Source organism: Chelonia mydas, chromosome 9 (assembly GCF_015237465.2).
Source record: "Chelonia mydas isolate rCheMyd1 chromosome 9, rCheMyd1.pri.v2, whole genome shotgun sequence".
NCBI lineage: Eukaryota > Metazoa > Chordata > Testudines > Cheloniidae > Chelonia > Chelonia mydas.
Window position 1 is genome coordinate 50,519,060 of NC_057855.1, and position 72,089 is coordinate 50,591,148.

At 46.4% G+C, this 72,089-nt stretch overlaps 2 long non-coding RNA genes across 3 annotated transcripts; one reads left to right on the top strand and one right to left on the bottom strand.

The window, feature by feature from the left end:
- The first annotated feature begins 12,545 nt into the window (after positions 1–12,545).
- Positions 12,546–38,132, top strand: LOC122461828. Of its 2 annotated transcripts, XR_006284029.1 has the most exons (4): positions 12,546–12,818; positions 35,342–35,422; positions 35,973–36,119; positions 37,618–38,132. It is a non-coding gene; the product is annotated as an uncharacterized LOC122461828 (long non-coding RNA). The 2 variants fall into 2 exon arrangements; XR_006284028.1 differs by lacking the exon at positions 35,973–36,119.
- Positions 38,133–46,022: 7,890 nt separating this feature from the next.
- Positions 46,023–48,489, bottom strand: LOC122461651. Its single transcript, XR_006283731.1, has 2 exons — positions 48,187–48,489; positions 46,023–46,347 (listed from the first exon to the last, which is right to left on the bottom strand). It is a non-coding gene; the product is annotated as an uncharacterized LOC122461651 (long non-coding RNA).
- Between the last annotated feature and the right edge of the window lie 23,600 nt (positions 48,490–72,089).

Here is a 72,089-nt window from a genome sequence, read left to right on the forward strand (position 1 = left end):
CTAAATCTGATGCGAAAAGACACAGTTTGTAAATCAAAATGCAGCTCTTCGGTTCCCTGAAAGGATTTGTGAATCCGAACGGAGATATCTAAATCTGGTCTCTTAAAGGGCTGATTTCGAAATAACCCTCCCCAAGAATAGCTTTGGCGTGTGGCACACTGAGTCAGGATGTGCAAAATGGCCTTGACATGGAGGTCCAGTGCTGTCTATCAAACAGACCTGAGACTAGTGGCAACAATATGTATGCTGCAGCAGATTTATCCGTCGTTAACAAGGAAAAGCCATAGGACCCTGTGTCTCAGTGTGGCATTATGATGGGGATGTTTTGGGAAGGATTACTAGGAAGGGAGACTACACAGCTTTTTCTAGCAGACAATTACTGTCCCCACCTATTTAGGGACACAAGTCTCACCTAGTTAGGGTCATGCACTCCATCCCATCACTCCTACAAATGCAGAGATGCCCTAATAGTGTTTCTTAAATGCGGCCACCATGGGCACATGTGGCCACCAGGGGCTTTTCTGGCAGCCACAGCCTCTTGGGTGGTGATGTGGGGGGAAAGGAGTGGGGAAAAGCAGCAGCCCCTTCCCTGGGGCCATCAGTGGTTGTTTTTGGTCCCTAGCCACCTCTGGAAACAGAAAAGCTGGAGGAGCAGACAGCTGGTGTGTGTTCCCACCCTCCCAGGCATGGTGGGGTTGGGCTTCAGCCCTGGGGTGGTGGGTGGCAGGCTTCACCCATGGGGCTTTGGGTTCCATCCCCAGGCTCCATCTCTGGACATGGGGCTTTGGGCTCCATTCCCTGATCGTGAGATGATGGACGCTGCCCCGAGTTCACCCCCACAATCACCCCTGGCCCTGCTGCCTGCCCCATTGCCCCACTGCCTCCATAACCACTTCCCCGTTCGGGGGTTAATTTGTCCCCGAGCTTGCCAGGACTGAGTAAGTCTGCTGTGAAAAAGTGACATTTGTATATTTGTTAACATCACTTTTCACAGCACATTTACTAGCTAGCAAGTCTTAAAAAAAGCAATAAAAAAAAGCAAAAGAAACAATAAGAAAAAAGACAAGAATGTACAAAGTACCTTGTGTTTCTGTTCTGTTTAGGTCCAATAAAGAGTAGTGACAACTGTACATTATTTTTATTACTGAGTCTGCAGAAAAACCCTACATAAATAAAATTACAATGATTTGGATGTCTATATTTATTTGTTTTTCCTAAAGTTAATTAAGTATTTTAGGAAAAATTGTCAGAGCGGCCATCATCAAGCGTAGGTGGCCACACTCTGAGGCCACCAAAAAATTTGGCATGAGAACCCCTGTGACTCCATAAGGACTTCTTCCCTTCGCAATTTCCACTGGCAAAGTGTTCTCAAATCACATGCTGCCTCAAAAGTTTAACATTATAAAAGTATCTTATGTTAAAAAAAAATCTACAGTTCTAAAACTTTTTTTTTAAATGCATTTAAATTTTAAGCTGGGGATTTATAAATGGGCTATTAAACTTTAAGAGTTTCATTATAGTTTTTTTTTAAAACCATAATTACTTTAGGTAGGGGAGGAGGGTTAGTTCTATTTTATTCCTGGTGGAAACTATACATATATATGAAGTATCCATATAAAAGCTGGAACTGAGCTTATATTAATACAGTTTAACTGATATTCAATAACTTCACCCTCCCTTTTTCCTATTGTCCATATTTAAATACTTCAAAAAGAATTCTAATCAAGTGGAAATTAATAGGGAAGGAAAGACTAGGGCTAGCAGGAGAGGGCTCTAATCCCACTATCTCTTAATATTTCAAAGTCTCTTTTATTTTCCTAATAAAAAAAGAGAGAGAGAGAGAGAAAGTGGAATTAATCCAGTGCTCTGAACTGTCCTCTCGTCTTACTGCTTTAAATAAATTCCAAGAGCATATTACACATGAGAAGGCCATCCCTGGCCAGTTGCCAACCTGTGCTGTCACTTCCCAACTTTTCCTTCCTGCCTTCCCAACGGATGGGATTAGTGCGGGAGGACAGCGCTAGTAGCTTTGCCACACTCAGGCATTAAATAACAAACAAACAAACCCATGAGTCATGCCACAAAAAATCCTGAGCTTGGCTGAAAAATCGTAAGACTTTAACAAATAAAAAAGATCCAGCATTGGGTTCTTTTTGTCTGCCTTCTAGTTTCTGAGGTCTTTGAGTGCATTCAGGTCTCATTTTGGGGGGTATTTTCTTGCAAGCCCCAGGACTAGAAACTTACTTTAAAAAGACCCCGATACTCTCAGATTTAAAGTCACATGACTCTAGAACTGGGGCTTTAGGAAAGACACTAAATCTTGTATGATTCATGATAATGTCATGAAAGTTGACAGCACTGCAATGGAAGTCTGGAAAGTTTACACTGTGCATCCGTGCCTGTGAAAATCTTTCAGTTATATCCCCAGAGGTCTAGCCCATACCAGCATGCTCAGATATTTTTCTATTTACGTTTAAAGAAAAAATCTTGGACCACCAAAGTTTCTGCTGCCCAGAAATGAATCCTGAGCTGGAACCAAAGGAGATAAAAACACTGTACAGATAGTTCTTCAAAAACAAAGCAAAACAAAAACCCCAAACAAACCCTGGAATATTATGAGATGAGTTACCTGTAGCTCAGATTCTTGTCCTCTGAAGATATAGGGCCAGGTCCTTTGATTTCAAAGGAACTGCACCAGCTGAGGATCTGGCCCATAGAAATGGCCACACTTGGGCTCATGTCCCATATTAGGTGGGAACTTCTCTAGCTCAATATTCACAAGTACTGACCACATGGCACACATACTGAGGATATCAGGGTGTCTCCAGGGGTCAGTTCCTTTCACAGAAGGAGATGAAATACTGTCAGATAGGTAGCCAATTAAAAGGAATTTGTAAGATACAAGATTTACAGCCTGAAGGAGAGGGGTAATACATTAACTTAGACATCTGCAAAGGACAGTTACAGTTGGTGAATTACCCTTTCTCCTGAGATGCCTGTTAAATCTGGAATTTAAGCAAACTCTTAGTTATCTAGAATACAACAGCAGCTGCAGGTCAGCAACGAACTCCAAGAGGAGCAGCCGGGGCAAAAAACCTAACTGGCATCAAGACTGAGCTTGAGTGGAGGGGATGGTATGATGGGACTGACTATGATGGCATGTAGCCGATCTGCAACTGCTAGCAGCAACTATCTCCAACGGCTGGTGATGGGGAACTAGGTGGGGAGGGCTCTGAGTTACTACAGAGAATTCTTTCTCAGGTGTCTAGCTGGTGGGTCTTGCCCACATGCTCCAGGTCTAAATGATCGCTACATTTGGAGTTGGGAAGGAATTTCCCCCCATGTCAAACTGGCTGAGACCCTGGGGCTTTTCGCCTTCCCCTGCAGCATGGGGAACGGGTCACTTGCAGCTTTAAACTAGTGTAAATGGTGAACTCTCTGTAACTTGAAGTCTTTCAATCCTGATTTGAGGACTTCAGTAACTCAGCTAGCGATTATGGGTCCATTACATGAGTGGTTGGGCAAGATTCTATGGCCTGCAATGTGCAGGAGGTCAGACTAGAGCAGTGATTCTCAAAGCCAGTCAGGCACTTGTTCAGAGAAAGCCCCTGGTGGGCTGGACAGGTTTGTTTACCTGCCGCGTCCGCAGGTTCGGCTGATGGCAGCTCCCACTGGCCGCGGTTCGCCGCTCCAGGCCAATGGGGGCTGCGGGAAGGGTGGCCAGTATGTCCCTTGACCCGCACCACTTCCCGCAGTCCCCATTGGCCTGGAGCGGCGAACCGTGGCCAGTGGGAGCTGCCATCGGCCGACCCTGTGGACGTGGCAGGTAAACAAACCGGTCCGGCCCGCCAGGGGCTTTCCCTGAACAAGCAGCAGACCGGCTTTGAGAACCACTGGACTTAGAGGATCATGATCGTCCCTTCTGACTTTAGAGTCTATAAATCTAAACTCCTTCTTTATTGTGTTTGAACCAACAAACCAACTTATGTCTGTTGTCATCCCATAATTTTAAAGGTAGGCTGCTAAGGTGCAGTATTCAGTATTGCAAAGCCACACAGAATGCCAATATACAGCAGTATCCATCTTAACTGCCACTTCTGGAGGCCAGAAACCTGCAGGGATGTCTAAGAAACAATGTGAAAAAGACAGCAACCGTCTTGCTCTGAATATATCAGGGGAGCATGCCTTTAACAACTCACCCTCCCAGCTTCAGGTAGGGACTGAATACAGCAAAGGGCTACATGATCTCTCACTCTCAGGGCCAGGTGCTCTGTTAGCCTGCCGCTCCGCTGCAAAGTGCTATCATCCTGATATAGTCATGTTTTTACAACCACTTTGTCCTCGTGTGAGTGGCTGTCCCTTAGTTGGCCTGCCATGGGCACTCTCCACTCACTGCTGGATTGCCCCCTTGTGGCTCATCTGGAAATGAGGTCTCAACCAGCCAGATGGTTGCTCGCCCCGTGATATATCTCTCTCTCTCTGTGACTCTGCTCCCTCTTCATCGCTTGGCCCTCTGGCCAGGTCACTATAGTTTTCCCCTTCTGGGGTAACAAAGGCCCTCTGGACAAACTGTCTCAGGCAGTCTCCTGATCCTCTGCCCAGACTGTGCCACTTCTCCAGTGACTAGTAGGGGAACAAGGGCCCGCCTACTGCTCCCAGTTCCAGCCCAGGGACCCTGTGACTAGCATCTACAGTCTATGTAACCCCAGACTCTGTTGCTGTTTCCCAGGGCTCCTTCCTTCCTCTGTCTTCTGGCTCACCCTTGGAGCCTTCTCTGCTCCCTGTGGCTACTTCACCCTCTCTCAGGCTCTTGCCAGAATCTGTATTCCCAAGCAGGATCTCAGGATTTTCTTGCCGCTAGGGCTTCTTCTTGTCTCTGACCAACTCCCCTCCTCTTTAGAGAGTGACTGCAGCCTCCCCATCCCTGCAGTCCTGTTCCTTGCTCTCCAGTTCCTGGTTTTATACCAGCTCAGCCTGCCCCTACCATCTTATCAGCCCTGACTCTCTTCCAGGTGCAGTCTGTCACGGGTTTAATTGGCCCTTTTTTAACCTGTTTAGGCCTCATGTTGGGCAGACATCCCATCACATGGCCCTTCTCCAGTTCCCTCCTCCTTTGCACCACTTTCTTATCTCCCTCTCAAGGGTCAATCCACCATCTTTTGAAGCAGCTCACTGAACAGGGGCTAAGATGTCTGAGATGCTTCTGAGGCTCCAAGGCCAGGCCACCTGGGGCTGTTCGTAGCAACCTCTGGCTGCATTGCACATATTGTGAAAGGGCCACACTCCAAGGACGTTAGGGACCTGCACCACATGATGATCCACAAGTGGGGTAGGGGCTTTTCGGCAGTCTTGGAGGCCCATTGTTGGGCCCATGAAGACTAAAAGGGATACTCAGCTGGGTCCCTCTCATTGTCGAATGCTTCTGCTTCTAGCAGACTCTTGCTCCATTTTCTTGCCTCCTGGAGCAAGTACACACACAAGCAAAATTTTCAAAAATACAGAAGCGGCAAACAAACAAACCATAACCTAATAAATGTTTGGTGAGTAGAAGAGTTGGAGCACCCTGAGCCTGGAAATTGGATGTAAAACTCCAAAAGGCCCAATCTGGATTTCTCACCTATGGCTGAATCTCAGCAAGAGGGCTGACTGTAGCTGTGCACACAAGATGACTATGGGTATGTCTACGCTGCATGCTAATCCCAGGTGCTGATCCAAGTTTGAGCCCAAGTCCCCCTTCCTTCCATACACAAATCGGCCTGATTCAGGTCAGCCAATACCTAGGTCCTACGACCCTGCTAAGGGGTGGGTCAGAGCCTGAGTCCCACTGTGACTTGGGTCCCAGCCCTGTCATTTTGCAGTGTGGACACAGTTCAAGCCACAGAGCTGAGTCAGAAGGTCTGAATAGTGCAGTAGGGACATGTTAATATGGCTGTGAGACATGAGTCCAGAAATTGTAAACCCATACTTACAGTGCAGCGGGGACTTTCAAGTGGGGCTTGGAAACACCAAGTGCACAAGTGTGGGTCCTACAGACCTGCCTTGAAAATCCTAGAATTGTAGGACTGGAAGGGACCTCAAGAGGTCATCTAGTCCAGTCCCCAGCACTGAGAAAGGACTACGTATTATCTAGATCATACATGACCGGTCTAACCTGCTCTTAAACACCTTCAATGATGGAGATTCCACAACCTCCCTAGGCAATTTATTCCAGTGCTTAACAACCCTGACAGTTAGGAATTTTTTCCTAATGTCCAACCTAAAGTTTCCTGGCTTCAATTTAAGCCTTTTGCTTCTTGTCCCATCCTCAGAGGTTAAAGAGAACAATTTTTCTCCCTCCACCTTGTAACAACTTTTTATGTACCTGAAAACTGTTAGCATATCCCCTCTTAGTCTTTACTTCTCCAGACTAAACAAACCCATTTTTTTCCATCTTCCCTCATAGGTCATGTTTTCTAGACCTTTAATCATTTTTGTTGCTTTTCTCTGTACTTTCTCCAATTTCTCCACATCTTTCCTGAAATGTGATGCCCAGACTGGACACAATACTCCAGTTGAAGCCTAATCAGCATGGAGTAGAGCAGAAGAATTACTTCTCATGTCTTGCTTACAACACTCCTGCTAATACATCTTAGAATGATGTTCACTTTGTTTTTTGTGGTGTTACACTGTTGACTCATATTTAGCTTCTGATCCACTATGACCCCCCAGATCACTTTCTGCAGTATTCCTTCCTAGGCAGTCATTTCCCATTTTGACAGGTTTCAGAGTAGCAGCCGTGTTAGTCTGTATCCACAAAAAGAAAAGTAGTACTTGTGGCACCTTAGAGACTAACAAATTTATTTGAGCATAACCTTTCGTGAGCTCCAGCTCACATCATCAGATGCATGTAGTGGAAAATACAGTGGGGAGATTTTATATACACAGAGAACATGAAACAATGGGTGTTACCATACAGACTGTAACAAGAGTGATCAGGTAAGGTGAGCTATTACCAGCAGGAGAGCGGGAGGGCGTAGGGGGGAAACACAATGGATCGTGTGGTGTGGTCTGGATGAAAGCTGGAGGCATGTAGGTAAGCATAGCGGTCAGTAGGTTTCCAGTATAGGGTGGTGTTTATGTGACCATCGCTTATTAGCACCGCAGTGTCCAGGAACAGTATCCCCGATAATGTCATGGCAAACCTGGTGGCTGAATTTTGTGACTTTGTCCTCACCCATAACCATTTCACATTTGGGGACAATGTATACCTTCAAATCAGCGGCACTGCTATGGGTACCCACATGGCCCCACAGTATGCCAACGTTTTTATGGCTGACTTAGAACAACGCTTCCTCAGCTCTCGTCCCCTAATGCCCCTACTCTACTTGCGCTACATTAATGACATCTTCATCATCTGGACCCATGGAAAAGAAGCCCTTGAGGAATTCCACCATGATTTCAACAATTTCCATCCCACCATCAACCTCAGCCTGGACCAGTCCACACAAGAGATCCACTTCCTGGACACTACAGTGCTAATAAGCGACGGTCACATAAACACCACCCTATACCGGAAACGTACTGACCGCTATGCCTACCTACATGCCTCCAGCTTTCATCCAGACCACACCACACGATCCATTGTCTACAGCAAAGCTCTACGATACAACCGCATTTGCTCCAACCCCTCAGACAGAGACAAACACCTACAAGATCTCTATCAAGCATTCTTACAACTACAATACCCACCTGCTGAAGTGAAGAAACAGATTGACAGAGCCAGAAGAGTACCCAGAAGTTACCTACTACAGGACAGGCCCAACAAAGAAAATAACGAAACACCACTAGCCATCAACTTCAGCCCCCAACTAAAACCTCTCCAACGCATCATCAAGGATCTACAACCTATCCTGAAGGACGACCCATCACTCTCACAGATCTTGGGAGACAGGCCAGTCCTTGCTTACAGATAGCCCCCCAACATGAAGCAATACTCACCAGCAACCACACACCACACAACAGAACCACTAACCCAGGAACCTATCCTTGCAACAAACCCCGTTGCCAAATGTGTCCAGATATCTATTCAGGGGACACCATCATAGGGCCTAATCACATCAGCCACACCATCAGAGGCTCATTCACCTGCACATCTACCAATGTGATATATGCCATCATATGCCAGCAATGCCCCTCTGCCATGTACATTGGCCAAACTGGACAGTCTGTACGTAAAAGAATAAATGGACACAAATCAGACGTCAAGAATTATAACATTCAAAAACCAGTCGGAGAACATTTCAATCTCTTCGATCACTCAATTACAGACCTAAAAGTGGCAATTCTTCAACAAAAAAAGGTCAAAAACAGACTCCAACAAAAGACAGCTGTATTGGAATTAATTTGCAAACTGGATACAATTAACTCAGGCTTGAATAAAGACTGGGAGTGGATTTGTCATTACACAAAGTAAAACTATTTCACCATGTTTATTCTCCACCCCCCGAGACTGTTCCTCACACGTTCTTGTCAACTGCTGGAAATGGCCCACCTTGATTATCACTACAAAAGGTTTCCCCCACCACCCACCGCTCTCCTGCTGGTAACAGCTCACCTTGCCTGATCACTCTTGTTACAGTCTGTATGGTAACACCCATTGTTTCATGTTCTCTGTGTATATTAAATCTCCCCACTGTATTTTCCATTACATGCATCTGATGAAGTGAGCTGTAGCTCACGAAAGCTTATGCTCAAATAAATTTCCCATTTTGTAATACAGTCGGTGGAAGACATACTCTAAGAACCTCATTATCCTATCAGGGCACCATTCCCATTGAAGTCAACATGCAATTGACAGGATAATTAGGCTCCTCTAGGCTGAATGTAAACATAACGGACACATGGTGCCCTGGCAGAACAGCTTAGGAGTTACAAGCCTGCCCAGTTCCAGCAGTGAGGGATGCAAACAGATTGCAAACAAAGGCTTGGTTCTCCTGGAGTCAGCAGAACATACTGAATTGATGTCAGGTGAAACCAAACTCTAGGTGGATTTTCCAAGGTCCGCTCCTGATGGAAGCCTAGGAAGGGACGTGCTCCGGGGCTGAGCATCAACAATGCCCAGGCTTGGCAGTTTAGCCACGGTGCAAGGGGATGTTGTGTCTAGGATGCATGGGGACCAGGTGGGGGGAACTTAAAGGGGAAGACACCCCCAAAATCTGTCCTTGTTTGGCTGGGCCAGAGCTGTACCACTGTGCTGCTTTCCATCCTGGCCACTGCTTGTGGTGCAGGGGACACCCTTAAAGATGTAGCGCCCCCAGACAACTAAAAGGTGGGGTAGCTGAGCCAGAATGGGCCAATGCTGTAGCAGATTCTGGCTTCTGATGCTGCTCATGGCTGGTGTGAGGTAGGTGCAGCCAGGTCACCTCCCCAGCTGTGGTAGAACCCCATCCTGATCTCCACACTGGAGCTACAGTGAGTGTATAGACTTATAGGCCTGTCCAATAGCTTGGGCACAAACCAGCCATACCCACCTCCGTTTTAGCCTTCTACACCACCTCATTTGTTCTTCGACCACATGGACACAAGAAACGTAACAGAAGTGATAGTCCTGACTTGGAATGTTGTTGCAGGGTTCTCTACTCCCCCACAGCTCAAGGTTCATGGCCATCTAGGGGCTTTAGCCTCAGGGAGCCTACAGGGCCTACCTGCCCTGTTGTAGCCTTCTGCTGCTGCTCAGGGAAGCATTTGTCTCTTTCTTACAGAGCTGGGCCCTCACTGTAATACGGAAGGTCTGCTCTAGGGATTATTTGGGGGGCAGTTTCCTGGCCTGTGTTGGGCAGGAGGTCAGACTAGATGGTCATAGTGGTCCCTTCTGGCCTTGGAACTAAGAAACTGCCAGCCGGGAATCAGGGCTAATCATTAGCTGCTGCTTAGCTGGATCAACTGATCCCAACATCTGCCTGCTAGGCTTCTCCTTAAGCCAGGACTCCCTGGCTCTGCAAGCACTGAAAGGGGCAGGTTGCCCTGCAATGGAGGATCAGAGCTGGTTCGTGCTGCCAAAGGCTGAGTTGAGAGGAAGAGTGAAGAGAGGAGAGGATGTAGATAAGTGCTCTGTTTCTGCCTGTTCATGTATGGCCAGTCTCTCAGCTAGGGGGAATTAGCCACAGCCAGCGCTAACAGCATTGAGAACGAGGACCTGAATCCTCAGTTCCAGCGTGATGCAGCTGTGGGGCCCAGCATGCAAAAAAGATTCCCAGGAGCAGTTAGAGCAGCCTCAAAATGCTATTTTAAAATTAAATCTGCAGAAACAGAAAGGCAGACTAGTTAAACCATGCAGTTCATGTGTGTCTGAACTAGAAATTAACCTTATAACAATTAAACCACCATTTTATTAATATGACACACTGGGGGACAGGTCAGTCATTCACCTATTGTTATGATTACTTTGTACTTAGATTGTGGTAGGCTCCTAAATATGTCTGGCCTACTCCAAAAACATAGGAAGACAAAATCCCTGGCCCAAGGAACCAGCTTTCTGGACAGCTGTGTGCATGATTGACAAACACACACCTCAAGTTAAATTCAGCTATCTTGTAAGTGGCCAGAGATCCCCAGATTTAAAGGAGCTTGAAAGCTTTCACCTGGGCTGAATTTTGTCCCCTTCTTATTAGTGCTAATATTAATCAAATTGCTTTTTTTTGAAAAGTCAGCACTCTGTGTTTTAGCTGGGTTCTCTTAGGCTAAAGTGGTGTCTCTGCTAGGAGACAATGGCTCTCCCTACCAACCAACAGGACTTGGCAGCATGCTTACACCTGCACCTCTCCATTCTTAACCATATTGTGGGATCTCTGATAGTGGCTCAACAGTTCTGCTTGCAGCAGGAGTTTCCTATTAAAGAGATATTTGCCATTTGCCATTCTGTTCTGACTCAGTTGTTTTTAAATGACTTGCAATGATCAATCTGAGCGTGTGTGAATGTTCTAAGGTTGAAAAGTTATGCCATTTTTGAGGTGCAGTGTTTCTAACAATTATTTCTTCTAGATATTTATACTGAATGTCTCATTTTATTTGGAAGCCACTACGTTAAAAACTATGGCACGTAGACTCCCAAATACCCATAGCCGGCAAGAAAGTCACATGATTTATTACATTAGATTCTGCAGCCTAAGGCAACAATGACAACATAGATTTTATTTTGGAAATTGACAAAAATAGTTAACATTAATGAGTGATGTCAAGGCTGCAAGAGCATACAAGTTGTTTTGACTTTCAATAGTTATTATGGCAGAGGACTTACTATGGGAGAGGGTTTAGAGCATGCAAGTTCAAATGACCAAAGAAAAGGAGGAAGAAGTGATTACTTATGATTGAAACAGACTGAAAACAAGGAAGGAATGATGTATGACAACTAGTAACCACCAAACAAAGCAAAAATGAATTATGACGACTCACAACTACTGTAGAGGAAAAAGAAGTCTGTGTCTTCTTTACAATGTTTTCAGGTTTAAAATGGAACAAACAAACAAACAAATCACCCACCAACAAACCAAAAAAATCTCACCAAGGAAATTCAAAAAATTCAAAGAAATTTGGTAAAAATAGTTCAGGTTGCTAAAGACAAATAATGCCCAACTCAAAACACATGATGACCAAGAAATACAGAGTAATGACATGTCACTATGTATGTCACCATCTTACACATATGTATCCACACTTTCCCACAACACACACCATCCCCATGTAGAGCAAATCAGTCGCTTATAGTCATCAAGGTGAGTACAATCAGGTCAGAGAAATCAGACAAAAAGACCTTGGGGATTATATAAAATAATAAAGTGACATTCAACTTGAGAAAATATCAGCTAATACAGTACAGCTGGAAGAAAATAATCCAAATCTCCATACACTTAATGGGAGACAGAAATGTTGGAAGCTATAATGCTGGAAGACACCCAGTGAGGGAGAATGGAGTTTACAATATGATATGGTTGCAAAACAAGGCCAGTGCAATTTTGGCTGCATAACCAAAACTATCCCATCATGGAGCAGGCTGGTGGGTGACACAGTGTCTGTAACACCATGTGGTTTGAATGTAGGCTGGCTGGGATGCACTGCATGCAGGATGGAAATTATGGTAGCAAGCTGGGGCAAAGCAGGGCTTATCTCTGTAAGCCTGACTGAGCACGTTCAGTTACCATTGGTGCCTGGCAAGTAGGAGTCTTGCTTGATCCTGGGCTACTACTGAATTCCTAGAAAGCAGCTGTAAGAAAGAACACTTTCCAGTTGTGTTTGCCAAAGTGGATGAGACCTTCTGTTGGATGAGGACTTACAGTTATCCATCCTTTTTTGAATATTCTAATATATTCTACGTGAGGATATGTCTTGAAAGCTCCAGAAAATGCAGAAAGTGGCTGCCTGCATGATAAGTGCAGTTTCACATTGAGAGCATCTGTAACCTTTTTGCCAAGTGTTGTCAGCTGCGAACAGGGCTGGGTTCAATTATCTAGAGGTTCCTACTGAAAACTTAAGCAACATCAGCTCAAGACTCCACCCAGAAATCTTGGAAACTATAACTAGGTACCCTTGATAGGCAATATTTCCCCACCCTTAAGCACTAAGGCCAGGGGTTTAAACAAACAGAACTCATGGGAGTGGAGGGAGAACAGAATAAACTTGGGAAAGCCAGGAATTAATCAATCAATGTCTAACCGCAGTCCTCCTCATGCAGCTGTGAGTAGCTGATGTGTTCTAGCTACTTTCCTACCACCACATCTTCCCACTGACTTGTTGTCCTGGGTTGGAGTTCAAGGATCCTGGCAGGTCAGTCTCTAGTCCCTAAGGTAAGTGCTGCCTGGGCTACTCAGTGACTTTACCACCTGACCCAGCAGAAAGCAGTTCAGCTTTCATTGCTGGGTAGAGAGGCCCACACTAGAGTCCATCAGGTAACTGGCTGCGGCTTCAGTCCAAACCACTTCAGTGCTACCGCTGTCTATCGCTTTGGTGTTATCTCAGCTCATACGCCCTTCTTGACAACATATCTGTCTTGAACCTGCCTCTGTGCTAGATCTTCAGGTAGTGATCAGTGACCAGTAGGAACCTCCAGAGAGAATACTTGTTAAAGGAGAGATTCCCAGCAAAAGATAAGGACTCACTATCCTATTGCAAATCCCTGACCCTACTGTGCTTCACTGTGGTCAGATGCGGGTGACACTTCGTCCCAGACACATTCAGTGTAGTTCTCTTGTCCTTTCATTCCCAAACAGGGACAATAGCATGTTATTGCCCCAGACTCAAAACTTAGCTGTCATGTAACCAAAATGCCCCAAGCTGCCATATCACAGAAATGCAAACGGAGCCTGGTCCATTCACCAACAGATGGTGGCAGAAAGCTCCCTCCCCCAGTGGCCTTCTTAAGCAGCTCTGGGCCGCTCTTCTCTCTATTCACCAACAGGTGTCAATAGTAAGCTCCTTACTCTCTAGGGCTTCAGACCACATGCCAAAACACAAGTAGTCTGTGAATTGCACTGGTTGCCTCTTGGCATCAGGACAGAGTTCTAGATGCTGGTATTGATTTACTGAATGAACTCCTAAACAGTGTGTGGGTCCTTGGTATCTGAGAGCCCAGACGTTTTAGCTTTGCAGACATGCTGCCAAGCTCATCTTCTGTTCTTAGTATTTGGGGAGGGGGCCACGTGATGGCCCTGCCTTGGTATGTAAATATGGAATGAAAAGTCTGGCTTGAATTTAGTTGTGGTCGCCAAGCCTATACCAAGACACTGAAAGAGAAATTGGGCTGTGTGACTTCTGGAGCAAGGTTCTGGGGTGGCTCAGACAGAAATGTGTTAACTGCAGTTTCAGTCAGTCCTATCAAATTCTGCAAGTATCTTTACCATGACTTTTGAGGGATGGAGGGAGGGGGCAGCAATTTTCTCTTTGCTTATAAGCTCCTGAGCAAGCTGGACTGGTCACATGCTGGGTGCAATGCTGGCTGACAGGGTCCATCTGTAATAACACAAGACAGAAAAATATCCTGTTCTGGTAGACTCTCTTTAGGAGGAGCAACTGACAACTGCTCTTCTTGACAAGCTTCTTCGGCCAAAACTGAATTGCAGACCTCCCATAAAGACTAAATTTATCATCTGAAACTTAACAAGAGAGGTGAAGGGACCTTTAAGGCCTGTGCTGATATTGAGTACTGCATCTTTAAGGCCAGGAACATTCAGAGTGGCTGAGTTTAAAAGATTTGTCAGAAGCTAGTTGCAGCTGGAGTGAGCCTGCACTCCCTTTGTCCTTGCAGGATGGCATGATGTGGCCCAGTGCTATGTACAAGTCTGTGGAATAGCTGCTCCTTCCAAAGGGAAGTCTGAGAGCAGTATTGTTTGTGGCTTTTAACACTATACTCAATTAAAACAGCCCCACATTGGCATGGAAATGGACTGCATGATCTAATAGATAATGGACGCTAGAGATCAACATTATTATTATTATTATTAGGGTTCATTAACCAGTGGAACTCCTTGCTAGAGGGTGTTATTGACACAAATAACTTAGGATTCACAAAAGATTAGATATTTCTGAATATAATAATAGACTCTCCAATGTTTTAGGCACAGTTTATCAGATGAATTGTAATTCTTTAGAGCTCGGTACCAACAATGTGTTTGTGTTTTCTTTTCATCAGTTGTTAACAATCCGATCATAATACTTACAAAAGTGGTCATTATTCCACATTGTTTGACAACAAGATTTAGCTACAGATTCTTCATGAAATGGATATTATTTTATAGGAGGGTAACACTTAGAGGACTCCACAAAGACAGAGCACCAGTGTGCTAGGGGTTGTACATATTTGTTAGAGCTTGTTGGGAATTTTCCATCCAAGTGTTTTTTGATCAAAAATATGGTTTCCACAAAATTCTCTATGGGAAAATGTTGATTTAGATAATAGCATACAGAGTACACTTATAAAGTTTGTGAACGATACCAAGCTGGGAGGGGTTGCAAGTGCTCTGGAGGATAGGATTAAAATTCAAAATGATCTGGACAAACTGGAGAAATGGTCCGAAGTAAATACGATGAAATTCAATTAGGACAAATGCAAAGTACTCCACTTAGGAAGGAACAATCAGTTGCACGCATACAAAATGGGGAATGACTGCCTAGGAAGGAGTACTGCAGAAAGGGATCTGGGGGTCATAGTGGACCTCAAGCTAAATATGAGTCAACAGTGTAACACTGTTGCCAAAAAAGCAAACATCATTCTGGGATGTATTAGCAGGAGTGTTGTAAGCAAGACACAAGAAGTAATTCTTCTGCTCTACTCTGTGCTGATTAGGCCTCAACTGGAGTATTGTGTCCAGACCTGGGCACCACATTTCAGGAAGGATGTGGACAAACTGGAGAGAGACCAGAGAAGAGCAACAAAAATGATTAAAGGTCTAGAAAACATGACCTATGAGAGAAGATGGAAAAAATTGGGTTTGTTTAGTTTGGAAAAGAGAAGACTGAGGGGGGACATGATAACAGTTTTCATATACATAAAAGGTTGCGACAAGGAGGAGGAAGAAAAATTGTTTTTTCTTAACCTCTGAGGATAGGACAAGAAGCAATGGGCTTAAATTGCAGCAAGGGAGGTTTAGGTTGGACATTAGGAAAAAATTTCTAATTGTCAGGGTGGTCAATCACTGGAATAAATTGCATAGGGAAGTTCTGGAATTTCCATCATTGGAGATTTTTAAGAGCAGATTAGACAAACACCTGTCAGGGATGATCTAGATAATCAGTCCTGCCACGAGTGCAGGGGACTGGACTAGATGACCTCTCAAGGTCCCTTCCAGTTCCATGATTCTATCATTTTTGCCAAAATCTGTAGATTTTGCCACTAGCAAATGTAAATGTTTTATTTCAGATTGACATGAATCTGCGTATGTCTGCGCTGCCACCATACCTCACAGGAGCTGTAATTTGCATGGTTCATACCCCCATTCCATTTTGTGGGTCAGGTTCTTGACCAGATTACATCTCCCATAATGAATTGTCTCCTCTCTATCTCAACCATTATAGCGCATCATGGGAACCCCTTGGTCATGGTCATAGGCGCCAACTTCTCCTCTTTCTCTGGGTGCTCGACCGCCCCTCTGCCCCTGACCCCACCCCCACTCCACCCCTTCCATGAGGCCCCGCCCCTATTCCAACCCCTTCCCTAAATCCCCGCCCCGGCCCCGCCTCTTCCCTGCCTCCTTCCCTATGCGTGCCACGTTCCCACTTCCCCCCGCCCCCCTGGAGCATGCTAATGCTGCCGAACAGCTGTTTGGCAGCAGCTGGGTGGGAAGTGCTGGGAGGTAGGCAGAGGAGCAGGGATGCGGCGTGCTCAGGGAGGGGGAGGAGGAGGAGGTGGGGCGGGGAGGGGTGAGTGAGGGGAGCTTGGCTGCTAGTGGATGCAGAGCACCCACTAATTTTTCCCCATGGGTGCTCCAGCCCTGGAGCACCCATGGAGTTGACGCCTATGGTCATGGTGCATTGTGGGAGATGTAGCCTGGCCAGGAATCTGGTCCACAGGAGAGAATAGGCATGAGGCACCAGAAGTACAACTCCCATGAGGCACTGTAGCAGCTTAGGTAGATGCAGGTTTATCAGTGGGAACTGGGGTTGCTTAACAGTTCTGAAAATCAGGCCCTAAGTGACTTGCCGTCCCATTCTAGTGCCCCAATCACAAAGCTGTCCTTCCCCTTAGTGGATATTTGCTGTTCATGATTTGTGCCATGTGATTTGTCACCCAAGTACCTACTATTGTTTTGGTTCCCTGACTGGATGACCCAAACTTTGGGAAAAAAGAGGAGTCCCTTCTCTGTTTGTGAATTATCCACTAACGTTTGTCACTGCTCAACAAAACTGTTGTATGAATAATAAAGCGGGCTTTCCAAAAAGACCGGGAAAGCACTTTTCAGTGAAAATATTCTCCCAACAACATATACTAGTGATGTTCTTGCTTTTTGCAAACATTCTTGAAAATAAAGTCTCTCCCAAACAATTATCCACAAATAAATGAATCAAAGGGTTTGTGAATACCTGCAAAGTGACCTGGCATGTTTTATTTGCAAGACTCTTCAATATATATTTGGGCTACAGTTGCATAATTCTACCTATCTTCCGTTTCTAGCACAGATATTTCTAATGTAAATATTAGCTTAGTATCCAAACACTGCTTCTTTTCTATGGTGGCTAGGTAGGTTTCTCTTTCTCTGAGTTATACGGTATGGACAGCTATGGGATGTCTATAGCATATATAGATGCAGTATAAAAATAGAATACTGGTTGATATGGCATTGGTCATCTCATTTCTGGCAAAGAAATCACTGTTCCACATTCAAATGTACATGCATGTACTCTCAATCATGCATACACAAATATGTTCAGACAACACATGCACATGCACTCACAAATCTTAATTCACTAACAGACTCATCTCCACACAAACCAATACAAAAGCCAGAGAAGAGGCTGGTGACATGACTGTAGGAGAGAAAGATAAAGTAGTGTGAATACAATAACCCATAAAACTCAGCGAATCCTCCAATTAGAATATAATTTTACTAGACAGAGGGGGGGAAGTAGCTTTTCTCCCAAAGAAAAGGTGGTTTAAAATTAAAATTCATTAAAGAAGGCTAGCTGACACATTTTTGTATTCTTTGAGGGGGTATATCTGTTTAATTTAATGCACTGTCCAATTAGAGAGAAGTGGTCCCTTATTACAGATATGATTTATTCTCTGATAAACCACTGATTTATGGCTCACTGGGGTATATATTTAATACTGTCAAAAAAAAAAAAAAATGAAAGGACACCCAAAACTATCTGCAGTGCCACAGCAACTCAGTCTGAAAAGGATCTGAGGAAGCAAAGGCCCCTGGGAGTCAAATGTAATCTTTGCCTGGGATAAAAGCACAGAGAACTGCTGATCTTTACAATAGGATCCTTTACCAACCCCACCCCTCTAGATACACCCACCTCCCTTCCCAGCACAGCACAGGCTGCCCTAGGAAAAGCACACATTTTAAATGGCATGAAAAAAAATAAGAAAAAGAATGATGATTGTTAGTCACTATTTGGGGTGTGTGTGTGTGCAGGGAACAAACAAACACACCAAACAGAGATAAAAGGCCTTGCACCCCTTTTCTAGCTGGGGTTAGCAGTAAAGAAAAATACTGACTCTTGGTACCTACCCATCATCATTAATTAATTCATTATTCAGTTAATTATTATCACCATTCATTATAATATCACAACATTGCAACGCACCCAGACCTATTGACACTACACACAGTTCTGGATCACAATGGCCTAAGTTGTAGGAGGCAGGCAGTGCTGTCCTATGAACAGAACTCCCAGCCACAAATGTTCAAAAAGCATGAGTTGGGCCTCAAAATAAAATAGAATAAAGAGATTGCCTTTAAAAAGCCATGACATTTTTTTTATAGTTAATAAATATTGGGTTCTTTTTCTTCTGGATTTTGAATCTTTAGGGTGCACTTGGGTCACACTCATAGGGTTTGGTTTTTTTGCCCCCATAAGCATGAAGCATAGAAACTTACTTGTTTAAAAAAATAGAAGATGAGATTCTCATGTAAACACAGGACACCGGGAGCTGGGGCTTTAAGAAAACACCAACTATCATGGAACTGTGAGAGTTAGCAACACTGCGAGTAAGAGCCAGTGTGACACAGTGCCCCAGGGAGAGCTCAGGGAAGGCTTTCCCTTAGGCCACAGACCCCAAGTGCAAAGACTGTGATTGCTCTAGATTCTTACAGTGGGACAAAGGGTGGGGGAGTATTCATTCCACCCCCAGCTGCCCATGAAAAGCTATGGGACTGTCCAGTGCAGGTAAAGCTGGTGTGGATGGATCTACCTGAGCTACAGTCACACCTTGGATTGCAGTGTAGACATACCTGAGAGCAGATCCTGACCCATAAGAATGGAACATGGAAACAAGTATGGACCTCATTCTCTTCTCCCTGACACTGATGTAAACCAGGAGTAACTGTGTTGAGCTCAGTGGAGTCACACTTTGGTAAAACTGGGGTGAGTGAGTGAAGAATTGGGCCCAAGGACTAGACAGTTTAACTGACTTCCTAGCCTCTCTTTGGCCCTACTTCAGTAAACCATCTACCTATCTTAGAACTTATATGGTTCCCATCACCATAGTGTCTGAGCACCTTACAATCGGAATGTATTTATCCTCCTACACCTCTACGAGGCAGGGCAGTGCTGTTATCCCCACTGTACAAATGGGGAATGCAGGCACAGAGAGGCTAGGTGACTTGTCCAAGGCCACAAAGCAGGTCATTAGCAGGACTTCCTGTGAGACCTTGGGCAAGTCACTTTCCATTTCTGTTGTTCCTCCCCACTCTTCATCTATCTTAGGTATTTGTTCTGTAAGCTCCTTGCAGCAAGGACTGTCTCTTCCGATGTGTATATACAGCATCTAGCAAACCAAAGCCCTGCTCTCAGTAAAAAAGCTCTTATTTCATTAGCCTCACATTCCATTGTTTATCACTAACTGAAAATCACAGCAAGTATTCAGATTTGAAATTCAAAGATTATGTTATAAAAACAAAATCCAACCCTCCACACACCTTAGTCACTTCATATACACAGTAACAAACAAATGTTGCAGGAAATAAAAGTATTCTAATTTTTATTTTGTGCAACTATCAATTTTCTGTTCTGGCTTTTTGATATCAAATATGTATTACTGTTAAATACCTGCAATCTACACTACAATGGACGCACTAATATGTCTTTCCAGAATACATTCTGATAAAGTTTACAGATAACACAATGACTGGGGGAGTGGTAAATAATGAGGAGGACAGGTTGCTGATACAGAGCCATCTGGATCGCTTGGTAAGCTGGGTGCAATCAAACAATATGTGTTTTAATAATGCCAAATGTAAAGGAACAAAGAACGTAGGCCATAGTTTTAGGATGGGGGACTCTCTCCTGGGAAGCAGTGACTCTGAAAAAGATTTGGAGGTCATGGCAGATAGTCAGCTGAACATGAGCTCCTTGTGTGATGCTGTGACTGAAAGGGCTAATGCACAAACTGGGGATGCACAAACAGGGGAATCTCGATAGGCGTAGAGAAGTTATTTTACCTCTGTATTTGGCAATAATGTGACCGCGGCTGGAATACTGTGTCCGGTTCTGATGCCCACAATTCAAGAAGAACACTGACAAATTGGAGAGGGGTTCAGAGAAGACCCAAGAGAATGATTAAAGGATTAGAAAACCTGCCTTAAAGTTATAGAGTCAGGGAGCTCAATCTATTTAGCTTCACAAAGAGAAGTTTAAAGCGTGACGTAATCACAGTCTATAAATACCTACATGGGGAACAAATATTTAATAATGGGCTCTTCAGTCTAGCAGAGAAAGGTTTAACATGACCCAATGGCTGGAAGTTGAAGCTAGACAAATTCAGGCTGGAAATAAGGTGTACATTTTTAACAGTGAGAGTAATTAACCACTGGAACAATTTACCATGTGTCGTGGCGGATTCTCCATCACTGACCATTTTTAAATCAAGGTTGGATGTTTTTCTAAAAGATCTGCTCTAGGAATTATTTTGGGGCAGTTCTCTGGCCTGTCCCACACAGGAGGCCCAGGAGATGACCTCAGTCGTCCCTTCTGGCCTTAAGTCTATGAATCTGTTAACTTAATATTCTGTGGTTCTCAAGCCCCTGTTTGTCTCTTTCCAACCTCCCAGGCATCACTGCCATAGCTGTGTGTCAGTGGTGGTGGGGAAACTGGGACGGGAAGAGGAAGTGCCTCATCCCCTGAAGGACCTGCTCACCGGGACGAGGGGACGCCCATCTCTGGACCCTCGGAGGCAAAACAACGTCTTCTGAGAACAGGGCAAAGATTAAGAACATGGTCATGGGACTGCCTCTGTGCCCTCACAGTGCCCCCTTGTGGTTAGTGGGGTCCTGCACAGGATTGACTAAAAATATAAAGTCAGATTTCAGAGTAGCAGCCATGTTAGTCTGTATTTGCAAAAAGAACAGGAGTACTAGTGGCACCTTAGAGACTAACCAATTTATTTGAGCATAAGCTTTCGTGAGCTACAGCTCACTTCATCGGATATCCGATGAAGTGAGCGATGAAGTGAGCTGTAGCTCACGAAAGCTTATGCTCAAATAAATTGGTTAGTCTCTAAGGTGCCACAAGTACTCCTTTTCTTTTTTAAAAAATAAACCTGATCAACCAAAAAAAAAAAAGTGGTGGTGAGTTTCCTTAGCTCATCTACCACACCCGCCCCCAGAGCTACAGGATAGGTGGGGGAGAATCCTGTCAAATCTGCGCCATGCTGTGTGGAGCACCATGTACTGTAGGTGTCCCACTGCACTGCACCCTGGGCGGGGGAGAAATTGCTAATACTGCTGGGATCATGGTGGCTTAGAAGCACCAAACCATGCATGTGGCTAGTTTTGATGGCCAGGGTCCTGCTTCCTCCCCAACTCTTTCTGCCTACTTTGGGGAGCCTGGAGAAATCTAGGGGGTGCATGCAGGGAGGAACCCTGGAGTTCTGGGGAAAGCAGGGGCAGCGATTTGGCTCTGATACTGCACAGGACCACAAAGACCTAGTCTGTAATGTCCCCCGAGTCTCTTAAAGGTACATTCCACTGTAGGCCCTGTCTGCCTTCCTCCGCCTGGACAGCCATGGACCAAGAAGGCTCAATCTGACCCCTTAATCAGCATTATCTTAGATCACAAACCAGGCTCCATTGCTGGGTTACTGTGCATGTGCGGTTATAGTTGAATGTGCTTCCTCCGAGGGGCGTGGAGGCTATGCCGTCGAATATGGAATTGGGAAAGGGGCTTCTGTGTCCATTTCAGCAGCGGAGGATGGAAGGGGAGTTGGATAAAACTGCACCAGTTTAAAAATGGGGCTAGGAAGTGTGATCCCTTGGAACCGTTGCGGGTGCAAATGTCTCTGGTAATGGTTAGCTGCAATGCCTGACCGTGAAGCAGTACAGACTGGTAGTGCGGTCAGACCTCCAGAGCTTGTTTTCTTTGGCTTCCACTCAGCTGGAGAATTCTCCTGGGAGCCCCAGGGGTTTGGGTGATAAACCCACCAACGACGCTGTTTGAACCTTCAAATGTCAGACTGGAGGCGTACCCAGCCCGTCTGACATGTCCAGGCACATCAGGTCAGGAAAGGGGGATGGTGCAAAAAGGTTGGGTTTGTAGTTAGGCCCTAAAAACTCAGGAGCTCTGGGTTAGTGCAGACTCTCTGGGTGACCTTGAGTGAGTCACTTCATCTCTCTGTGCCCCAACCCTCATCTGGGAAATGAGGATAAGCCCCCCTTTGTTATGTTTTGCCTATGTGGACTGTAAGCTCTTTGGGGAAGGAGCTATCTCTCCCTTTGTGTTTGTACAGCACCTACCGCAATGGGGCTGCAAGGTCAGTGGGAGCCATTAGATGTGCCCATAATTCAAATAACACTAACAAAATCTCACGAAAAATGGTTCCAGTTGTGGGGGCCATCAAGCAGGCGCACCCTTTCTGTGGCTCATTGCAGCGCTCCTTGCCCCTGCTGGCATGAAGAATGAGCCACATGTTCCCATGTCTAAAGAAAAGGGCTGGCTCCCTATGCACATGGCTAGCAGGCAGGTTTGTGTATTGACAATGAGATGTGATGGCCCTACGCTGAAGGGAGATTGGACATAAAAATGTGCCACGTTGAGCTGAGAAACGTTAACTGGTTTTCCGGATACCATCAAAGATATTTAAACAAGCCTGATGCTTGAATACTCTTTGCGGCTGGTGTGTTACACATAAAATATGTTGAGTCAGTGATAGCGTCCTTATCTAAAGACAGAAGCCAGCAAAATTTCATCCAATGCGCTTTGTCAGATTGTTCCCTGACATAGACAGCAGGTGACTCACTGTGACAAATGGGTGATCCCATCCTGCTCTCAGGAGATTTCTAGGTCTCACTCCTCCTGGCCCAGTATATCTGCTTGCGCGCTTTCTCCACCCAGGGCTGGTAAACAAACAGGAGAACAAACAGCACAGACAGCAAAGCTGTTTGTCTCAGCCCACCTGGCAAAGAGTCTTCCTAGAGCCTCAGGTGAAAAGCATTATGTGACAGACTGAGGCACTGCATCTTGCCCTGAGTAAGGGACACCACCCAAGAAGCATCCCAAGGGCACAGTCTTTTCCCTGGTCCCCCCTTTGCTTGTGGAGGGAGGTAATCCTCGCCAGGTACAGAGTACTACTTGTAGTCCACAGAGCTAGCTTTAGCATTTATTATATTCAACTGTAATGCAGGAACCTACAGGGCTGTATCCTGTAAGACATTAGCTTCAGCCATTAGCATAAGGCTTGAGGCCTATGAACTTTGGCACAGATAAATGGCCCAACAGTCACCCCTAAGTTTTAGGAAACTGGGAACAGAGTGTTTAAGGGGGAATTTTGTCCATAACGACACCAGCCAACCACAGGAACATGAGCTAGCACCAGCTTTGGGATATTTTAGGATGGGAACATCAGCAGATGTCTTACCACGAGAGTGCCATGGCAACAAACTGATGTAGTTGAGATCATTAATATGCTAACCTGTAGGAGAAGGGGCACCCCAACATTAGTAGGGTGAGGACATGAAATGAGTAGGAGGGGAGAAACCCCTACTGGATATGCATTAGGCATCATGGCATCAGTGAAACATATTATAAAAGTAGTATCTCAGCCTGTGGGCAGGGGGAGAGAGAGACGTAGCCCTTGGGAGGAGAGAGAATGATGGACACTGGTGGTGATGAGGAAGATAATGGCTAACCTTTCATGTTGTTCTGTGATGGATGGTGTAAGTATGGATGTGCAGATGGACATTCTGTATTATCTTTATCTACCGTGCTGGGTTAAATGTATTAATAAACCATTACAAAAACAGAAGGGTTCCTAAAGTGTGAGTGTTGCAACTGTGCACATCAAGGTTCCCAACTGAATGGTAATTTTAATACTGGGCCTCATCTTGGGACAAGAACCTGTCAAACCTCAGAGTGACAACTGGGAATTCTGAAGTAATCAATATAATTAATACATAATCTATAGATCGGGCTACGTACTCCTCTCTAGTTGTGTCAGCCAAAGCTCTGCTTACTCCTTGGTGGGGCACGGAGGGGTGAAACAGTAGCTCTCCCCCGCCCCCGAGTCTTCTCCCTCCAGTGCCCACTCTTTCACTGCCCTGTATGGCGATTTAAGGGCAAGTGACACTTTCACTCTATAGAAGTGCAAAGAATCAGAATGAATGATCTGGTGGGATTAGTGTTCATGGCTACTTTTGTCCCTGGTCCCTTCGTGCAAGTTTTCCCTCAGAAGCAGCAAGCTCTGTGACATAGTAAAAGCTAGCAAAATTCACAAAGTCTGCCCCAACTAGCAAGTCTTCCTCATTTGATGTAAATGCTGCATGAGAGATTGTGCCCTGGAAATAGTGAAATTTTGTGAAAATCGTCAACATTTTGCAAAATACTGAAATTTAAAAAACAAAAAGCAGTGGGACTCCAGAGTTCTCTTCTGTTTGTAACTTTGACCTCTAAGGCGCCAGTCTTTCAAAATGATATGTGGAGAAGACCCCTGATCTCCCACAGAGCCCCGCTGAAGCTAGTGCTGCTCTCTGCGGGTACAGGTACAGGTACATCTCCACAACAATAGCCATCAAGAATACAGCAGGACTGATTCTGCCATTGCCTTTATTCACACTGAGTTACTGCATCAAGATCTCAAATGACTTTAGTGGGAATGCTTACATGTGTAAGTGCTAGTCCATGTGAGTAAGGGCTGCAGAAATGGGCTCAAAATTACAATGCCTTTTACCACAAGTTAGCATCCCTCAAACCTAGTGCTCATAAGTCACATGCCTCATTAGTCTGATATTGACAACCTCTTGGAGTGCAGGGGTAGGTAGGGATGGGATGCTCACAGTGGCATGTCCCGCAATAGATCCCCAACAGAAGCCCACTACTGACAACACAATAGGAAAGGTGCCCATACCAACTACCTCTGGCTCCATGGACAACCCAGCCACTTGCACTGCCAGCTGCATTTGCCTACTGTATAAATATTTGTCATATGCAGCTAGGGTTTGCTTTTCCTTTTCCTTTTCTTCTCCCAATAGTCCTAGAAGACTATTGAGACAAAGCACGGTCTAGTAGTTAAAGCACCAGCCTAGCACTTGGGAGACCTAGATTTAAGTCTCTATTCTGCCACAGATTTCCTATATGACCTTGGGCAAGTCACTTAGTCACTATTTGCCTTACTTCCCCATCTGCAAAATGGGGACAGTATCACTGACCTACCTCCCAAAGGTGTTGTGAGGACAAATCCATTAAAGATGGTGAGGTGCTCAGATATGGAAATACTCTTTATTACTATAGCCAGAATCCAAAATGAGCAAATGAACCTAAAACTAGGATCTATCACCAATACTGCTAAGTAATGGTACTATGATCTCCTGGAAGCCAAACCAGTGTTCTGATTTTCTGGCATGGCTCATCTCAGAGAGCTGCACTTGGAGTGGGCCTAGCTTGCATTTTCTTTGACTTCGTGAGTCTAAGTTCCTAGCAGAGCAATCAACCAGTCTCTTCTTTGGGAGAATTTATTTCCTTAGCTATAAATAATGCCCAACATCTCAGTTTCTGGGTGCCTCACACCAGTTATAAAGCACATACAGTTGAATTGACTAGAACTATGTGGATTTATACCAGCTGAGGATCTGGGCCAATAAGTACATATGTGAAAGTATATATGCATTTCCCAGGCCAGAGCAACTGATTTTGAGAGCACTAGTATGGAGAGGTCTTTTGGGACCTCTAGATGTGTATGAAGGAACTATGATGTGGAACATCTTTTCCCAATTGGGCCAACAGTCCAATGTTAGCAAAGAAAGAAATCAAGATTGCAACTGGACCTGCACCAGCTGGTACTTGCACAGCTTGCAAAAGTTGATCAGCTGAGATGCGGATAATGAAGGCATGGCCTTCTGGCTGGTCCATAGCGCTGTGTCCCCAAGGGTTGCTGTTTGCCCCTAGTCAGCATCACTGGAGAGAGGGCAGGAAAGGATATAAGGAGAGCAAAAGAAATAATCAAACTTTCTCACTGGATCCCTTGAGTCCCAAGAAGGACTCTGTAAGAGAGCCAAAGAAATCTCGCCTAGGATGTGCCATAAAGGACTGAGAACTTCCTCTTCATCTCCCTCTCTTGCCTTCTCCCACCTCAGAAAGTAATCTCATCCTTTCGTCACATATTATTGAAATCCCAGCTCTGAAAAAACCTCTCATTTTTGCCTAGGCGGAGAGCATGTCATTTGGAAGTGATGTGCAAGGCAGGAGATAACCAGGTAGAACTCACCGATTCGCCACAGAAAATGGCTCCATGTAGGGCTGTAATGCTATCAGAGTCCGTCCCTCCATAGCTCTTTACTGCTCCTGAGCTCAGAATCTGCTGATTCAAGAACTTTGCCTGTATGGGTGGAGGAGGAGGGAAAGTGGGGTGGAGGGAGTTGTGGAGATGTGTGTGTGTGTGTGTATGTATGTATGTATGTATGTGTATATATAGAGCATTTGTGGTCCTAACTGAACACACAATAATGCAGAAGCTTTTTATTTTTTTAGGGGGGGAGGGAGAGTAACAGTGTTCTCTCTCCCGCTCGCTCTCATTCTGTGTCCTCATTTCATGCTTTAGTTGTGCTGATTGGGAGGGCCGAATCCCCTCAGCTAACTGCTTAGTCCAAAACAGTTGCACTTCAGTTTAAAATGGATAGAGGTTAGAGGCTAACCAAAGGCAGGCAGCGGATTTAACAAAGGCAAATGGAAATCTCTGGGTGATGCAGAAGCATGAGTCATGGGAATGGAAGATCTCCCTCCACAGAAGAGCTTGTGAAGAAAAGATCCAGATTTCCCAGACACTTCTCATTTAATTAATTGTAAATATGTACGTGTGTGAAAGAAAAACAGAAGGGAATGTTCTCTATAAAAGGAGATCTACTTCAGGACTCACAGGGCTGAGAGGGGTGGGGTGTACAATGGATATTTCATGCTCACACTACTGCCACCACTGGTTGGAAAAAAAGAAAAAAAAAGTTTTAAAGTGAGCAGGTAGGAGGAAGAGCAGCTGACAATCTGCACAGGAGCATTCCCCATTTGATCACTGCTGTATCTTTTTGGGATATGGCCTCAGTTGTTATTTTAATGTTTAATGGGAATTGGGCATCCAAATCCTTTAAGTGGCTTTCTAAATCCCAGCCTGAAGATTTCACACCATGCTTCTTGTGGGAAGGAAATTACTTGAGTGGTGAGAAATTTGGGATAACCCCATAGCATACATTTTGTACAAGTAGGATGGAAACATCATCCCTCGCTGCACAACTCTTACAAGTTTGGCAGGGGGAATTGTCCAAATACGAGTTTCCATCGCAGAATCCGACACAAGATACATGCTCTATCCCCCTCGCTCCTGTACGTGCCTAACTTGGTGGTAATGTGTCGGCAAAACAAACCGGCCATCTCGACAGCTCAGAACACAATCAGTAACCACCCAATTCCAGTCCATACAATGCATTCAGATATCGGTTACAAGTCTGTCAATCACCCACCATAACACCAATAGCAAAAACTAGCTCACGCACCTACCAGTGAAAGATGCTGGAAGGAGCTCCACCAAACTGTCTTGATGACCCTTCCAACCGCAGTCCCTTGGTCCCAGATTTAGGCATCTCCTCCCCTTTGGGCAGCAGCTGATTCATATGTGCAGGGCAGACTCATAGAGACCATGCACTTGGGCCTCTCCTCAGCTCACGCGCCCTTTGGGCTGGCTGCATCCGAGCAGCAGCATGTGCCCCAGGGCATTGTGTCTCTCCCTAAATGGCCTTCCCCTCCCACAGTGGGAGGAGAGCTGGCAGCAGGCCATAGGGATGGGATTTCCTGCCAGTTCTCCAGTGACCCAGGGTTCTGGTGGGTGGAGAGGCCAGTTCCCCTCCCTTCTCAACCCCTAATCCATCAGGGTTCCCCAGCATGACTCTTGACATGCAGAGTGTGTGCACGAGGGGGCTCCACCCCAGGAGAAAGGGGAAACTTCCTCTACCACCCACTGGACTTTGCCCCAGCTTGACCTCTGGCAGATCACGGGGCTCTACTCTTCTTGGGAAAGATCTGTTCCTCCTGCCTACACTGACAGCAGCCTCAGCTGCTTATTCCCCAGTGAACCATCTGAGGAGCTTTCTTCCTCTTCTCCCCTTTCTCATCTCTCCTGTCTGTGTTTGTCTGTGTCTAGTTCAGACAAATTAATTCAACAACACAGAAGGCTGGTGAGTAAGCCCAGGGTGTGTTTAATAGCCCTGTTAATACTTGACATCATAGAGCCAGGGTTAAAGAACTGGCCTTGGGAATGGCAACTTTCCCTCATGCACCAGTTAATACAACACAAGATTTTAACACAGAGGGCCAGATCCCCAGCTGGTGTCAATTGGCCACAGCTCCATCTGAGTCAATGGGACAGATCCCCAGCTGGTGTAGCTCTGTAGCAGGGTGGTCACCCTGCTCTGGCCCTAAACAGGTTAAACAGCCCTGGGAGAGGGCTGCCCCGGGGAGCCAATAGTAAGAGCAGCCCTGGAGAGGGCTTCAGCTGGGAAAAGGAGTGAAAGCACTTGAGTGAGTAGCTGACCACAGGTGTGGCCAGCTCAGTTAGGATTCAGCTGGCCCTGATAAGAGGGCTGGGGGCCAGGAGCTGGAGGAGTCTCACTCTAGCCCTGGAGAGGGTGAGGGCCTAGGCAGCTTCTGGGGAAAATACAGTACCTGAAACTGGAGTAGTGCTGAATAGAGCAAGGGAGCTGGAGAGCTCCAGCCTGGTAAACCCCCAGGCTGCAGGCCTTGGTGAAGGCCTACACAGGTACTGGGGTTGCAGAGATGCAGCCTGGGGTTCGGCAGAGGCAGTTGGTCCAAACTCCTTGCCAATGATGAGTGGCCATGACAGACTGCAGTTTGCCCCCAGTGAGCGGGGGCTAGATGACAACTGGCAGTAGCCACTGAGGCAAGGTGGGTGAGAGGGTTGGGGGCTCCCCTACTAGGGGAAACCCAGACTGTGGATTATTGCTGGGGCAGTACCCCGAGGTAAAGGGTCACTTGAGTCCGGGAGGGACACAGGGCCAGCGGCAGGTGAGCACTGGCCAGCAGAGGGCACTCTGAGCTGGAATTGAGCTAATTCCCAAGACGACCAGCAGGAGGCGCTGAACCGGCGAGGCTTCGCTTCACTACAAGCTCCACTGAAGCAACATAGACAGTCCCCATTACAGCCAATGGAGCTGCTCTGCTTTACACCCACTTAGGGTCTGGTCACTTGTGTTGTTGTTAAAAATTAAACTTAAAGCCATTGCACACACCCCTCCCCCTACCTAGTACTGGCCACAGAATCACAGAAATGTAGGGCTGGACGGGACCGCGAGATCTCATCCAATCCAGCATGTGATGCATTCAAAAGCATCTAATGCAGCTACAACCTGCAACAGCTCCTGTGTTAGGGGCATGGGTCAGAGAGAGGAAGGGGCTTCCCTGGGGGCATATGGTTGGTGGAACCGCTCTGCCCCATCCCCTCTTGCTGCCCCACGCTGTAGGATGCATACTGCGGGTGGAAGAGAGAAGTCCAGAGGAAGGAGAGGGGGTGGCTGGAGTCCATTTTGCTCCCATTAACTTAGGTTGACCACTCATACATGACTGTGGGAAGTTGCTGTAATTTAGAGCAGCCCCTGGGGCCCCTCTGCTTCTTGCCTTTCTCCTGCAGCTGATGGACTGTTTATCTTCTGGCTAGCTCTCAGCTGGGATGCTCCCTCCCAGACTCGGCCTCCCCAGCCTCTCAGACCCAGCAGCCCTATTCGATCGCCACTTGCACACGCAACCCTCTCCTTTGGGCCCTGTCAGCTCCACACACCAGCTGCTCCACTTGGCTCAGAGCTACCCATGACCCCTGTGGCCACCTTCTCTGCCAGAACCCAGCCTGCTAGGCCACACCTGTGATGCCAGGTGGGGAAAGCAAAGGACTGGACCTACATGATCTCTGTCTTTGCCCCCAGGTTGTCATGCCTCTTAGGGTATGTCTACACTGCAAAAACAAAAAGAGCAGCAGCATTTCTCAGAGCCTGGATCAACTGACTTGGGCTCACAGGCTTGTACTATAGGCTAAAAACAGCAGTGTAGACTATTTTTAGCCCCATAGCACAAGCCCCGCCAGCCTGACTCAGTTGACACAGGCTCTGAGACTCACTGCCACAGGTCTTTTTTTGCAGCGTAGGATACCCGTAAGGGCTCCAAAGTTGCCGTTCCATTTGGAGCCCTATTGCTATCTGAATACAGCTCTTCAAAGCTGCCTGCTTGGACTTAGCATGAGGGCCTTGGGATAAATGGCACTGCAGCAATGGATACATACAGGAAGTTTCTCTGTTCAGTAGTTACTGGTCATGTTTATTGTTGTCTTTTGGGAGGTTTTTCTGGTTAGCAGCTGGACATTCTGGTACCTCTGGGCTCACCCCGTTCACAGCACACAGGGTGCCATTTTGAAGAGCGCATTGCCCTGTCCCTGCTGGAGTGACAGCCTGTGTGAGGTCATGCTGGCGGGGGAGAGTGGCAAGCTCTTCAAAATGGAGCCCTTTGTGTGTGAAACTGGACAAAATCATGTCCAGTTTCACCTCAGTGCTGAATCGGGGGGACACCATAGAAAAACAGGACTGTTCAGCTTAAAACTGGATGAATGGCCACCTAGTATCAGCAGAGTAAGGAGAGAGAAAGTTCTTTGGCCTGTGTTATACAGGAGGCCACACTAGTGGTTCCTTCTGGCCTTGGAATCTGTGGAAAACAAGGCAGGGCACGTGGGGTTGCATTTGTTAGGGTTTGTCAACAGGGCATGTGATGATGGTGAGAGATCTACAGGCCACTGCATAGTGGTGAAGACTGGGGCTACCATGAAGCCCCTGTGATCAGAGCTTTGGTCACAATAACATACTGTGTCAACAAACTAACACCTCCTCCCCGTATGTGTAGCATTAGCAGTAGATTTATTGAACCAGTCAGTCAGTTTGCACTCAGGCAAAATTCCCACTGAGTTCAATATATATTTTTCCTGAGTAAGAACTAAGCAAGGAGGGAACTTTGGGAGAGATATTCAGAGGTGTGAAGCCACCTAACAATGCAGCTGAGCTCTATGTGGGATTTTCAGAAGCACCTAGGCAGAGATCCACAGAGGGACTTTGGCACCTAAATCTGGGTGCCCTGAGGCAGACACCTGGCCTGGAAAATTTCAGCTCAAACAATTAAAAGTTGGCAAAGTTATTAGCAACTGAAAACATGGTCTTTCAATGGGAAGTGTCCAGCAACCTTAATAACAGGCTTGCCACCAGCCCCACCTATAATAAAGGCACCTGACCCACTTCTGCACAGGCATGGCAGACCCACCACATGCAGATCTGGAAGAACAATCAGGCCCCATGTTTTTAATTATCATTAAGCTGTTTTGTTTATGCCCTGAGGGCCATATTTTCTAAAGCGCTTAGCATTCAAGTTCTCTCCTTTAGGCCCCTAAAGGAGGAGGCCACATATTCTCAATGAGAACGATGGTTCCGCTAGATCCAGAGCACTTCTAGTGGGTGCTGAGTCTTATCAGAGATCTGGCCTAAAAGCCACAGCAGCTTCTCAGCTGTGATGCAGGGAAGGATTCATGATTAGCTGGTCCAAAGAAAACTCCTGTACCCAGTGGTGAGAGTAACCCAGGCATTGGGATAATGGTAAATCAATCATTTATCCTATACCACAGCCATGCCACTGCTTTAAGTACAAGTACTGTCAGGACTGATCGGCTATCTTATATCCCGCACTGATCATACATTCCGTTGTACACCTTGGGAGTTCCTGGGGCATAATGTATAACATTATGGTTCGATATCTGCTGAGGTTGAATCTGAAGCTCAAAACACGGGCTCCAATGGTTCCTCTTCAATTGATATTTTTGAATCCAGTTTCAGTGACTTTGGCAAGTCACCTTTTTAAGCAAAGAAAAAGTCCTGCCAAGAAGAAAGTCTGCCAGGGCCTACTAACATTCCAGTAACACCTAGCCCCTCCAAGTCCTTTTCACAACCCACAATATGGCATTATGATTAGATATAACTGGAAAGTGGATTTCCTGCCCTTCAGTAATTACACTGGCTTATGGGAGCTTTATTCGGCACGAAGCCTTATTATTCCACAGAATGAAATTCTGTATAATTTTCTTCTCCTCCACTGCACAAATGAAAAATCATATTTTGGTCTGAGTTGGGAAGAAAGGCTATGTTATCACTGGAGACCGTGGTGTTATTTTCCCCTGCAATGAAAAAATCCATCTGAGTTTACGACCCCTTTCACCCCGCTGCCTCTCCATTCAGCCTTTTGTATGCTTATGAACCTTATCAATTTCCACCGCTGCAGAAAGGTGCACCTCATGGGGTACCTCCCCCTGGTTCTTCACACGCTAATGGAAATGCACATGCTTAAGTGATAAATGCATGCAAAGAAACCTGCACCCTCCTGGGGAGGGGAGGACGGAGAGATGAAAAGAGGGATTGGAATGAAAGTCTAAGGCCTTGTCTAGAACTGGTGCCCAGCAGCTGGGGTAGCAGCAGTAGTGTGAAACAGTGCTGTGGTCAGAATAAACTATCAAGTAGCTTACACTGGTTTCAAGCCGGTCTGAGCTCTAGTGGTGTAAACAGCAGCCTTGCCTGTCTACACTGGCACTGGTTGCTGATGGCTGAAATCCCCAGTGTAGTGAAGATCCCAGGCCCTTCATTCCTGGCTCTAGCTGGCGGTTAGTTAGTCATGCAGGAGAGGTTTCTTTCTGCTAAATTACAAGCCAAAAGGAAATAAAAAATCTGTAAATTCCAGTTTTCACATGAAAGTTGTTCACCAGCCATGGGCTCCATTGCCAGCCTGCTGAGGTACTAACAGCTCGTGTTACCTACAAGTTTGCAACAGTGTATGAGCTAAGTGGACTAATGGAGCCCCCTAAGCCTCTGCCTACACTTATACCTCTGCAGCTGCACCGCTTCAGCGTAGACACTCACTACTGGGATGGAAAGGGCTCTCCCATCACTGTAGACTATATGTCTATGTATATATAGTCTACAGTGTTATACCATATAGTCTACCATATAGTTAGGTTGACACAAGGCAGCTTATGTTGACCTAACTATGGAGGTGTCTACACTTAAGTTTCTCTCCCGCCGACGTAACTGTCCCACTATGCCAACTTAACTCCTCCTCCATGAGCGGTGTAGAGTCAAGATCGATGTCGTTAGATGGACACATTGTCAGTGCAGACACTGCATTTCCTATGTTGATTGTTACTGGCTTTCAGGACCTGTCCCACAATGCCCCACACTGACAGTATAATCGATACAAGTGCTCCTGGTGAGGATGTGCACTGCTGACACAAGGACCAAACTGTAGGCACGTACAAGTGATGTAATTACTATAGCAGCTGTATGCTGACATAAATTAAGTTGACATAATTTTGTAGTGTACACATGGCCGTAGTTAATCCACCTTGCTGAGAGGCGGTAAGGTCGATGGAAGAATTTTTCACCGGGGTTAGGTGGACTTTACGTTGTCCAGGGTGTGGATTTTTCACTCCCCTGACCAACATAGCTGGGGCAACCTATCTTAGCCACCTATTCAGTATCATCTTCCGTGAACTACCAATTACCCATTATGCCCCGCAGCTACATTTTGAAATATATTATTAATTACGTTTATTATGGCCATGCCTAGGGGCCAACCAAGAATGGACCCTCCTTGTGCTAGGCACTGGACAAATACAGAGTAGTAAACAGTCCCTGCCTGAAGAGCTCACATTCTAGATCTTTTAATGAAATATCCAACTACAGTTAGAAGCATGGTTCAAAGCTCTCAATCCACTATATCCCATTATAGCCAGACTCCCTGATCTCCTCCATAAATGTGCACAGGACAGGGGCCTTAAGTCCCTCTTGAAGACTCCCTTCTGTTGTACTGCCCCCAAGAAATCAAGCCAGTTTTGAGACCTATTTGTTGTTCTCCTCTGTGGGTCTTGGCTCGTACACTCTGAGTGTTTCAGGGTGAGGGGAGGGTTGCTCTAGCAGTGGTTAGGGTGTGAACCTAGGTGTTCAGTGAGAGGGGTGTTCACAGTAGCTTAGTTTGTCTGGGCCCCAGTTCCTCATCTGTACAATGGGGATGATAGCACTTCATTTCCTGGCAGGAGTGTGGTGAGGTAAACATGTTACAGCTCACGAAAGCTTATGCTCAAATAAATTGGTTAGTCTCTAAGGTGCCACAAGTACTCCTTTTCTTTTTGCGAATACAGACTAACACGGCTGTTACTCTGAAAAATGTTACAGATTGTGAGGTGATCAGATAGTGTGGTAAAGGGGGGCCAGAAGAGTACCTGAGTTACATAGATCTCTCTTTTGAATGACTGCAGTGTGCAGCACCTCATAGGTGCTACCTTAAATAACAAAATGTCCTTTACTATGTATTTTACAAGTATTAGGCTAACAATACCCACTGGTTATTCTGTGCGTTATAACAGCTTTTTACGGCAATGGTTACTCCTGCATTAATGATGCATTTTTAAAATTGCCTTCTGGCTTTTTGCAATGAAACCAGTGCCTCTTGCCCAGTTGAATTTCACACACTCTTAGAATAATGGAAAGCCAGCACCGAATGGGAGAATCACCAGGGGAAGTGAATTTCTCTGGGGGCTTCACATACACTCTTGGAAAGAGTACTTCTGTCGTCCAGCACGCTTACTGAAAGAGAAGGAAAGAACCTGGGCTGGTACCTCACCAATGAGATTGTTGGCATTGGATTCAGGAGGAGCAAGACCTTACAGAGAAGAATAATTAGTGTTAACGTTCACATGTCAGTCACAGGGCTGTCAGTGAGGATGCATCATCTGAGCAGCTAGGGAGGGGGTGTGTGCAGAGGGGCATTTGCCTTTGCTTTTTGTCCACTGCCCCATAAAATGAAGCGGGAGAAAGGAGGGGCCAGTCCATTTAGCAGGTCAGCCACAGCGGCACTATCAGATGCCATGCTGAACTAATTCCTAATTGGGGCAGTGTTTGTCAACACGGACAGAGCCCTAATACACTGTAATCGCTGGAGCCACAAGCTCTGATAGAGATCTTAATCTCTCTGCTCTGTCCCTTTCACTTGGCCACATGCTCCTCTCCCTTCCCCCGGCCCCCGCCACACAGGCACACATCCAGCCCAGCGACTGAACAGCTGGGAGGTTTATTACAGTCTCTCTTTTTCCTAGGTACCGAAGCCAGACAAGACGGTGAGGGCAGGTGCACGGGAAAGCAAGGGAAATCTTTCAGAGGTTGCACACCTAGAACAGGTTTAATTCATCACAATTGTCCTATTTACTGTCCTGCACCTGCCCCCTCTGAAAAATTGGGCACCCAAAATCACTAGCTCCTTTTGAGAATCCTGGCCTGTATTTATAGCTGCACACCCCTTTCTGCCTAGGAGAGTATAGGGCCCCCATCATCACAGCGTAGGAGCACCTCACAGATCTTATCCCCCCATGAGGCAGTGAACTGAGACACAGAATAGATGAAGTCACTTGCCCCAAGTCACAGTGGAGGCCTAGGAAGGGAACCAAGACCAGTTCCCAGTCCAGAAAAACTATCTTTCCTACCAGAGCCTTTTTGCTTTACTGGGAAAACTTGTAGACTGGCTTCCTAATTCAGTTCCCCACCGCCCTCTTCTTCTCCCTATCCCTGTGGTGACGTTAGTGGTCTCTTCTCATACATGAAATATGTTCTAGCCAGACTTATGATGGAAGCTCAATTCACATCAGCAAATTCAAGGGTGTGTGTATGGGCATGGAGGAAGTTTCACAGATTTTTGTAGGTTTTAAGAACAGAACCATTCTGATCTTCTAGGCTGACCTCCTGCATTGCACAGGCCAGAGATCCTCACTTAGTAATTCCTGCATCAAGCCCATAACTTCTCGTGGAGTTAAAGCAGATCTTTTAGAAAGGCAACTAATAGATATCCTGAAGCAATGGGGAGCCTCAGGATTCCATCTGGTAAGGAGAAATTCTATAGATTTCCGTGTATACAACCTGCTGTTTCAACGTACCCAGAAAGGTTTGCTGCAGACATGAAGTTACAATTACTAGGGCCAAGACTGTCAACAAATGGGTGTCCCCAAGCTATCAGTTGGGGGGCAAGTACACAGTCTCCTGGGGAGGCAGGAGCCAGCTGCTGTCCCATTTTGCCCAAATTTAGTACCTTTTCCGCCAAGATGATTGCCTCTCCTCTTGTTCCTTTCTGAAGCCCTTCCCTTAGCACTCCTTCAGTCTTCTCAGGTGCTACCTCTTCTCTTCTCCTCCTGGGATGAGCTGGGTCTAGTTTATAAATGCCCTGACCCTGTCCAGTCCCAGCAAAATCTGAGAGGATTGGTTAATTGGAGTCGGCTGTTTGGGGGATTTTTTTATTCTGTTTTCCCCTCCCCCATGTGACAGTTCACTCTGTCACAGGGGCCTAGATCCTCAAAGATATTTCAGTGTCTAACTCCTATTGAAATCAATGGGACTTAGGTGCCTAAATGTTTTTGAGGATCTGTGTCAGGGTGCCGAAATTTGGGTTCCTAATTTAAAGAACATACAATGTTCCTGGGACAGTCCTTTTTTTAAGTTGATGTCTTGGTGTCCCCTTAATTTCTTTGGGGATACCTAAAATGTTCTGGTTTTTCACGTCATCGTCAAACAGCTTTTTTTTTTATCATTATAGAATGTTTCTTCAAGGTTTATTGCTATGCCAAGGAGAATTTATTCTGTGTTCGCTGGGAGCAAACAGCTCAATGGAATAATTGCCCTGAATGGTGCACAGTGTTTGGAGTGAAGAGAAAGTTCAAAGCTGTTCTTTTGCTCAAAGTGAATGTTAACGACCCTGGGTTGGTATTTCATCATAAACTCATCAGACGCTAAGAAACTGGAAAAAATTCTTCATTCTGAGAAATAACCCTATGGCGCTGCTTGCTGGCAGTAAAGACTCCAACACACCCTTAAAAAAAGAGTCCTTTTGTCTTTTGCACGAGTATTTCGCTCTCCGAGCCAATGGCACCACAAAAAATGTCCTGGGTTTTGATTCTGAAAATATGGCAACTCTCTCCTTAGTCCACGGAGAGGTGGCCTGATTTTCAAAGATGCCAAGTACCCAGCAGCTCCCGTGGAAGTCAATAGACTCAGCCTAACTCAATTTCTGAAAAACTTGGCCTAGTTTCCTGATTCTGAGACAGAGAGAGAATATTGAGGCTCCTTTCAGGCTGTGCATTTCAGATGTTGGACAAACAAACAAACACACACACACGCACACTGCAAGGAAAGAAACAAAGACTTTGGCTGTGTCCTTTCATTAGAAGTCACTTACATTTGTGTCTGTTACTATGATCCTGCTCATGGTGTGCAAAAGGCACAGAGCTGAATAGTGGGCATGTGCTGCTGGAACTCGATCAAACCTGCTTTAAAGCTACTGAAGTTTCACTAACGTAACCCTTTATTTTCTCTTTATTCTTTCTAGTAGGCTTCCTCCTTTGATGTCGGCTGTTTCTGTTCCAGGGAATAGAACAGGTTCTTCCAGACATTATGGAGAAACAAAGGAAGCCATCCAGATACTCAAGACTCCATGGAATTATCAGGATGTATTTCCAACCTCTGTGAATTCATATAATGATCATGTGAATCCATGGCTGTCTTTGTGTATAACAACGCACTGCAGTGAGTTATCAAAAGCTAGAGAAATGCCACAGCTTCACGCCATTGCGTGCTATTGCCTTTCTTTTCACGTCAGCAAAAAGAACCATTCTCAGCCAACCCTTGCCCTGGCATGCGATGCGCTTACCTGTGATTTATTGATGATAATCTTGGGGAAAGCCATTTGTAATCGAACATACAACAAAGACATTCTCGTGCTGAGTGGGACTGATAACGCACCGTTTAGTAATTTTTGTGCAGTCAGTAATTTGGAGAATGAATGATAATTTCTAGGCCTGAAAATCTGCAATGACAACTCTTAGTGTTATTCACCTCATGAATAAAGACACCTCACTCTCTATGTCTTGTGATAAATTCCTTTTATTAGGGCCACTTATGCAGGACTTTATCTTAATTGTCTTATGTATGGGGCAGTCTTGGTGGTGAGGCTGGCTCGTTTTTCATTACAGCCTTGAACCTACAATGTGGAGTAAATAAATATTATTCAGGGATACGAAAACGGTCATTTGACTGAAACAGGCCTTGCTAATGCAACGATTTCACTCGCTAGCATGCAGCACGTTTACCCCGTACGTCATGTCAGAAGTAGTAATTCCTTTCTAATATCACCATAACTAGGATGGTTTGTGAGTCATGAAAGCTAGATGTCTTTGCCCAGCATAGATGTGGTAACACTAAACAGGATCAATTCGCCCCAGTGACGGAGCAAATCACTTATGGCCATTACAAAAGTGTTTGTTTAAACAACCATGGCTTTTATTGGCTTTCAAATTGCAAGACAGAAATACTGTAGAAAAGCATGGAATGCCCAGTGACTAATGAGGCTCTCTGCTTTGAGACACACCGTGGTCCCTTCGGCTTATCAACATTCCATATGAAGTGAGATTACTGGCAAAGCTATCGAACTGTTCATCTTTGGGTCACTGCTACAAATTCAACCCCGAAGCTGCCATCAGACAGCTTCTTAGTGACCCAGGTTGGTGGTTGCATTCTCTGGTCTGGTGGTTAGATGCCCGCATGCCAGAAATCACCTTGACAGCTGGCACTGATCATGGGAGGGGTTTTTGGAGAGAGAATGAGGACTGAGCGGGGCCTGGAGACTGAACTCCCCTTGCAAATGTTGTATATGCCACATCCAAAACAAGCTCAATGCAAACACCTCTACTAAAGACACAAACTTGGGCACAGGATTGACCCTTGTCCTTGCAGGACTCAGCAAAGTAACACACACAGCTCCATCCCCACCTACGATGGGGTTCTCTTCCGCAGCACGGACCCACAATGCCCTCTGGCCACCTTCCAAAAGTCATGGAGAATCTCCCTATTTACAAACACACAAGCCCCTGTTTGGGAAGTTCCACGGCAAATTCCCTACGTTTCCAGATGCCAGGAGGAAGGGCTGCAGCACAACACAGTCAGGGAATTCAGTCTCTGCCATGGAATCAACTTAGACTCCTTATTGGCAGCTGGAGTGGTGATGCAGCGTCCCTGGAGAGTGGATCCCAATGCAGCCATACAGATGCCCCCACAGATTGATCACAAGTGGGTGTGCAGCAGAGCATTGATAGTGGAGGTCACTTTCACTTCTCTGTTTCTTTCTCTTCTTCCCCTGTTGCTGATACAACATAATTCCAGACAGCCAGTGAAGTTTGGATACAGGCAAATCATTGTCCTGTTTCAACTGCCCTCATGTTACCAAAGGGAAATAGAAGAGGGTAACTTTTTAAACCACTGGAATCAAATGACCTAAAATGATGAAGCACATGAAGAATAGGAAAATCTAAATGAGGTGGAAATAATGACTTAATTGGGAGAACATATTTTACCCTTCTCTCTTTCCCCACTTGCACACCCGCTTAGCGCTTATGAAAAAGAAAAAGGCATGAACATCATGAAGGGAAAGCCGACGGATCCGGCAGTGCTCTGTCAGTGCCAGCTCTGTGCAACATGCTCGTGCCAGCCCTCTGCAATACTCTTAAAGAAATTGCTGGTGTCACCAATCTGACACATACACCCAGTTTAAATGCCATAATACCATCTGCATTAGAGCCTGCACCCAGGCATTCTATGGGAAATCTTCCCAGTGCCAGAGCTCTGTCACACTGTGAAATGCCCAGCTAAGGTCGGTTACACCTGTGAAATTCGTACACCTGTACCATCTGGCATGAGGATCACCCCCTCTTATCCACAGCTAAGCAGTGACAAAGCTGGGCAATATTTGGATTGAAGACCGCCACGTGCTTCTCTAAGTAGCAGTAGTGGCCAAGTAGGTGAGAATTCTCTCTCAGCAAGTACTGGACTCCTGGTGTTAAAGGGCATTGTGTGGGGAAGGGGTTTCTTTCAGATGAAAGGTAAAAATGGAGGCCCTGGCTACTTGGGAAAAAAATCCAATCCCACTGAACTGTGTGTTAACCTCTGTGGATCCTGGCCACATTCCCCCACTTTAAGGGGTGACATTCTGCTCCCTCCATGCCAAGGGCAGTTTCAGTTGAGGGAGGAAATCTGCTTCACTTCCTGTCCTAATTATCACAGTCCCACACCAAATATTCTGCAACTTTACGGTTATGATTTCTCCTCAGCACAATCGCTAAAAACCTCAGAAATCACTGGTTAAGCAAACAGTAGAACAGGGATCGGCAACCTTTGGCATGCAGCCCATCAGGGAAATCCACTGTGGGGCCGGGATGGTTTACCTGTAGCGTGCGCAGGTTTGGCCGATCACAGCTCCCACTGGCCACGGTTCGCTGTTCCAGACCAATGGGGGCTGTGGGAAGTGGCGGCCAGCACATCCCTTGGCCCACGCCGCTTCCCGCAGCCCCCATTGGCCTGGAACGGTGAACCGCGGCCAGTGGGAGCTGCGAGCGGCTGAACCTGCGGACGCTGCAGGTAAACAAACCGTCCCAGCCCACCAGCGGATTTCCCTGACGGGCCGCATGCTAATGGTTCCCGATCCCTGCAATAGAATCTAAACCGTGCACAGATAACAATACACCCCAACATTCCCGTCATTTGTGCCACCACGACATATTCCCTTCCAGCCCAGGCCTGTGCTCCCACCCACAATCGGCACATACCATTGAACAACACTGAGCAGGGGTGTGAAAAAAAACCATACCCCTGAGCGACAAAAGTTTTGCTGGCTTAAGTGCTCATGTGCACGGCAGGAGACATTCTCCTGCTAACATAGCTACACCACTCATTAGCTGGTTTTATTAGGTCAAGTGGAGAGCTCTCTCTCGTTGGCAGAACACAGCTACACGAGTGCTCTTACAGCGACACAACTGTATCGGTACAGCTGTGCCCCTGTAAGCTTGTAAGCGTAGACATGGCATCTCAGCTGACGGGCGAGCTCTCTCCCATTGGCTTAGAGCATCTTCATTAAAGCGCTACACTGGAACAGCTGCGCCAATGCAATGTGTTAAGTGTAGACCTGCCCTAAGAGAGGCAGGGTGAGTAAGGTAATATCTTTTATTGGACCAACTTCTGTTAGCCCTGGTCTACACTAAGAGTTTAGGTCGGATTTATCAGCGTTAGATCGGTTTAGCCCTGCACCCGTCTGAAGCCATTTTTTCTGACTTAAAGGACTCTTAAAACCTGTTTCTGTACTCCTCCCCGACGAGTGGATTAGTGCTGAAATTGACCTCGCTGGGTCAAATTTGGGGTAGTGTGGATGCAATTCGATGGTATTGGCCTCTGGGAGCTATCCCAGAGTGCTCCATTGTGACTGCTTTGGACAGCACTCTCAACTCAGATGCAATGGCCATGTAGACAGGAAAAGCCCCACGAACTTTTGAATTTCATTTCCTCTTTGGCCAGTGTGGTGAGCTCATCAGCACAGGTGACCATGGAGTCCCAGAATCGCAAAAGAGATCCAGCATGGAGCGAACGGGAGGATCTGATCGCTGTATGGGGATAGGAATCTGTGCTATCAGAACTCCATTCCAAAAGATGAAATGCCAAAATATTTGAAAAAATCTCCAAGGGCATGAAGGACAGAGGCTAACACAGGGACCTGCAGCAGTGCCGTGTGAAAATTAAGGAGCTCAGGCAAGCCTACCAAAGAACCAGAGAGGCAAATGGCCGCTCTGGGTCAGAGCCCCAGACATGCCACTTCTATGATGAGCTGCATGCAATTCTAAGGGGTGCCCCTACCACTGCCCCACCCCTGCACATGGACTCCTGCAAGGGGGGATTTAGGGGATGAGGAAGATGATAGCGCACAGCAAGCAAGCGGAGAAACCGTTCTCCCCAACAGCCAGGAACTGTTTATCACCCTGGAGCCAATACCCTCCCAACCAGGGCTCCCGGACCTTGAAGGTGGAGAAGGCAGCTCTGGTGAGTGTATCTTTGTAAATATAATACACAGTTTAAAAGCAAGCGTGTTTAATGATTAATTTGCCCTGAAGACTTGGGATGCATTCGCGGCCAGTATAGCTACTGGAAAAATCTGTTAACGTGTATGGGGATGGAGCAGAAATCCTCCAGAGACATCTCAATGAAGCTGTCCTGGATGTACTGCCAAAGCCTTTGCAAAAGGTTTCTGAGGAGGGCTGCCTTATTCCATCCTCCATGGTAGGACACTTTACCACGGCAGGCCAGCAGCACATAGTCTGGAATCATTGCATAACAAACCATGGCAGTGTATGGTCCTGGTGTTTGCTGGCATTCAAGCAACATCCGTTCTTTATGTCTCTGTGTTATCCTCAGGAGAATGATATCATTCATGGTCACCTGGTTGAAATAGGGGAATTTTATTTAGGGGACATTCAGAGGTGGCCGTTGCTGCTGTGCTGTTTGCCTGTGGCTGAACAGAAATCATCCCCACTGTTAGCCACGTGGTGCGGGGAGGGGTGAAGCGATCATCCCAGAGAATTGGGTGTGTGTGTGGGGGGGGGGGGGGGAGGAGGGTTAGTTGGGTTTACCCGTTAACCCGAAAGCCACAGCCCTTCCTTTTAAAGGGCCAACCCAACGGGTGCTTGGTATGTGAAATGGGGTTGCTGCTGTTTGAAACCATTCCCACATGTTAGGAAGGTTAAAGAAGCCAAAAGACTGTGGCTTACCATGTCTGCCTGCAAGCTGAATTCTGTTGCCCGCTGGCCCTGCATGTGTGATCTCTCACACCATACTGGCAGGCCTTCGATATAAGAGGCAAAATGCAACCTTGTAAAGAAACCACATGTGCTATGTAATGTTAACAGCTTGGTTCACCGTGAAAGAGTCGACCCATTGTTCTCTAAAATGTCTCTTTTTAAAGACTAATCTCCCTTTTTTCCCCCCTCCCACAGCTACAAATGTTTCAATGCTCCCCCTATCATCTTTGTCCCAGAGGCTATCAAAGATTAGAAACCGAAAAAAACTGCACTCGCAATGAAATATTCTCTGAGCTCATTCAGGCCTCCAACGCTGAAAGAGCCCAGCTCAATGCATTGAAGAAGACATTGTCAGAGTCCAGGAAAGCACAAAATGAACGCGAGGACAGGAGGGAGGAGTGAAAGAACAGGAGGGACGAGTGAGAGGAGAGGTGGTGTCAGCGTGATGAGAGGAGGCAGGATGCAATGCTGAGGCTACTGGAGGATCAAACTGATATGCTCCGGCATATGGCTGAGGTGCAGGAAAGGCAACAGGAGCACAGACCACCACTGCAGCCCCTGTATAACCAACCGCCCTCCTCCCCAAGTTCCATAACCTCCTCACCCAGACGCCCAAGAACGCGGTGGGGGGCCTCTGGGCACCCAACCACTCCACTCCAGAGGACTGCCCAAGCAACAGAAAGCTAGCATTCAATAAGTTTTGAAGTGCAGTGTGGCCTTGTCCTTCCATCCTCCCCTCCTCCCCCACCCCTCCCGGGCTACCTTGGCAGTTATCCCCCTATTTGTGTGACGAATTAATAAAGAATGCATGAATTTGAAACAACACTGACTTTATTGCCTCTGCAAGCGGTGATTGAAGTGGGGAGGGGAGGGTGGCTGGCTTACAGGGAAGTAGAGTGAACCAAAGGGCGGGGGTTTTCATCAAGAAACAAAACAGAACTGTCACACTGTAGCCTGGCCAGTCATGAAGCTGGTTTTCAAAGCTTCTCTGATGCGCAGCGCGCCCTGCTGTGCTCTTCTAACCATCCTGGTGTCTGGCTGAGCATAATCAGCAGCCAGGCGATTTGCCTCAACCTCCCACCCAGCCATAAACATCTCCCCCTTACTGTCACAGAGATTGTAGAGCACAGCAAGCAGCAATAACAGTGGGAATATTGGATTCGCTGAGGTCTAACCAAGTCAGTTAACTGCGCCAGCGCATTTTTAAACATCCAAATGCACATTCTACCACCATTTTGCACTTGCTCAGCTATAGTTGAACAGCTCCTGACTACTGTCCAGGGTGCCTGTGTATGCTGGGACCCCAAGGATAACTATAGGCATTTCAACATTCCCAATGGTTATTTTCTAATCTGGAAAGTAAGTCCCTTGCTGCAGCCATTTCCACAGACCAGAGTTCCTGAAGATGCGAGCGTCATGTACCTTTCCCGGCCATCCCAAGTTGATGTTGGTGAAACGTTGCTTGTGATCCACCAGTGCTTGCAGCACCATTGAAAAGTACCCCTTGCGGTTTAGGTACTGGCTGCCCTCGTGGTCCGGTCCCAAGATGCGGATATGCGTTCCGTCTATAGCCCCACCACAGTTAGGGAATCCCATTGCAGCAAAGCCATCCACTATGACCTGCACATTTCCCAGAGTCACTACCCTTGATAGCAGCAGCTCAGTGATTGCATTGGCTACTTGCATCACAGCAGCGCCCACAGTAGATTTGCCCCCTCCAAATTGATTCCTGACTGACCAGTAGCTGTCTGGCGCTGCAAGCTTCCAGAGGGCTATCGCCACTCACTTGTGAACTGTGAGGGCTGCTCTCATCTTGGTATTGTGGCATTTCAGGGCAGGGGAAAGCAAGTCACAAAATTCCATGAAAATGCAAAGTTTCACAGCCATTGGGAATCATCCCAGACCTGCAACACTATGCGGTCCCACCAGTCTGTGCTTGTTTCCCGGACCCAGAATCGGCATTCCACGGCATGAGCCTGCCCCATTGCCACCAGGATGGCCAAATTGCCGGGGCCCATACTTTGAGAGAAGTCTGTGTCCATGTCCTCATCACTCTCCTCGCTGCGCTGCCGTTACCGACTCGCCTGCTTTTGCAGGTTCTGGTTCTGCATATACTGCATGATAATGCACATGGTGTTTAGAGTGGTCACAACTGCCATGGTGATCTGAGTGGGCTCCATGCTTGCCGTGGTATGGTGTGAGCAGAATGACAGTGGAAGGATGACAATGCTGACAGCAATATGGTGCCCGCACGGAAGAAGGCACAAAGTGATCCTGCACTGTTGCTTTCACAGAGGAGTAGGCTGGTAGCAGACAGTGCTGCTGGCTCGGAGAGCAGCCTGAGGAAGAATGGCCCCCTCAAGGACTGAACTCCCAACCCTGGGTTTAATAGGCCAATGCTCAAGCCACTGAGCTATCCCTCTGCTGATATTCTAGGCAGGACTGAATCTCCATTAGACAAAACTTAAAGAAGAGAATGACCTGAGTCACTCCCATTTATGTGCAGGCGCCCCTGACAGACCTCACTGAGATCTCCCAGGAGCACCCATGTCTGTTTAGGCGCTCTGACCGACCTGGCCAAGAGCACCCAGGAGACGATGAGAATGGCTACTAGTCGTACTACACTATCTGCTGCCACAAGGCAATGAGCTGCTGCTGTGTAGCAATGCAGTCCCATGTCTGCCAGCACCCAGGAGACGTACGGTGATGGTGAGCTGAGTGGGCTCCATGCTTGCCATGGTATGGTGTCTGCATGGATAACCCATGAAAAAAGGTGTCAAACTATTGTCTGCCGTTGCTTTCATGGAGGGAGGGAGGGAATGGGGGCCTGACGACATATACCCAGAACCACCCGCGACAATGTTTTTTGCCCCATCAGGCATTGGGATCTCAACCCAGAATTCCAATGAGCGGCGGAGACTGTGGGAACTGTGGGATAGCTACCCACAGTGCAACACTCTGGAAGTCGACGCTAGCCTCGGTACTGTGGAGGCACTCCGCCGACTTAATGGTCTTAATGGTTTTATACAATCGACTGTATAAAATCACTTTCTAAAAATTCGACTCTATAAATTTGACCTAATTTCGTAGTGTAGACAAACCCTTATTAGTGAAAGAGACAAGCTTTCAAGTTCCACAGAGCTCTTCTTCAGGTCTGGGAAAGGTCACAACTAAATACAAGGTGAAACAAATGGTTCAGCATAGGTGTTAAGATGTTGCAAGAAACCATTCAAAATGAAGTGGGCAATTAACATCTCTGTAATTATCAGACAAAGGAGAGTTAGAAGGATACAGCCTGTTGTAATGTTGTAGCTCTTATATAGTGCTTTGCATCAGTAGATCTCAATAAACAATCTTCCCATCTGTGCATTATTGACATCTTCTTGTTGTTCATATAGACAGTTTCATATACGCCTTCTCTTTTCCATGTATTCCTTATAAACAAACTTCTGTTAAAACAGAATGAATATATATTGCTAGAAATATTTTTGAGCTCTTTTTTATCTACTACATATATTTTAAAATAAGCCTCTTTCAAAATGCAATCTGAGGAAGGATGACACAGCAGTTAGGGTGCTATTTGACACTTGGGAGACCTCGGTTGATATCCCTGCTCCACCACCTACTTCTTGTGTGACTTTGGGGGATTCTCTTTATGCCTCAGTTTCCCATCTAAAATGGGGATAGCACTCTTCTACCTCACAGGGGTGTTGTGAGGAAAAAAATATTAGAAATTGTGAGGCCCTCAGATACTCTGCTAATGGGAGCCATATAAGTAGGCAGATAATACGTCATGGTCAGAGTTAAGGTTAGTATTGATAGTCGATCATTTTTAAAATGAAAGCTGAGCATAGGTAGAGATTTCTGGGCTATCCACATCAGGATCCCTTTTTGTTTGGGCTTTTCAGGCTCCAAACATCAGTTGGACAATTCAGCGCTCACGCAGCAACCTCAGCAAATGGGCAGGTGCATGGAAATAGTGGTCCTATCACTGGTTCTTTGTGATGAGAACATTTATGAGCCTGTCAAGGGGTAATTTTTCTGGCTATCTGCCACAGCCATAGCCATAGCCCTGATACTCTCACGGAGCAATGGAGCATGGGAGCAACAGACACTTGTTTCCATTTGAAATGTGGCTTGAACAAGGAACTTTATTCTACTCTGTAGTTGGTAGCACCCCACACAAACACCTGTCCATCACAGACATAGTCCACATAGCAGTACAAAAACCAAAGTGGAAGTAGGTTTTCTCAGGGTACAGTGGTTCTATTCCAAACACCATCTAACCCCCTTGGTGCTTGAAACAGTTACCATCCTAGGTCTTGCAACAACACTTTCAGAACATAGCTCATGGGCATGCTTGGCAGATCCACCAATGATCTCCACACCCCGGCCCCCCGTGGTACACAGACACTGTAAATCAGTGTCAGAGATGCCAATCCTCTGATCTTCTAAGCAGGAAAAAAAGCTTCCCTCCCTCCCCCCTGCTCCCACCCGCCTGCGGCCCCTGCTGATCAACTCCTCCCCCTCCCTCCCAGCACCTCCTGCACATTGCGGAACAGTTGTTCAGCGGCATGCCACAGGTACTGGGAGGGAGGGGGAGGAGCGGGGACAGGGCGTTCTCAAGGGAGGGGATGGAAAGAGGTGGGGAAAAGGCATGGTGGGGGTGGAACAGGGCGGGAAGGGGTGGGGGTGGAGCCTTGGGGGAAAGGTTGGAGTGAGGGTGGGCCCAGGGTAAAGCAGGGGAGGGAAGAGGTGGAGCAGGGTGGAGGCTTGAGGGAAGGGGGTAGGCAGGGGCAGGGCCTGGGGCAGACCAGGGGTTGACCACCTCGGGGGAAAATTAGAAGCCTGTGCCTGTGTACTGGGCTATAAGATATTCCGGCATGGCTTTTTTTTCCCATCTCTCCTCCTGAACTTGTTCCATTTTTTCTAAACAAAGAGCTTGTGACCATGTGCCTGGGATAGAGAACACTGAGAATGCCTCACTCAGAGCAGAGCAGGGCAGACAATCCGCACTGCAAGACACGAGGCAGACAATCCTCAAAACTGGTGGTTTATTCTACAATTAGATTCACCAAGCCAGTAATAAAACAGCTTCTGCAGAACCACACTGGTTAACAAGAAACCAAACACAGTCCCTTTTGGCATTCCAACCCTTGGCACCCATCTAGACAGCCAAGTCTAATATAGTGAGAGGTTACTGAAAACCTGATTCACCATATGTGAGGTTCACCAATCCCAAAGGACCAAACACTTATCCCAAGGTCAATGTGAGTCTTAGATCTTACCCAGTAAGAAAAGCATTGCATATGGTTAAGAGCTCAATACACATACAGATATGTGTGAAGTCCTTAGGTCAGTTTCATAGCAGAGTTGATGAGGCTGCTGATTTGTAAAAGTCTTTCTGGAATCATTGTAAAGGGTTATAGTCCAAAAGGCAGTCCAGGTGTAGAGTCTGCTAGAGTTCTTCCAGGAGAATCCCTGGGTAATCCAAGGTAAACCTGGAGACCTCAGTTTTATGGCTTGGAACTTCCCTTTAAAGTTGAAGCAGACCTGAAATGGCAGGATCAGTCCAGGGGTTTTTCTTTATAGCCCTCTAGAAAGCAGACAAGCCTCCTCCCAGCAACTGTCACAGCAGGACCTTCCCCCAGTGAAAAACAGGCAATGCAGATTTTTACTTTGAAGCTAATCTATTTCCTATACATACACAGGTAAACTAGTTGCATTCATTCACATAAGGTAATTAGCTTCATTATATTACTTATTATATAATTATATTATATATATATATAATATTATATATATATATATATATATATATATATATAATATATTATATAATTACTTCATTATAGCATAGATAGTTAAGTTGAAGACAATGCAGATAATATTATTAGTTTCCTGCAGTATCTTACATCTTTGATCTAAAGGTTAACTGGACACAGTTGCATGCATAATTAAGGCAATTAAGACATGAAAGGGAATTAGCATCTACATGCTAATGTGGTTACATTGTTAAACTTCTAACAGGATATAGGTAAACACAGACAAATACACTTAGCATCTACCCTTTGATTCTTATCAACACAAAAGTGAATGAGTTGGGGATTGCTAGCCTAATTAACATTTCTTTGATACCCATACATAAGTGGATTGTCTTGATTACAAATGTAATGCCTCCTGTTAAATTGTTATGGGTCATACACAGGTTGGTTGGTCTGCCAGTGTCACAGAGCTACTCAAACAGGGACTTTAACTTGGGTCTCCTGCAGCCAAGTAAAGTGACCTAACTTCCAGGCTATAGAGTCTGTCTCATAGGAGCCAAGTATCAGAGTGGTAGCCATGTTAGTCTGTATCCACAAAAACAATGAGGAGTCCGGTGGCACCTTAAAGACTAACAGATTTATTTCGGCATAAGCTTTTGTGGGTAATTCTTCAGATCTGAGGAAGTGGGTTTTTTACCCACAAAAGCTTATGCCCAAATAACGCTGTTAGTCTTTAAGGTGCCACCAGAACTCCTCATTGTTTTTGTCTCATAGGAGTCACTCAAGGAAATTATTAGGCAGCAGGTTTAAAACAAATAAAAGGAAGTATTTCTTCACACAACGCACAGTCAACCTGTGGAACTCATTGCCAGGGGATGTTGTGAAGGCTGAAAGTATAACTGGTTTCAGAAAACAATTAGATAAATTCATGAAGTATAGGTCCAGCAATTGCTATTAGCCAAGATGGTCAGGGATGCAACCCCATGCTCTGATTGTCCTAAGTCTTTAACTGGTGGAAGCTGGGAGTGGAGTGATGGGTCATTCAATAATTCTCCTCTTCAATTCATTCCCTCTGAAACATCTGACCTTGACCACTGTCAGATATTGAGCTAGATGGACCATTGGTCTGGCTAGAATGGCCATTCTATGTTCTTATGAATGATTTTACTTTGCCATTATGAATGACAACTCTCCCATTGGCTTCAATGGAGCCAGGTTTTCACCCCAGGACTCTTAGCAGTGTTTGTCTAGCAAAGGTGCAGCTGCATGGTGGGGAGTACAGTAGAAGCACAAGTAGTTTTTACCACTGGGCCATTTAACTCTGCTCTTCCATAAGATCTTTCCCCCAAAACAACACCCATAAATCATTTTGGAAAACCATCCCTGGCCAAATCAGTTGATGCAACCATGTAGCCTAGGCAATGGAAAGAGTTCTGAGGGACAGATTCTTAGATGGTGCAAATCGGCATAACTCCATTGGCTTTAGTAAATCCACCTTGATTTACACCAAATGAGGATCTGACCCTATTTGTTTTGGATTTCAAATTCTTCATAATTTTGTTCAGGCCTTAGACCCTGATTTAGGAAAGCATATAAGCACATGCTTAACTTTAAGCACAATGCTGAAGTCTTGCTGACTTCAATGAAGCTAAAGCACTTGTTTAAGTACTATTCAGAATAAGGATGCTTCCCTGAATCTAGGCCTCAGATACGAATGGGTCCCTTATAAATTCAATCTTTAGACAGCTAGGGGGAGGATGAACATAATTCTTAGAATTAGGGTTCTTGTGTGAATACTCGTGCGCTGTGTTCACAAGTTCAGAATTCACTTATGCCTAATAGTCTCTAAAATTCAATTGTTTCTATGAATATTCCTGGCAGTCAAATAATTGGCTAAAATATTCACAGGAACAACCCAAATATGTGAACACAATTATCAGGTGTCTGTCCAGGTTATTGTTCCTCTGATAACAATAAAGGAAAGGTACCTGAACTTAAGAGGTGTTCGGTACTACATTGAAAGCAAGAGGGACAGCTGCTTAGATGTCTCTGCTTGTGTCCTGTAGCTAATCAAGAAGGCCTAGGGAAGCACTGAATCTTGAAGAAAGCCTTGGATTGTGAGTAGGACTCCCTCTTACTGTAGTACCTGAGCACCTCACTGCCTTTGAGATAGCTAGCCTCACAATACTCCCATTTTGGATTAATCCCATTTTGTAGATGGGGAGCTAAAGCATAGAGAGACTAAGCCAAATACGTTGCCCAATATCGTACAGGAAGACTGTGGTAGAACACAGCCTATCATTGAGGTCTTTGGAGCCTCAGACTAGCACGCTGACCACGAGATCAGAGCAGACCTATGACAGGTGTCTCTAGAGGCTCTATTGTTGCATTTCATTCCACTGAGGGTGGAGGCATTTTGCTCCTTGAAGAGGGTGCAATGTGTTCTTTGCCTGAGAGGCCAGCACTACTGTTGATGCTTGCTGAAAGCAGCCCCTGTGGCAAATCCTAGTGCTGCTACTGGTTAGGTGATGCTCCTCTGTATTTGCTGCGGCACTTAGGGATGTGTGTGGAGACGAAGGCAGCTTTGATATCAGGAGGGAGGATGTGTGCATGGACCCAGTGGGCCTTTGCTACTTATGGCCACTGACAACGGGTTCAGGCCATCACTTGGCTGCCCACATGGTGCCCTGGACGGGCCATTCCCAAGGTGAATGCTTGCAGCACTTAACTATGTTGGTCTCCATGCTGTCCACGAGTTCCCTGACGGTGCTGGTCCTCGAAATTAAAATGTCCCTGCACCAGGCCTCAGTGGCACAACCCCTTTGAAAACTTTAGTCCTGAGGGTTAGGTTTTCTTATCTAGTTTACAGTGTAGGAAACGATCTCTCCCCTACCACTCTCCCCTCCTCCCTACCCCAAACCTTGGATATTAAATGGATTAAGGCAGATTTTAAATTATAAATCCATTATACTGTCAAATAAATTCCAATAATCATCAGTCTGTTTGGGTTTTTTTTTACCCTGATCAGTCAAAGGATCCTTTGCATAGAAAAGATATCAAAGCAGATGTGTGTCTCCTTCTATTGATCTGAAAGGGGGGAGGTCACTGGATGAATTTGGGATTTAATTTGATTAATCTGCTTTTGAACTATGCTCACTGTCATGTTTGATAGAGTCTGTTTCTCTCTTGATCTCTGCTGATTACATATTTTCTTCTAAATGGTATTTGTGATGTGCTACCATTATTGAAAGCTCCTAATTGAAGTCTTTGGTCAGATTTGTATCTGGTTATCAGCCTTTACTGTATATATACCATAATGAACTTGAATATTTCATCTGTATCTTGGGGTTTTCTTGATTTAGTGGTGACAGGCGTTACCAAACATTTTACTGATTTATGTAATATTTATTGAAAATGTAATAAACCAAGCAATAACAAACAAATGTTTGCTGCCTTTTATCCATTCCTGATGAAGATGTTACATAAGACCACTCCTAACACCAGTTATCAAACTCAACACATTGCCATATGCATTACTCTTTGCATGTGATCCTACAGCCGGCATTCAGTCACCCTAGCTGTCTGGTGGTGTTCGTTGGCCACACAGAACTAGATAAGAATTTGGATCATAAGTGGCTTTTAGTATATTCAGCAATATAGTTCCTGATCCAGCTAATTTCCAGGTAAACTTTCATGACACACAAATCAAATCCTTTAGTAAAATTCAGACATTCTGATGCAGCACCCTGGGAGAAAAGAGAGAGATTATGGGGATGGCTTTGTGCTAGGTGTAATGTAGTTGTAGCCATGTTGGTCCCAGGATATTAGAGAGATAAGGTGGGTGAGGGAATAACTTCTATTGGACCAACTTCTGTTGGTGAGCATGACAAGCTTTTGAGCCACACAGAGCTCTTCTTCAGGTAGGTAGCAGCCTGCTGCCAGATCAGGAATGGACAGTAACAATACATGGACATAGGGGCTCAGACCCCAAACTCAGTGTGTAACCCTGTCCTGGATGGGTCAGGCCTGCCTCTGAGAGACATCTGAGGATTTTGACTCATTCTTATTCTGGCAGCATTTGCCTTGCTTGTCATACCAATGGAATTTCACTGAACTGAATGGAATTGAATCACTAGCTTCCCCATATTAATGCTGCAATCAGCTTCCTATCAAAAACCTGATTGTCAACCCCCCAGGTTCTCCCCACACATACCTAATTTCTTCAAGAAGAAACTAGTTCCCCTGAATTTTCATACCCTACATCTAATCCTAGGGTAGAATTTGTCTGTGGTCCGGATAAAATTAAAGAAGACGTATTATACTCGGACCGTTGAAAACAGCTTGGCTGACAAACTACGGATTTGTTTTATTGACTTTGCTGGGACAAAGGGCCTTTTATGGTTGATTTATCATTTTGTATTTGGATCAGGGAGAGGGTTGGTGGCAGAATTACAAAGGTAAGTAATATGAAGGTCCTGTAATGGGATAGGTAAGGAAGGGGTTAACTGGTGGCTCATTAGAGTTGGGATAAAAAGAGAAGCCAGCGAAAGCTGGGTGAAGGCCTCTTAGAGAGGGATGACAAAGAGGAAGAGGAGGAGGAAGACAGTTTCAGGCAGGCCGCCACTGTGGCTTTCCTTGCCCAGAGATAGCGATTCAAAGTCTCCTGAGCTTGGGGGTTCTGGATGGTGTGCAATAATAGGCTTCACTAGCTTGCTGTTTTTAAAACTTTCTTCTCTGTCTTTTAGTGAAAAAAAATCAAGAACATTAAATGCAAAAATCGACAATAGGGTGAAATTGAGGGGGAAGCTCTAAACCCCCAAACCTCAGTAAATGCAAACATAATGGCTCCATCAGCAATGATGACTTGCCCATATTGTGCATAGGTAGCATGTTCCATTTCTGGCTAGACTGGTAATGGGATGAAAGGCACTACAGTGATGTTGGATACTATTATTCATCTCATTCTGCCACTTGCTGCAATCCATGGAAAATGCCAGGGCTACCCTACGTTCTGAGGAGCCCCCAGCAATCCCAGTGCTGTTCTACTCTGTGATATACCTTGCCACAGCCAGCCCTCTGCGATTCTGTCCAAGGTCCTGTCAGTGCCAGTGGCCCATCACTCTCCAACAGCCCTCCAAACCCAGCAGCCTGCCAATGCCAGTGCTCTGACACCGTGTGTAATACGATACCGACCCAAGCTCTCCAGGGCTCTGTGTCCGGGGTTCCATTGAATTCCACAGGATTCCAGAGCCGGTGCTGGGATCTCCTGAGAATCCAGCAGCAAGGGCAGCAGTTCTCTGAAATCTCTGCTGGAGCGAGACGGGAGAATATGGGTGCTGGCTCTTTAGATCTGTAGCAAAAAGCCAGTCAGGAGCATGGCTAAGAACGATTCTAGGTAAAAGATTCTCTGTACCGAAGAAAGAGATGGAGTAGCTTCAAGGCTAACTCCTTTTTCCTTATTCTAATAAACCTCCTTGGTCAGCACCTGAAGCAAGTGTCCCTTTACTGTTGTCGTTGCTTGGTGGGGCCATACTGCCCACTGACTGAGCTCACCTGTACTAAGTCAGCGTAATCGCACCTCCAGCTCTTGTCCTCTAGTCCCTCATTTATCCCTCCTGCCTCCCTATCACTTCACTCGCCTTTGCCCTCATGCTGCCTCTTCTCACGGTTCTATCGGCATCCCTTCAGATCCAGATGCAGCAAGTAAAGAGAAGAACTGTCACAACCACAACATCCTTCTCCGTTCAAGAGCAAACTCTGGAGTATCTAGTCGTGACTTGGTTCGAGTGGCAGAGCCCTGGCTGGGTATTGCGCTGCGGGAGAGCATTAACCCTGCTCAGGTGGTGCACTGAGTGGCTGAATGCCATAGTGGCAGGCTGTTACACTGAGTATCAGAGTGCGGGCATTACTATGGCACTGCCCAGGATAGCAGAGAAATGGTTCTTGCAGGGGACTGCAGAGCAGCAAGGAACTGAAAAAAAAAAAAAAGGAAAAAAAATAGCAAAGGATGCTGCCCTCAGAGGCAGAACTGGCATTGATGGTGCACTTCATATAGTGACACTGCCCTGACTGGCCAAAGGCTGTTATTGGCAGAACACTGCCCAGAGTAGGAGAACACAGACGCTAGCATTATCTATCTGTGGCTGAGCAACGATAGCTGCAGAAAACTGAGGGACAGCCCTGGCGCTGGCAGAGGGTTTCATGCATATACCAAGAATAAGCTGAGGGGGCTTTTTCCTGACTAGGAGAATGTCGTTGTGGGTAAGGCTGTGCAGGGCGGTAGAGCTTTGGCATCAGGGAGGTGATACCACAGAACAGAAAAGTGCTTGAACCAGTGGATTACAGCATAGAGGAAGGACCCTGGTGCTCAGTGGCAGAGTGTTGGTGCTGGCGGATAAGGCCAGAGTGGCACTAGCTTGAGCTGCGTTTTACCCTCTATGTTCCATTACTCAGAGTTCTGTCCTAGGCCCAGCTGTTTCCTAAACACATTGGAACTAATTTGCCCACTACTTAACATCTCACCTGTACAAACAACACTTGGATGGTCGGCAGAAGGGATCTGTTTACATCAAGGAAAAGGAAAATTGGTGTCAAAGCAGGATGCTGCTCCCCGCAGGAGAAGGAGGTTCAGATAGGCGAGGCCATGCCAAAAGTTTGGTTGGATCAACCTGCTTCACACTGGGCCCTAAGAGAAAACTCCACAGCTGGCAGCCTCTGCTAAGGAGAGACCATGGGATAAAATAACAGAGGTGTCAAATTCAAGCAGTGAGATGTACAGCTAAAGCTGGGAGTGAGAGATCATGGGGAAAAACTTACATAGCCTCCAACCATACTACGCTTTGGCTCTGCCAGTCTCATACTTTCATGAGTGCTGGAAGAATTTACTTCAGCTCCCCTCGCAAATAAATCACAATTCAGGAAGGAAACACTGGTGCAATGTTGAGAATGGAGAACGAAGCAGTCACTTTTACCATGTAGGGCTGGTTATAAACTGCAGGATTCCTGAGCTGTCCCCTGTCAGCAAAGTGCTGAGACAACAAACTTAACCTCTCTGTCCACAGTGCGCCTATCAGCCATGGTTATTAAATCCCACAAAAGGGAGAAGAGGAGAAGTGAATAGGGTAGAAAGAAAAAGCACTTTCCCCATTTGGATTACCTCCTACAGAACAGGACCTGCCAGTGAACGGCGGAGAGTGTAATTGCTGGCCTGAAAGAGAAAAAGAAAAACTATAAAAGGAAAAAAAGGAAGAAGGGGGAAAAATTGATAATGAACAATTTATCCTCTGAGCTAACGGTTAATTAATTCTGAAAATATCTGTCAGGCTAATAGAAGGGGGGGTAAGAGGGTTGTGCCACCTAACACAATTAGTAAAATAATAATAAAAAAAGGGGGGAAAAAGAGATTTTTTTTAAGGTGTTGCTATCTTCTTACAGACCAGGCCCTTGGCTTCCCAATGTCATTCTCAACACAATTTTTTTCCCCTCTCTCCCTTCGTCTCTTTTCAGAAATTGTTCTCATGAATGATTTATATATGTCTAGTTATCTGGAGTGATTTCTATGGACCCGGGCGCATTGCTGCATAATTGTTAATTTTAATGCCATAATAGCTTCAGATGGAGGAAGAGATTAGGCGTTTATTGCACAATTAAATGAAACATACTTGAGAATCACAAAAGGTTCCGTAATTATTTCAGACCATTAATAAAATGGGCATTAAATTATATGGGACACAAAAGGGAAAGGAAATAGATTTTCATTACAGCAATAGAAGCCGAGAGTAGTAATAGATCCTTGTTGAATTCTCTTTCTCTCTCTCTCTCTCTGAAATTAATTGTTGCCCGGCTTATTTCAAAGCAAAATAAAAGAGAAATAAAGTGTGTTAAAGAGCCTTTGATGAAAGGGCTTTGTTTGATGAGGACAATAGCCAGTGATACACTGGGGGGGGGGGTGGAAGGGGGGAGAGAGAAGGGGAGGGAATTTTGATTTTGGCTTCCTGCCCTTCGGTCTTGAAGGCTGCAAGGGGGCTTCGTTCACGAGTAAGGCTTCTCCTTTCCTCCTCCAATACCACATTGCTAATAGAGGATGAGGAAAGTGGGGAGCCTGGGAAGTGCCTCCCCTCTTCCTTTAAGCTGTGTATAGTGGAAGAACCTCCTTGTGACACCAGCACCTGCATTTCTGGGGTCATCAGACCCAGGGCACAGTGAAAAAATCAGAAAATATCACAAAAGCTAGAGCAGCTGGGTCTTTGCAGGTGCACTGGGTTCATCACCAATGGACGTGACAAGTCTCTGGAGGTTTGGCCTGGTGCACGCCATCCCACCATCTTGTTCTTTTTCACAGTTGCCCTGCTCTATTACTCCCTTCCTGCTCACCTCCGTGGGTGTCATCAGAGGTGTGGCAACAGCAAAACAGGAAGTGGGGAGAAAGTATAGCACAATACAGCTCTGAGGGAGGTTTCCAGCCAGTCGGGTTACTCACCCTGGGGCGATGGTGCTCACTTCCAACAGCAAGGATGAATAATTTCCTCCACTGCAGCAATCCCTGGATGAGGTTCTCTGTCCTAAGTTCTGCAGGAGACCAGAGTAGATGATCTTAATGGTCCCTTCAAGCTTTAACATTCATAAATCAATCCAACTAACGTTTGTAACTTCTTTTGTGGGCTTATGGCTCACTCTGTAGTGGAACAGCTCTTGTAATAACAAAGACTCCCCTTGTAACTCCATTGCCACCATTTCCTGAAAATGCATTCAAAATACCAGATGGGAAAGAACCCCTGACGCACCTGTGTGATTTTAAACATTAGTTCAGAGCTGCCTGTAGAGAGCTGCACTCAGGAAGCCATTTGCAGGGCCCAGCAACAACTTTGATTGGTCCTTCAACCAGAAACTATGCTACCAGTTCTTATGCACCATCTACTGGTGCTTTACTTGTTATCTATTTACATATAGACAGACATAGAGCGTTATCTTAGCAACATTCATAACTCCCAAAGCTACTGTACTGATCTACAAAACAACCCACGTCTGGAATGGCTTGAGGCCTTTCTCTTTAACTCACGCGCAGATTTTTCTTAGCAGAAGTGTAGGAGACTCAAGTTTAATCAATGGAAAACAAACACTACCTGCTTCCTTTTGAAAACTTTGCCCCATCCTCATGTCTCTATTTACTTATGGCCAAATTTCCATACACTTTCTTGCTTTGAGTAGCACCCTACTCCAGGGGCAGTCCCGTTGACTTCAGCAGGACTGCTCATAGAGTAGAACACAATTCAGTGTGACTGAAGGTATTAGAATCTGGCTCTTTAGACACACACAAAAGGATTAATGTTCTAAGTTCTGGAGATGTATTTGTGCCTCAGCGGGTGACCAAATACTGCAACCAAAGCAGACACACCAGCACAATGACTGAACAGAAAATGATGGACACAGTCCTGCCAGCTGCTCACCCCCCTCAGTTTCCCTGGAAGTCACAGGATGGGTCACAGGATGAGAACGACAAGATGGTTGAGTTCTGTTGGTGAAAGAAACAAGCTTTTAAGCTCCACAGAGCTCTTCTTCAGGTCAGGAACCAACAGAATTGCACTAGATTGGCTTCATACATTCCTTTCCAGTAGATACTAAAGAGTCAAGATGGGCAACTGAGCCTCCCACAAGAGCCATGGCATGCAGAACCCTTTACAACTCAGTCCATCACCTCTCCAATTCTAACATCTCCGTACAACCATTGGGAAAATGTTGTGAGACAACTTGGGCTGCAATGCTATGAATGTGCCGATGATACGCAGTCCTATGAACCCTTTCTATCCAATGGAAACACTGCCATTTCACACAACACATAATGCTTGAGAGAGGCTGGAGCATGAACAAAGAGACCCCAACAAAAAACAAAGCAATGCTAAGCAGCAGAGAGGGAAGCACTGTGAGGAGCTAACAAGCACCATCGCTTATTTCTCGATGAAGGGCATTTATCTCCAGAAATTAAGGTAGCATGCAGTCTTGGGATCATGTTGGATTCTTCACTGAGCCTGGACAATTAGACTGCAGCAGACCCTAACAGTGCCTTCTTTCATCTCCAGCCAGCAAGAAGTCTCCTTCCCAATTCCTCCCAAACACACATTTGGCCTTAGTAGTTCATGTGTTTTCCCTCTCCAGCCTGGACTACAGCTGCTTTGCTGAGAAAAGAAAGTCATGAAGAAGGTACAACTGGTACCTGAGTGGGAGAAATCACAGAGAGAGGGGGACATGCTGGCGCTGATGCCACACTATAGTAAGGATCAGCTTCTCCATGATTTCATTACTGAAGAAAAATGTACGGCAGCATTTATGGCTGAGGGAGAAGAAGAAGAAAGTAAGGCAAGCTGACAGACTTTCCACTGCCACAATAACCAGTGAACAAGAGTTTAAGGACTTATTTGAAGGGGATATTTTGTTCCAGAAACCAACTCCCTTGTAGAGCATTAGAAGCTATACTTGTAGAACCAGATAGCTGGAGAAATGTTTTCTGAGAGCCTGACTAATTTAAAGAAAATGGCAGGAATGTGTGGTTTTAAGATATTACTAAATAAAGCCTTGTGTGACAGATTTGTTTTGAGAGACAAGGTGAGTGAGGTAATAACTTTTATTGGACCAACTTCTTTGGGTGAGAGAAACTTTTGAGCTACACAGGTCTGGGAAAGGTTCTCAGAGTGTCACAGCTAAATACAAGGTGGAAGAGATAAGGAATTAACACATGTTGCAAGAGGCCACTCAAGATGAGTGGGCAGTTAACACATCTATAGTCATAGGACAAAGGAGGGGTAGTGGGTTACACATCATTGTAATAAGCCATAAATCCAGGGTCTTTATTAAGTCCATGAGTTTTGGTGTCTAGAAGAGTTATGAATTTAATACAACATGAAACCAATGATATTAATAACTTCAAAATCTCTCTGGAACACTCCCACACCAGCATCAACTTCCTGGACACCACAGTCAGCTCCAATAATGGAACCCTGCAGAAAACTTCATACAAGAAACCCTTAGATCACCACACCTACCTTCATAGATCCAGTAACCAAATACACCAAGAAATCTGTTATATATAGCTGGCACTCAGACGCTGCAGAATACGATCCAAGAAGAAAGTCCGGGATACACACCTCAACACATTTAAAACCACCTTCACCAAACAAGGACATTCCACCAGAGACATAGATCACATCACAGAATGGGCCACCCAAGTACCCTGGGAGAACCTGCTTCAATACAGGGGGGAAAAAAATCCTTCAACCGCACACCCCTAGTTGTCACCTACCACCCCACACTGGAACCCAGACAGGTTATCATCCAACAATTACAACCCATACTCGATGGGAACCCCATCCTGAAAGAAATCTTTCCCAAACCCCCTATTCTGGCCTTCAAACAACCCCCCAACCTTGCCAAGCTCATCATTAGAAGCAAGCTCCCTACAGACCAGGACACACCAACTCAAAGTGGCACCAGACCCTGCCAGAAGGACAGATGCAAAACTGGCAGACATAGCCCCACTGCTGCCATGATCAACACACCCCACAACACCCCTTTCAAGATCCACAGGTCCTACTCATGTCACAACATGTGGTGAACCTCATCCAGTGCACTCAATGCTATGTGCGTGAAAGGAGACAATCACTACGCTCTCAAATGTACTCACACAGAAAAATGATACAAGACAAAAACAGCACATCACCTGTGGGTGAATACTTTTCACACAATAATCACTCCATCCATATCTGACCTCTGAGTCCTCATCCTCAAAGGAAACCTGCACAGCACCTTCAAAAGATGAGCTTTGTTACACACTAAAAATTATGGACTCAACAAAGACACTGGATTTATGGCTTATTACAACAATGTGAAACCCACTACCCCTCCTTTGTCCTTCGACTATAGATGTGTTAACTGCCTACTTCACCTGGATTGGCCTCTTGCAACATGTGTTAACTCCTTACCTCTTCCACCTTGTATTTGGCTGTGACACTCTGAGTACCTTTCCCAGGCCTGAAGAAGAGCTCTGTTTAGCTTTCCCCTTCAACTAACAGAATTTGATCCAGTAAAAGATATTACCTCGTTTATCTCTCTTATATCCTGGGACCAACATGGCTACAACAACATTACCAATAGATTTGTTTTGGGCATGAGAAGCTCTGAGATACATGCTTATAATGGACGATGATGCTGGGGCTGCAGTTTCTTTGAGACTTTAGAGTACAAGATTCAGTACTGCAAAATTCAGTACTAGAATCAGCAGAGTTTGCATTTAACCACAGACATCTTTACAGTAAAAATCGAAGTATAAGTAGAAGGTAAATGGAATAATTTGGACTTGATTGTAACCACATCTTCACTTGTCAAGGCTCAAATATGGGGAACAAGGTATGACAAAGACACAAAAAATTATGCATCCAGGAAACTTGAAATGCAGTGGTCCTGAGAAATGCACTGAAATGCTCACTGTGCTAGATTTGGTAAAGGGCATGTGGGCTGAATGGCTGTTCTGGGTGGCTTCAAATGCTCTGTCAAACTTTTGCAAGACCAGACCTTTGCCACATGCCTGGAAAAGTTGTCAAGAACTAGAAGAATTAGTAAAGCTAAGTCCTGTCAATTGTGCAGAGGGGTGACACCATGGGTGTATATTCTGAAACAAGTTGGGAATGAGCATGAGTCTCTACAGTTGAGCTAAAGAGACAGGGTCCCAAGCTAAGAGCTGTAATGTACCCCTAATCTTTGTGGATTGGTCATCGGGGCAAAATGTGGGATAGGCATACTCCAGGTAGTCAGAGCCAAGAGCTTTGACAAGTACCACATCTAGAAAAACAACTGAAGTTCTGAGAACATTGCTAAATATGAACTTCCAAACAAAGGTGAACCATGGTTCTCAGTTTCTGACATTCTTAAAGAAGAATAGTGTCAAATATAATTTGCACTGACTGTAGGATAACTCTGAACTCTTTGTTGGCTAAGGACCAAAAATGCCAGCAACACAGGATCTGTTTGTACTGGTAGTAGGGGGGCAAAAGTTTGCAACATTTGGTTTGTCTCCATCTTAACAGCAAATAGAGATCAAAGAAGAGACATGAAAGTACTTTATCATTAGCATGCATAAAAATTTGCTTAATTTTAACAGGTTTCCCAGTGGTGTGGATAGCACTCCAGCTGTAACTTGGTCTATCATGGATTAAATCCTATAGGGTTTACTTAGTGATCTGCTATCTGGATAACTTAGTCATTGCAAATGCAAATAAGGAAGCTCATTTGGGAAACCTGGACCTAAATTCATCCCTTTTGTGTCTCCATTGAATTCAATGAATTTCACCAGGTGTAATTATAGGCTCTTGCAATGTATCATTGAGCCACTAGATGTCTCGGAGTGTCATATCAAGTTCAACACAGAGTGTTGTTCCTGGTAAACAAGGAAGACTAAGCTGGAACTCAAACTGCATGGAAGTCAGTTGGTTTGTCAGAAGCTTTTAGTTGCTTCATATAATAAATACTTCCTGTTTAAAGAAAGACTGATTCCATATACTGTATCATTACACAGGAGATGGCTGGATTTAGCTCCTGGACCCTGTGTTAAAACAGTTTGGATCAAAGGTGAAAAAGGGCAAGTGTGCTTTTTTAAAGTCACAAGTTACATTTTCTGGTCAAATGATTAATGTGGAGAACCTCCCCAAGAAAAATGAAGCAATGACCTAAGGAACTGAGCAAGACTCTCATATCATTTACACCTGTTTTATTCCAGTTAAAAATCATAGTTCAATGAAGGGAAATCTATGCTGAAGTAGAAATAGAGGCTCTCTATGTGAGTTGTGAAACCAGAAAACAACAAGAGTTTTTGCCTAGGTGGAAGTTTTCATTAATTACAGACCACAAGTCACTTGTGAAGATTGTTGGACCAAAGCCGCATATATCAGTCTTAGTGCTGCTTGGCTAAAATGATGGGCTTGATGCTTCCATCTTATAAGCAATCTTATAAACACAGAAATGATGACACATGATTGCTATTAGCAGTGAAAAAATTCACCATAAGCAAATCCTACTTCCAGAGTCTCCTTTTTGAAAGAACTTCCTTTTACTACACAACAGACTGAAGAAGTTTCTCTCTTCAAAGAATTGAAGCTGCAGATACCAGAGGATATTGTGAATAGTCTATTGAATGAACCACTTCAGCCATACACAGTCCAAAAGATGGACTTGGAGCAGCAAGTGCTGCTCCTGAATATTGTAGACACAATGGCAATAGTCAAAATGAAAATGGTCAGCAGAAACTAATTACCTTGCCGAGTTTAGACCAGAATATAGATTTGGTGAGTGGGCTGTGTGATGGGTACCAATGGGGCTATAATTTGTCTGCCACTGCACCCTGCTATGATTGGAATGAGCATCAGAATCCATGGCTCAGAATTTATATTAACTGTGCAGAGAATGACGGAGAGCTCCCACAACAGTCGGCGCATCTGTGATGGCCAATTCTTTGGTTGACCCAATGACCTCTCAAACTAAAATCATGAGCCTGATCAGCTTGGGCCCAACATTCCCAAGTTAACTGTAGTAACATGTCTCTATTATTATTGGATTGGCATCAAGGACTACATGCAGTATGGAATACACACTGACATTCTTCTGGGGGTCAGAGGCAATAGCTTTAACAAGCCCCAGAATCCAGAAAACACACTGAAGTTCTGAGACATCTTCATTAATGATCTGCATAATGGGATGGATCGCACCCTCAGCAACTTCGCTGATGACAATAAGCTGGGGGGAGAGGTAGATAAGCTGGAGGGTAGGGATAGGGTCCAGAGTGACCTAGACAGATTGGAGGATTGGGCCAAAAGAAATCGGATGAGGTTCAACAAGGACAAGTGCAGAGAGTCCTACACTTAGGACGGAAGAATCCCATGCACTGTTACAGACTAGGGACCGAATGGCTAAGCGGCAGTTCTACAGAAAAGGACCTGGGGATTACAATGGATGAGAAGCTGGATATGAGTCAGCAGTGTGCCCTTGTTGCCAAGAAGGCTAACGGCATATTAGGCTACATTAGTAGGAGCATTGCCAGCAGATCGAGGGAAGTGATTATTCCCCTCTATTCAGCACTGGTGAGGCCACATCTGGAGTATTGCATCCAGTTTTGGGACCCCACTACAGAAAGTATGTGAACAAATTGGAGATAGTCTGGTGGAGAGCTACGAAAATGATCAGGGGGCTGGGGCACATGACTTACGAGGAAAGGCTGAGGGAACTGGGCTTATTTAGTCTGCAGAAGAGAAGGATGAGGGGAGATTTGATAGCAGCCTTCGGCTACCTGAAGGGGGGTTCCAGAGAGGATGGAGCTCGGCTGTTCTCAGTGGTGGCAGAAGACAGAACAAGGAGCAATGGTCTCAAGTTGCAGTGCGGGAGGTCTAGGTTGGATATTAGGAAAAACTATTTCACTAGAAGTGTGGTGAAGCACTGGAATGGGTTACCTAGGCAGGTGGTGGAATCTCCATCCTTAGAGGTTTTTAAGGCCTGGCTTGACAAAGCCCTGGCTGGGATGATTTAAAAGTTGGGGTTGATCCTGCTTTGAGCAGGGGGTTGAACTAAGTGGCCTCCTGAGGTCTCTTTCACCCCTAATATTCTATGAATTGCTAAACATGAAATTTCTGATCAAGGTGAATGCTGGGTCTCCATTTCAGATATTTGTAAAGGAGAGTGGTATCAACTGTATTTGGCCAGCTCTTCAGACACTGTAAATCAGCATAGTGTCACTGGCTTCCTTGTGCAATTTTACCCCAGCTGAGCCTCTTGCTCAAAAGGGTTAGCAGCTTTCCCCTCTGCATCAAAGAGGCTAGGAAACAGCTTTGTTCAAGAACTACTAAAAAACCAATACACTACAGTAACAGCTTAGGTGTCAGCAAGCCATGGTGTAGCTAATGTCTCAGAGGTCGCTTGCTGCACAAACCACAGTGCAGAACAGCTCATCGTAGCCTACTTTCTTCTGCCCTGTGGTTTTTGCCCCCATTTTTCTCTTCAGACCCTGAATCGCAGAATGATTGCAAATAAAACACAGCCTTGGCAAAATTTGAACTCAGAAGTGCAGAGTCTGGTCTAAAATAGGTGATCTGTCTTAGATACTTATATGGCCTTGTTACCATAGCATCTGAGCACCTCAATCTTTTGTGTTTACATCTTCACCTGTGAGATATAACGGTGCTATTACCCTCATTTTACAGATGGGAAATTGAAGCACAGTAAGGCTAAGTGACTTGCCCAAGGGCACAAAGGATGCCTGAGGCAGAGCAAAGATTTAGACCCATATTTTGCAAATGGCAGGCTAATGCCCTTATCATTAGAGAATCCTTCCTTTCAGGTAGGTATCACCCATGATGGAGCATCTTTATGTGAGGCCCTGTAGCTCTGTACTGGCTCCAGGGCCCCTGTAGCTCCTTGGCAACACATTTGTCATCAAGCTGTACTTCAGCGGCGGCAGGATCCCCTTGTCAGGGGTTGCCCCCTCTGTGGGGCATTGGGCCACAGCAAGGAAAAGGGGCCTATGCAAATGCATGCCGACCCATGGTTTGCTCCATAATTTTTGTGTGGTGGGGTAGAAAGCAGAGCAGGGCAGGGCCCAAGCCAGGCTCCCTTCTCATCACAGAATTCAGTGTTACAGAGGTGTGGGTTTGAGGGATCAAGGAGAGGAGGAGCTTGCTCAGTGGTTCAAGTAGGGCGGTGCAGACCGCTACCCCATAGCGTAGCCAGTACAGCTTACCAGAAAGACACAGTAGGTGCAGAACATGGGGCCGCCAGGCAGCCCCACACCGGCAGCTCCCTGGTGTGGCTGTACTGCCCCCAGGCCTTCCACTCAGCTGCATGCCTGCATCTCCTGTCTGGCTCCTGTACAGCAGCCCCACCAGAGGACAGGGCGCTGCCAGCATGGGGCCGCCCGGTGGCCCCACGTTCTGCTCCTTTCGCCACTGCGGTTCCCGGGAGCAGAATGTGTAGCTCCTCTGGCGTGGCTGTACCGCCCGCAGGCCCGCCCACAGCCCTTCCACACAGCTGAGTGTCTGCGTCTCCTGCCCGGAATCTGTACAGCAGCCCCCCGAGAGCACAAGGCTGGGGGCAGGGCTTAGGCCAGGGGTGGGCAAACTACGGCCTGCGGGCTGGATCCAGCCCATCAGGGCTTTGGATCCAGCCCATGGGATTGTCACCCCTCTGGCGCTGCGTTCCCTGCACCGCTCCCGGAAGCAGCCAGCACTAGGTCCCTGAGGCCCCTGGGGGAGGGAGAGCAAGGGCTCCGCATGCTGCCCTTGCCTGCAGGCACCCCCCCCACCGCACCTCCCATTGGCTGGGAACGGGGACCGCGGCCAATGGGAGCTTCAGGGAAGGTACCCACAGGTGAGGGCAGCGCATGGAGCCCTCTGCCCTCCCATTTCCCAGGGGCTGCAGGGACATGGTGCCGGCTGCTTCCGGGAGTGGTGCGGGGCCAGGGCAGGCAGGAAGCCTGCCTTAGCCTCACTGAGAGCCGTTGCCACCATGGTGCCGCTCCAAGTAAATGGTGCTGGGCTGGAACCCGCACCCCAAACCCCTCCTGCACCCTGCACCCCAAACCCCTGCTGCATCCGTCCTGCACCTCAACCCCATGCCCTGAGCCCCCTTCCGCACTCCGCACCCCTCCTGTACCCTGCACCCCAAACCTCTGCTGCATCCGTCCTGCACCCCAACCCCCTGCCCTGAGCCCCCTGCCGCACCCCTCCCTGCACACCAACCCCCTGCCCTGAGCCCCTTCCTGCACACACCGTCTCCCACACCCTGCACTCCATCCCGCACCACAACCCCCTGCCCCAGTCCTACATTCATGGCCCTGCATGCAATTTCCCCACCCAGATGTGGCCCTCGGGCCAAACAGTTTGCCCACCCCTGGCTTAGGCGGTACAGTTGCGCCAGAGGAGCTGCCGGCATGCTCCTTTTGCCGCTGCGGTTCCCCGGAGAACCCTGCGGTTCAGGACTCTCCTGGAAACTGCAGCAGCAAAAGGACCAGAGCCCCACACCGGCAGCTTCTCCGGCATGGCTGTACTGCCCCAGCCTTGCTCCCCCAGCCCTTTCCTCCGGTGGGGCTGCTGTACAGACCCTCTGGACTTGACTCAGGAGACGTAGCTGTGTGGAAGGGCTGGTGGCAGGGCTGGGGGTGGTACAGCCGTGCTGGAGAGGCTGCCGGCATAGGGCTCGGTTGCCAGCATGTCTGAAAAAAATATTCTCTGCTGTCAGAGGGAGCTGGTTTGAAGCTCTTCTGCTGGCAATTCCCAAAGCAGGTGTGACTGTAAACTGGCTATTGTTCCAAAGAGCAAGCCCTCCTCTTCTCTTAGTAGCCCATACAGAAGCTGTGCCTGTCCACCCACTGGGAGCGCTCCCCATCTCCCCCAGGTAACATGGGATGGATCATGGGGAAGAGAGGGGGAGAGCGCAGGGTCCTGGGCTGGGGTGGGGTCACATGGGGAGATCACATGCCCCCCTCCCCACCTTTGGCTGGTGCAGTGTACTGGTAAGAAATGAATTGTACTTGCACCACTGAGCTTGCTAAACAGCCTTCGCACCTCAGCCACAATGCCCCCAGGGCTGGCAACCTCTCCGCTTTGAAAAGCTCAGAGGAGGCTTTGGCACATTGTAATCAAGTTAGAGACTAACCAATTTATTTGAGCATGAGCTTTCGTGAGCTACAGCTCACTTCATCGGATGCATACTGTGGAAATTACCACTATACATACAGACACCATAAACAATAGCTCCTCCCACCCCACTCTCCTGCTGGTAATAGTTTATCTAAAGTGATCATCAAGATGGGCCATTTCCAGCACAAATCCAGGTTTTCTCACTCTCTGCCCCCCCTCAGACAAACTTACTCTCTTGCTGGTAATTTGTGCTGGAAATGGCCCATCTTGATGATCACTTTAGATAAACTATTACCAGCAGGAGAGTGGGGTGGGAGGAGCTATTGTTTATGGTGTCTGTATGTATAGTGGTAATTTCCACAGTATGCATCCGATGAAGTGAGCTGTAGCTCACGAAAGCTCATGCTCAAATAAATTGGTTAGTCTCTAAGGTGCCACAAGTCTTCCTTTCTTTTTGCGAATACAGACTAACACGTCTGTTACTCTGAAACCTGTAATCAAGTTGTCCCTCAGCTCTTCTCTGGAGGGAATAAAATGTTCCCAGGCCCTGAATCTTTCAAAGCCCCTCCCTCGATGGAGTGAAATGTGTAAAGAAGCCAGTTTGCCTTACCCCAAAAAGGATTTCACCATTGACCAGTTCAGAGGCTCAGGAGTCTATGCCAGGTTTTAGGCCTGTCTCGAGTTTGGCAATGGAAAATGTTTTCCCCTGCGCTTGACTGAGGGGCGGCACCTGCACCAAATGGATTTATAGAGAAAAATATCAAATGTTCTGTTGTATTTTTCTCACTGCGGGGAAGTTAATGCTTACAGGGGGGTGTTGTTAGATCTGTGCTTTATGGTCTTATATTTTTGTTCAACAACCAAATAATTTATCATCTCAACATGCATGCATATGAGATATGCCTGTTGCTATGCCCTAATGGCTAGATGTTCCTGAAGTCAAGAAACAGCAAACTTGAGGCGAGGGGGAGAGGGGGAGTGAATGCAATGGGACAGCTGCAGACTTATGGCATGGGCAGTGAGTTGAACTAATTACTATTATTTTCCATATTTACATTACAGTTGTGCTGATAGGGGCCTCACTGTGGTTTTCCCTGTACATGCATAGAGGTAGACTGCCCAAAGTGCTTACAAGCAAAGAAATCCTACAATCTTACTCAGCAGATCTACTTCTGGTGTGTCATCACAGTCCATCTTAAAGAAGAGACATTTATTAAATGCAACAATCACAAAGGATAGACAGAAACAAACAGGCTTCCATGCAGCTTGAGTTCCTGCTTTGTCTTCCTTGTTTACCAGAGACCACACCCTGCCTTGAATGCTATACAGCACACAAATTAAGCTAGTGACTCAATAATGCTTATCATTACATTGTATATTCATTCATATCTAATGATGACCTGAATGACAAATAATAACTTTTTTTGCTCTTTGCTCTGGTTATCTCTGCAGAGTCAACACAGTGGAGTTTGAGTGAGCTCCATCTCCTGCATCATCAAGAGAATTGTTTAACAAAATCCCAATTCCTGTACAAACCTAAGGAGAGCAAGGGGCTTGAATATGAGTCATGGAGGTCCTTATCTAGAGGCAATGCAGCCACGCAGATGTAATGGCAGAACCTTTAATTGATGATGATGAATGCGCTGGAAAGAACCCAGCTATGATTTGCAGGCCTTGTCTACGCCAGCAGTTTCCAGGAAATCTCCACCACTGCACCACTACTGTGCAGCTCCGCAGGTAGGAGTCCTGGCAGGCGTGTTAGGGTACAGACAAGGTTCAGACATTTTTACCATTGTGATGTCTGGCCTGGCTCAGAGCAGGGTGAAAAAGCCTGAGTCCTACTGTAATAACTGGGCCGACAGATTTATCCTCATTGTGAGCTTGCCCGGAAGGAGTCAGTGGAAGTTCATAAAACATCCCAGTAGCCTACAGCGATAAATGTTGATGGGAAAAGGGGCAAAAGGGAGAGACAAAGACAAAATCCAAACAGTGTGGCCTCCTGCTATAACTCAGGGACTATGGTACAATCACGCCTGGCAAATGAGAAACGTTTGGAATCAGAACTCGATGGAGCCAAACTAGGGTGTTGAAAATTAGGCCTAATTGATGGAAAACTGATGGGGGCCAGTGGCGCAGCCAGGTGGAAAAAACAGGGGGAGCGGAGATTAAAAAAGGTGCCACCCCCTGGTACTCACCCGGCGGCACTCCGGGTCTTCAGCAGCACTTCAGCATCGGGTCCTTCAACTCGCTCGGTCTTCCGGTACGGAAGGACCCTCCCTCCCCTGCCACTGCAATGCTGCCGAAGACCGGAGCGAGTGAAGGACCCGACGCCGAAGTGCTGCTGAAGACCCGGAGCGCCGCCGGGTGAGTAAACATATAAAAGGCGCCAAGTAATTAAAAAGGCGCCACTTCTGCTCGGTGGGGGAGCGGCCGCTGCCCCGCTCCCCCCCAGCTACGCTACTGGAAGGGGGCCTGGGCTGTTGTCTCATCACTCTCTCTTGGGGGCCTTAAAAGAAAAGACTTTGGGGGGAAATAAGGAACGGGAAGTGTAAAGGACTGCGGAAGACTTTGTTACGGCCTAGCTAGGGAACTTCCGCTTTCTCGAGGCAGCCCGGTCACTGTAGGACATGGAGAACCAGTTCCAACTGGTTTCGGCAGGTGCTGTCTGCCCTGTATGGCCCTTTGCCAGTTTGCGGAAAGCCCCTTCAGGAAAGTACCTTATTAGATATTCATGAGCTGATTTTCTGTACTGCTTTTTAGGGCTCACTGTTTACCCCTTCGTTGGACTCCGTCCCAGGCAAAGCTCCGGAGTGCTGGGTTCTCCACCTCCGTGACAGCAACGCTTGGAGTCCCCGTTGCGGGTGTGTCACTAACCTTCAATAAAGCCAATAACTCACTGATTAGCTGCATGTGGGTCTCGTTTTCCAGAGTACCTCTGCCGGCCTGCGGTGCTTCGAACACCTTGGCCCAGAACATGAAGGGAAGGAACAATGGCTGACAGAAGGGGAAGGAGCCAGCTTCTCCCAATGGCTGCCACCCCTGTCATCTCCTGGGACCCCAGGATCTACTGGAACGCCGTTGGGCCTCCATCATCCTGATCCTGAGAGATGTCTTGACCAGGCTGGGCTAGAGAGAGGGACTCGCATGACACCACCCGTCCCTAGGCATCGGCAAAGTCCCAAACACCCTCTGGGATATGATACTTTGTCTGCCCCCCCGCACCTCCCAGCATATCCTTTCCTTCCCCACCTTATTCCAAACGCTGTCCTCTCTTGCTCCCTTTTCCTTCTGCCTAGTAGAAGTCTAGCTTAGCCAGCCAAGGCTGCCTACTTTGCAACACTGCTGTGAGCCTGGGACCAGGACAAGGCAGCTAATCTCAATGCCCTAAATAGCCTGATGCTGTTATGAGTTTTTCAGGTCTCAGAGTGGCTAATAAAACCAAGAGCTGTGCCTGTTTTTCCAGCAGTGAGGTTGCAAGTGACAGTCAACCCCAGAGGCATGGATTGCTTTGTCTGGCTTTGCCATTCTTTTCTCTCCCCTCTTGTGTTTCTCTTCTTTGGTCACCTAGGAAACAGGACTTTGGACTTTACCAACAACATCTTAACTAACTTTTCATCCTTTCCCCACAAAGGACAGTTACTACCATTGATGAAAGTGTCAGAGGAGAGGATTTTCCTTCTGAAGCAGTGTGGGCAACTTGCAGCCCGAGGGGACGCACACGGCCCATCAGGGTAATCCCTTGGTGGGCCACCAGACAGTTTGTTTACATTTGCAAGGCTGCCTGCAGCTCCCAGTGACCGCGGTTCTCTGTTCCTGACCAATTGGAGTTGCAGGAAGCGGTGCGGGCCGCAGGATGCCCACCACTGTTCTAAAGACTCTCTACGTATAAATCATAGAATCATAGAAGATTAAATCATCTAGCCCAACAGTCTCAAAGCATGATCAACCCCAACTTTTAAATCATCCCAGCCAGGGCTTTGTCAAGCCAGGCCTTAAAAACCTCTAAGGATGGAGATTCCACCACCTGCCTAGGTAACCCATTCCAGTGCTTCACCACACTTCTAGTGAAATAGTTTTTCCTAATATCCAACCTAGACCTCCCCACTGCAACTTGAGACCATTGCTCCTTGTCTGTCATCTGCCACCACTGAGAACAGCCGAGCTCCATCCTCTTTGGAACCCCACTTCAGGTAGTTGAAGGCTGCTGTCAAATCCCGCCTCATCCTTCTCTTCTGCAGACTAAATAAGCCCAGTTCCCACAGCCTCTCCTCGTAAGTCATGTGCCCCAGCCCCAGCTGATCATTTTCATTGCCCTCCACTGGATTCTCTCTAATTTGTCCACATCCTTTCTGTAGCAGGGGGCCCAAAACTGGATGCAATACTCCAGACGTGGCCAGTGCCAAATACAGAGGAATAATCACTTTCCTTAATCTGCTGGCAATGCTCCTACTAATTCAGCCCAATATGCCTTTAGCCTTCTTGGCAACAAGGGCACACTGTTGATTCATATCCAGCTTCTCATCCACTGTAATCCCCAGGTCCTTTTCTGCAGAACTGCCTCTTAGCCAGTTGGTCCCCAGCCTGAAGAGGTGCATGGGATTCTTCCATCCTAAGTGTAGGACTCTGCACTTGTCCTTGTTGAACCTCATCCGATTTCTTTTGGCCCAATCCTCCAATTTGTCTAGGTCACTCAGGACCCTATCCCTACCCGCCAGTGTATCAACTTCTCCCCACAGCTTAGTGTCATCTGCGAACTTGCTG